General features: G+C 47.9%; 4 protein-coding genes across 14 annotated transcripts; 2 read left to right on the top strand and 2 right to left on the bottom strand.

The window, feature by feature from the left end:
* Nucleotides 1-2,532: 2,532 nt before the first annotated feature.
* On the bottom strand, nucleotides 2,533-18,513 carry DARS2 (aspartyl-tRNA synthetase 2, mitochondrial). Of its 4 annotated transcripts, XR_012661155.1 has the most exons (19): nucleotides 18,132-18,368; nucleotides 17,020-17,119; nucleotides 15,610-15,676; nucleotides 15,223-15,324; nucleotides 13,920-14,015; nucleotides 13,302-13,425; nucleotides 12,613-12,659; nucleotides 11,767-11,873; nucleotides 10,888-10,957; nucleotides 10,112-10,291; nucleotides 9,147-9,254; nucleotides 7,836-7,898; nucleotides 7,501-7,653; nucleotides 6,428-6,646; nucleotides 5,835-5,945; nucleotides 5,540-5,615; nucleotides 4,183-4,409; nucleotides 3,295-3,406; nucleotides 2,533-3,114 (listed from the first exon to the last, which is right to left on the bottom strand). XR_012661155.1 is itself a non-coding variant. In XM_075096974.1 (18 exons), the coding sequence occupies exons 2-18, from the start codon at nucleotides 18,229-18,231 to the stop codon at nucleotides 4,222-4,224; spliced, it is 1,911 nt and encodes a 636-aa protein (XP_074953075.1). In that variant the 5' UTR covers nucleotides 18,232-18,236; nucleotides 18,435-18,513; the 3' UTR covers nucleotides 3,488-4,221. The 4 variants fall into 4 exon arrangements, 3 of the variants coding, with proteins under 3 accessions (XP_074953075.1, XP_074953076.1, XP_074953077.1); XM_075096974.1 differs by lacking the exons at nucleotides 2,533-3,114; nucleotides 3,295-3,406 and adding an exon at nucleotides 18,435-18,513 and having other exon boundaries at nucleotides 3,488-4,409; nucleotides 18,132-18,236; XM_075096975.1 differs by lacking the exons at nucleotides 2,533-3,114; nucleotides 3,295-3,406 and adding an exon at nucleotides 3,488-3,883.
* A 34-nt stretch (nucleotides 18,514-18,547) lies between these two features.
* On the top strand, nucleotides 18,548-23,242 carry CENPL (centromere protein L). The gene is made up of 4 exons (XM_075096986.1): nucleotides 18,548-18,758; nucleotides 19,005-19,256; nucleotides 19,963-20,505; nucleotides 21,810-23,242. The coding sequence occupies exons 1-4, from the start codon at nucleotides 18,621-18,623 to the stop codon at nucleotides 21,879-21,881; spliced, it is 1,005 nt and encodes a 334-aa protein (XP_074953087.1). The 5' UTR covers nucleotides 18,548-18,620; the 3' UTR covers nucleotides 21,882-23,242.
* Nucleotides 23,243-23,272: 30 nt separating this feature from the next.
* Nucleotides 23,273-50,023, bottom strand: KLHL20 (kelch like family member 20). Of its 8 annotated transcripts, none has more exons than XM_075096978.1 (13): nucleotides 49,897-50,023; nucleotides 47,741-47,801; nucleotides 39,716-40,289; nucleotides 35,286-35,444; nucleotides 34,040-34,134; nucleotides 32,702-32,817; nucleotides 32,138-32,321; nucleotides 30,828-30,971; nucleotides 30,489-30,622; nucleotides 29,664-29,872; nucleotides 27,916-28,022; nucleotides 25,757-25,837; nucleotides 23,273-23,348 (listed from the first exon to the last, which is right to left on the bottom strand). In XM_075096978.1, exons 2-13 carry the CDS (start codon nucleotides 47,761-47,763, stop codon nucleotides 23,288-23,290), a joined length of 1,887 nt encoding a protein of 628 aa, XP_074953079.1. In that variant the 5' UTR covers nucleotides 47,764-47,801; nucleotides 49,897-50,023; the 3' UTR covers nucleotides 23,273-23,287. The 8 variants fall into 8 exon arrangements, with proteins under 8 accessions (XP_074953079.1, XP_074953080.1, XP_074953081.1 ...); XM_075096979.1 differs by lacking the exon at nucleotides 49,897-50,023 and adding an exon at nucleotides 49,394-49,514; XM_075096980.1 differs by lacking the exon at nucleotides 49,897-50,023 and adding an exon at nucleotides 48,906-49,033.
* Nucleotides 50,024-50,123: 100 nt separating this feature from the next.
* LOC142058928 (uncharacterized) lies at nucleotides 50,124-52,624 on the top strand. Its single transcript, XM_075096987.1, has 3 exons — nucleotides 50,124-51,171; nucleotides 51,538-51,817; nucleotides 52,189-52,624. The coding sequence occupies exons 1-3, from the start codon at nucleotides 50,623-50,625 to the stop codon at nucleotides 52,191-52,193; spliced, it is 834 nt and encodes a 277-aa protein (XP_074953088.1). The 5' UTR covers nucleotides 50,124-50,622; the 3' UTR covers nucleotides 52,194-52,624.
* The last annotated feature ends 16,604 nt before the right edge of the window (nucleotides 52,625-69,228 follow it).

Consider the following 69,228-nt stretch of genomic DNA (forward strand, 5'->3'; position numbering starts at 1 on the left):
CTGCAATCTCTCCCCAGCTTGGCCCAACCTGAAATACTCCAGTAAGGCTTGGAAACTTTTCAAGAAAAAAACACTTTGGCTGCCGAGAATCCTACTGGCATGCCACATTCCTGTTCTGGAAGGGGAAAAAATACTGAAACACACCAAAAACTTATCTCTAATGTTACAAAAGGGTAGGATAAACTTACTAGAGGGTTGTTCCAGTCAGATCTATGGAAACATGCAGAGCCAGTTCCCCTACAGGTGGGGAATAAACTGTTTCTCCATTTTACCAGAGTTTTGTTCAGATCTAACAGAAGAAAATCAGCAAGCTAGCAGGGTTAAAGGAGTACAGAAGCCTTACATACAGCTCTGGGTCCTGCAAGAGCACTCCTTGTACAATCCTATTGCCCACCCTAATGTTCATATCCCATGTATGGCAGCCATGAAGTTCTCTTGAGCTGAGGCGACCATGTCAGGGAATACATACAACCACCACAAACTGACCCATACCAGCAAAGACCCAAAACAAATCCTCAGGCAGCACCTGTGTCCGGCTGGTGATTGTATTCCCAACAAAGCCAACTGCTCCCAGAGCCCAGACAATCCTCTTGTCCATCATATACACACACACACACACACATTGAAAAGAGGTTGAAGAAAGAGCAGAGGAATCATGACGACATGTGGAAATCAGTGCAGGAATCTGGAGATAGTAATAATCCAGGTTTTGTTACTAATTCTACATGCAAACATACTGTAGCATGGGAGGCTGCTCCGTGCCGCGGAGCATTAGTCTCATTAGTACCTCCAACACAGCAAGGAGTCTGCGTTTACTAATTGCATTACTGCTTGCTCTTTGGACAAAAAGGAATAGTATAAAGGCACCCTCAAGGACTTCAGACTCTCATTAAGTTGATGAACATATTTAAACTGCTAGTTTGGCTCAGACCTGGAGATTGTGCTGCACGAGGAAGAGAAAAAACCCCAACCAACCCAAACTGTACAGCAATACAGATTCACCAACCTTTTCTTACACACCACACCTCTAATGAAAGATTACTTAAAGATTAACTTCACAGAGGAGTCCAGGGCTTTGCATCTTCTAGCACAGCTGACATAGCAACATTTCTCCACAGGTTTGTCTCATACAGGGAAAAGAGGGTAGAAGCAAAAAAGAGTCTGTGAAAACATGCAGTTTGTGGTTACGCTGCAGCTTATTTTCAGCGTATGTTTCTTGTGGACATGGGGCTGAAGTAGTGGGTTTTACATCTATTTTCAGGATCACAAGCCAGCAGCTTTTCTCCAGCAAACATGAGATATTGGTCTGCAATATGACCACCCCTTACTTCCATATATTTCTTTGTAATGTCTGTCTACTCTTGCTTCTACAAAATATGCAGCCAAGTACGCTAACTAGATTGTGGTTGAAATGCTCTATAAAAACCAAAATAATTAACGTCTTCTCTGTAGCAACATTCACACCACCACTGGCAGATTCACACACTTGTCTTGTAAGCCACGTTCATTCACAAATCCAAGCACAGATGGCTTGCATAAATTTGAGATACATCTTTTCCACTGACCTAATTGTGGCAGGACTGCAGCAGCTCAGATGACGCATTTTGTTGCAGGTTTTCACTGTAGCTAATCGTAGCTGTGTCACACACTTAAAACTGCAGTGAGTCCTTAATATAGCAGTGGGTAAACATCACTCACAGCAGCTTGCACAAGACAGAGGGATGTGTATGCCTTGGAGACAGCTTGATCACGTTTTAATAAGTGCTCTCAAGAAGAATGTTTCAGGCAGCCTTACATTTCTGCCTAAGCCTCTTAGAGCATCAGTTACCCTTTGAATGCTTGATGATAATCCTAATTTAAAGAACTGGGGCTCTTCAGATTAAGCAGCCTTTGCAAGCAGTTACTAACCAAATGATATGGTATCCCTTATTTCATAATTTTAAAAAATGTTCAGCACATCATGTTTACAGTTACTGTAAATAATAGTCTGGGGGAGTGAAGAACTTTTCAGAATAACTATTACTTTCTGTGATTCCGTGTCCTCAAAGAAGCCTCTGAGGCCTTAGGAACACAGATGACCCTCAAGCAAATTCCACACAAATCTTAATCTCACTACCCGTCAAGAAACTAAATAACAAAATAATCCAGCAGGCTCTTAAAAAGCAGTCTGAATATAATACATAGCCTTGTAGTGGCTGTTTTCCATATCACCACTTGCAGGTTAAGGGAACAAAAATATCTGGTGTAACTCTCACAAGGTGATCCTCCTCACTGCAAAAACAGCAACAACAACAAAAAATTAAAAGTGGTTTTTAACACGTATCTGCTCAGGGATCCAATTTACAGCTTAGCTTTGCTCGGAAAACTGATCTTCGCTCCATTACTGACAGCTTCTGCTCAGGGGAAAAAAATAAGTAAAACAAAGGTGAATTAATTTCAAGACAAGAATGAATATCTCATACACGGAAAAAATAAAGGAATTCAGTGTGTTTGGCTAGAATGAATGTGAATACAAATCCAGGATTGTGTTGCTTTTCTTTTTTTTTTTTAAATAGTATTTAATCATGCTCCAAGACTGACAATAACAATCATAACATATGAAAGGATTTAAGTTTTCTTTTAAGCACATAAATCCATCATTTTATAATCTGTCAAGTAGCAGCAAGTCAGCTCTACTGCCATTTGTCTATGGATAGTACTTAACAAACAAAAAAAAGTTAAGAAGAGCCACCTCACTGCTTCTTGTCAACAGGACGGTCCAGTATTTAAAAAAACAAGTGTGTACCACCATGTAATGTTATCCCACAACGTGGAGACTGAATCAGCCGGTAACCCTTGGAGCAGCCCAGAATCTGCAAGAATCTGCAGACTAGGATCTCCTGCAGAAGGCTGGAGTTCAGTATTAGCTCAGACAAGAATGGCAGTCTTCCTTCTGTCCTCATGCACTTCCTCTAGCAGATGCTCCCTGCTGTCCTTTTCAGCTGGGACACAGCAGTTCTCCCTTTTCTTCCTTTGCACCATCTTCCTAGCTTATTCAGGTAAGCTCTTCCTTCTTTTTTCCTCAGCTTCTTCACCTTCCTCCTTTCCTCCCACCGATTCGCTGCTTTCTCCAACCTAAACACAGAGTTAACACACCCACTGGAGTGCCTCAGCCAAGGGCTTGCTGTATACTACAGAGCAGAGCCAAGTGGCTTGGTCCGGTAGGATGCTGCCAGAGCCCATGCTCTACTCAGTAGTTGCTCCTGCACTGTGCCTGTTCTGGTATGGGCCAGGGATGAACAGACTGTTACTCACGAGGCACTTGCTGCTGCATTATTCACCACTGTAGAGACAAGTCTGCAGGACCAGGCAGAATTCACACGAGACTTGCAACCCTGCTATGCTGTCACAGATTTCTTGTCATCTCCTAGAGGGATCAGGGGTCATAAAGAAGAACTGGTAGCTCTTTCTTCTTGTAGAGAAAGCCCAAAACCAAGCTCAAGCACAATCACATTGCCAGATAAAGTTTATTTACCAACAAACTTCAGAGTTGGTGTGCTGAAAAGCAGCAGGACCACAGGCCCCAAAGACAGATCATCTGTTGACAAGTATTATGAGGGCAACTGTTATAAACAATAAAAACACTTCTCTCCCAGTCTTTGAAGAGAGAACACAGCTGAATATGAACTCCCTGTGGCAAGTTTTGGACAATCTTGTATCCTTCAATGTGAGACAAGGGGCTGGTTGCACGGAAGTTTTGCTGTGAAGTGTCCAGAGCTCTTGGCACAGCACAGCACTGCTCTATTGTAACAGTCCTCAGCTAACAGATTCAATGATCATCAGGAATACAGACCATCTGTCAGGGACACTGACACCATTTCCTCCAGATAGGAGGAGAAATACTCTGCAAGGAACATGGAAAAAGTGAGGAGTGAAAAAAATTACATCCCATCGTCACACCAGTATGACACCCCAAAGCCAACATCCACAATATCCTATGCTAAAATTATGTTCTTTTCTTTTGCTTTTCAACTTCTCCTTCCCATTACCAACCCAAAGATTAATGCCTATCACGGAGCCCTCGTTTCTATTTCCCATCAAATTCTGAAACTGCCCTAGTACAGTGGGGTTGTACTGCCCCCACCCTCCCATAACAGCTGATGTTTTCTGAAGTGAATTCTAGTATTTAGAAGCTGTAATCACCTCCGGTTAAACAGATCAGCTCACATCACTGGCTTTAAGTCAATTTTGCTTTGCCTCTTTCTCTGCAAGAGGCCAGGAAACCTGGATGTGATATGGCTCTAGTTCTTCTGGAGTGACATAGTCTGGAGCATTGCCCATCAGGTCCCGTCCCCTGAAGGATTTAGGAAAAGCAATGACATCTCTGATACTTGAAGCATCAACGATGAGAGAGATCAGCCTGTCAAGTCCTAGAAGCAGAAAACAAATTGGTGAACCAGTTGAGTTATGGCCCTATATTACTTTCTCCAATTCAGAAAAATCAGAAAGATGGAGTAGATAATATGGAGTATTATGTATATATGGATAACAACGAGTAGATAAATGAAGCTTGAAGAATAGAACTGAAGCAAGTAAGAGGAAAAAATCTCAGCCAGCAGCAGAGAAACAGACTTGCTAAAGAGCAGAAATGTCTAGCAAAATAAAGCTTTTCAATATTACAGAAAGTTCTGCAACACACTGAGAACTGCAAGACAGAGACAGTGCCTTTGCAAAGACGGCATAACAAAACCAGGGCAGCTAAGTGGCAGGAACACTGTCAGGGCTCTGCTTAAGCGCTCAAACAAAGCTCTGATCAACTAGTTCTGAAGGATTACAACTAGGAGGAATTCAAAAAGAATAAGAGCCTCTGGGTGATTGAATGGAGGGAAATCACACTGGAAGACCCCAGGTTAAAACACTACCTTTGTTTTTTGTAGGATTTTTTGTTTGTTTTGGCGGGGGGGGAGGGTGAGGGTGTTCTGCTTGTTTTTTTCTTTTTTAAAACCACGAACTCAGTAAGATTTAGGAAAAATACATAACATTATCTGAATTAGTGAGCAAAACAGATAAGGAAGAAGGAAAGTGAGACTGAAGCAGAGGGCGAGGTTGTGGCTGTGACCCAGGGCACAAAACAAAGTACCATGCTGTCCCAGGCCTCTGGGCACACAGTACATGGATCCTGTTCTGGCTGCACAGGAACTAGAATAAAGATGACCTAATCTTAATGAGGATGCTGTTTGTAGAAGAGCGTGTATGGATCATCCTCAGAGTCACCAAAACATGATTTGGTCCTTGTGTAAGAACTAAATCACACTGTGATGCCAGGGAGGAACACTGAAACATTCTGCACTTGGTGACAAAACCTCTGTTTCCTTCTACAAAGCAGCTACAGAGAAGGAAGCACTGTGTAAGCGCACACAGTGTTACCATGTTGATGGTGCCAAACAGCAGGAGGAGGCAAGGCTTTTGCTAACAAGCATGAGGCTTGTTCCTGGTATCTAACATACCAAAAGAAAGAGTCACAAGATGACAGCATCCTGGAGAGCTACAAAGCACTCACCTAAAGCAATTCCTCCATGAGGTGGAGCTCCAAACTCCAAAGCCTCCAGCAGATGGGAAAGCACCTCAGAATCTTCCTGCAAAATTACACAAGAAGTGTCATTAGACAAACATTGCTCTCCCTACCAGCAATTTAAGATGAAGGTATGATGAAGTAATTCATCACTCAGGGCTAGGAGTTACATATCTTTATCTGAGAAACACAAGAGTGTTTCCTTCAGAATTTGAAGTGGATAGTTAAATTAACTAGTCCTTTAAATCTCCAAAAGAATGTTAGAGACATCTGTAGGTGTTACCTTCAGCACTTTCTCCAGCACAAAACGCTGCTGTTCTGCGCTATGAATTCTGATGGAGCCACCTCCAACTTCACTGCCATTCAGCACAAGGTCATAGTGCTGGCTACGGACCTACAGAACGAAAATGAACAAGCACCACCACAAGGCTAGGGCACAGCTGCATTTAACACCAACCTGCATACAGACAGCAAAGACACTGGGAATGAAATCATTACATACTACAGCACTGCTCTATCAGTGGTACCTTGCATTTCAGGTACCAGTCCTATAAGAGGCATGGACTGCTGCTGACAGAGGTGAGAACAGTACAAATCCTTTTGCAAAGTTGATCGAAACCTGAAGCAACATGGGATGGGTCAGAAAATAAGACTCCTCCCCTTAAGCAACTGCCTCCTGTAAGTCCCTTTTGTCCGGGGCACACACGGATATTTGCTACTCAGAGTAATTTGGAAGCCATGTCTTCCAGATACATATAATATGCAGTCAGCTCCATGAAACAACATCCCTTTTACAGTAAAACAGATGCTACTTACCCAGCTTTCCAGGACACGCAACTGTAAGAGAGCCAGCATGGCAGACATGAAGTTAATTACCTTTGTGGGGTCAGAATAGAGGAGACTGGTATCTGAAGGATGAGGAGCTGTGAAAGGGTGATGAGCAGATTCCAATTCAGTGGGATTCCCTTCCTTGGGGAGGAAAAGCGGAAAATCCACCACCCACAGAAAGTGAAAAGTTGTTGGATCACGGAGTGCCAGCCCAGCCGCCTCAAGGAGGTCAGCACTCTCCAACCGTAGCCTTCCTAATGCAGAGCACTGCAGAAAAGAAGGGAGAGAATGAGACAGGGCAATTTTACTAACAGGGCAGTTGCTCAAACACTGACCAAGGAAAGTGTGTTTCATAAAGGTGGTATCAGAGACAGCATCAGTTATAATGTACTGTTGCCTTGAACACTTCTGCATTGCCTCATAAAAGATATCACTTTCCTGCTGAGGCAGCAACAGCTCCTGGGTTTGACAAAGAAAGGTAAGAAGCTGGAAAGCTCATTTTCTTCCAAATGTTCCATCCTCACAGAACTCTCCTCTCCTAGACTAACCTCAAGCTCTACAAAAATGGGGATTAGCTGCAGGAGTGCAGGTGAGATCTACACTTTGCAGACAGAGAAATGAAGGCACAGAAAAAATATGACAAAATTTGGGCTATCAAGCAAAGCATGACACTTTGTCATAAACCAATGCTTGGAAGGCAACGTCTGCTGGCAAGAACACAGAGAAGGGTAGGGACAGAATCTCCCATCACTGCTGCTAATAAGCAGTGGTGCTTCACTCATCAGCTGCTTATGGGAAACAAAATTACCTAGTTGACCTTGTTTTCCAGTCTCTGTTTGATACTTTGAAATTGAGAGAAAAGGAGGCACTGATTTGTTCCTTGTTTATATTCCAGCCTTCATTTCAGTTACAAGTTCTTCCCAGAATTTGACTGGACAAAATAAAAGCAATAGGTACATTTCAAGCATTATTTGCTGTTGCTATAGCTTCAGCTCCAGAGAAACACAGAATTATATTATGACCTATTTTAATAATAAGAAGAATTAGACTAAGGTCAGATAACATCAAAGGCATCATCAGCAACATTCAACTCACACAGCCACCCAAGAAATGCTTCCTACCACTTGCTTTTGTTCACCAGCTGCCAGCAGTGCCACATCGTCCACCTGCATGTTCAGCGTTTGGATAAGCTCTGACTGCTGTTTCTCACCAAGAAACTTTGTAAGCAGAGACTTCAAGTTTCTATCAGGCCTGCAGATAATTTCCACAATTTCCTAAAGAAATATGAGAGTATATTCAGTCCAGTGCTGCCCTCTCTTGTTGTGAAGCATCACATGCTCAGGCACTGACTCTCAGCTATTAAAAACTGGTCTTCTACCTTCCTCTGTCTGCAAGTGCCTTTATACACACTTTGTCATTCACCATTTCCAATGCCTCAGCAGTATTTCTGTCTCACCTGGTTAAACTGGGATTTTGCAGACTCCTTTAATGACTCCAAATCTTTATTTTTAAGATACCTCTGGTGAAAGAGCAAGAGAAGACGCATTAAACATCAGCAAAATATATAGAAAGCCTGACCAGGATTCAAATCTATTGACTGAGCTGTTTCCAAACTTCTCAAGTTCTTTTGTTTCCAGTACAAGTTCTTATGAGGGCTGTGGAACAGGGCAGGGCCCACAGCACTAGGCTGCAGCTGGGTGTCTTCTCCAAGGGCTCCTTTCAGGAAAGGGCCCCTCTAGGTTGTATGTCTGGCTGCAGTTTTTCTCCCTGATCACAGATCAGCTGTAGCTAGTCACCAGAGTTAGATTATGCCAACTAACTGCCTCCAGCATGCATGAACACGTTATAACACCACGCTGTTGATGGGGAAGATTTAACTCAATCTGGAGGAACAACAGAGAGAAACCTACAGGGCTTACTCTCACATGCAAAGAAATGCAGTAAATGAGGACCTGTGCCAAGATCTGCATTTTTTGAGCCTCTGAACATTAGAGTAGCTGAAAGAGCCCACTTTTGTTTTGCTCAAAGGCACATCTTAGTGCCCCCTTGTGGGAAGCTGGTAACATGTTTTGTGCCAAAATTAAAGGAATCCCAAGAGAAAACATGGTCAGAAAGTCCTATTCCCCAAATAAAACCCAGTGTTTCATGGATTTTTTTTTTCCTCCGTACTGCCCAAGCTGCAAAGATGACCATAGCCAGAATTAAATCTGCTTCCCTGCCAACATACATGGCCATGTCAATCTTCTACATCTGTGGTCAGCCTTGGATTCGGTCTGTGATAGTCTCATTATGAGAAATGATTTCTGCCCACAAATGCAGCAAAAGTAAACATGAGAAGGGCTTGTAACCACCTGACCTTTCTCTCACTAGTCCAGAACAGAGCTGTGCCATACATGGCTCTATTTCAATCACTTGCTGCATGGCCCAATTTATTATTGAGATGGACATCAGAAGCCATCCTTGACAAAAGCAAGCTGATATCCCAAGAGGCTTCTCTATCCTCAAAGGACCTTGCAGCTCTGTTTATTTCTGCCCCTTCCTGAGAACAATACATTCTTCCATTCTTCCTGTTGCCTGATCATCTCCATTCCCCTCTTCTAACACCACTCAGCCCAACCTGACGCCAATCACAACCAACCCCAAGTTCCCTGAAGGGCACTACTCCCCCAGTAATAGCAAAGAACATTTCCATACCAACGAAAGAATTCAAATTGGTATTTTATTTATTTCATATAAACCATAAGCAGCATGTAAAAGCATCACTTACCACTCCCTGAGGGATACATATGGCTTTGACAGTGCCGTGTGGGTAACTGAGTGCATTCTGCACAAACTGAATGTCTGATCTTCGTAAAAAGTCACTGATATCCACTATCTGAGAAAGAAAGTATCACAGGAAAAAGCAGTGGTGGTAGGAACATGAAGCAAAAAATCCTGCACCTGTGTCTTAATACCTGCAACACCATTCCCTGGGATACCATTTCTTTGTTTAGCGAAATCAAATAGTTCACAAAGAAATGAATGCGGTCAAGCTGGAAAAAGCAGAGAGGAGCTGAACGCTGCAGAAACAGAAATGCAAGACAGCCAGAAAAACCCAAAATTGGGTTTGAGCCAGGAAAACCCAAGGCTGAGATGGTGACATCCTGCCACAGCAGAGAGCACTGCATACTGAAAAAGAAACCTCCAAAATTAATTCTTGGGAAAATATAAGATGTTTCTAGCTTTTTGGCACTGTTCCTCTTAATACATTTGTCGATATTCTTATTTCATACTTTTGTACTCTTGTTTCATGTGCAAACAGTGTATGCCCACAACCGCAGTCAGTTATCCTGACAATATCTTCAGGCCATTAGAAGGCTGGAGAAGCCTGTCTCACAAAGCATGCTCACCAGGAGTATGCTCTGGAGTGCAATACACAAAAGAACTTAAAGTATCTGTGGATGCCTTATGGGCTTCGGTTCCTAAGACAGTCAAGACGCATTGCTTCCTAACACTATATTATCTTCAAAATAAAATTTTCTTAAAACATACGATTTCCCACAGCCAAGTAAACAAACCCTCCCTTCCCCAAAAGATGATTACCTGTACAAAAGCAGTGACAATGCAATAGACACCTTGGGTAAGTTACAGCTTTAAGAACCCCAGCCGACCACATATACATGATCCAAACAAACATTATTAAAACACTAACAGAAAGGAGAAGCTGCAAGTTTCTAAAGGGCAAACCCTCACCTTCATCCCAAAACGAGTGTCTGGTTTATCAGTCCCATAGTCAGCCAGTGCCTCCTCGTATGTCATGGAAGGGAAAGGAGTCGTAATGCAGCCTCTTTCCTCAGGCCAGGAATATTGCAGAAGGCCCTCTATCAATCTCTGGATCCCAGCTTGATCTACAAATGACATCTCTATATCTATCTTAAAAAAGAAAACAAGAGTGGGGATGCCATATTAGCTAAAAGTTTTGCCTTTGCACTGCTATTTGGAGAAGCTCTTGACTATAAGGCCAGCATAAAAAGAAACAATATACTACATTAAATCATAGCATGACTGCATTAGACTCAGGGTGTGCTTATGATCTCCCTACAGCCTGATGACTCAGGACACAATCTCCTCAGAACTAAATGAGGTAATGATGACAACAACAGAAGGAGAAGCCTTGAATGAACAAGGCTAACTCTGCCTGTGATCTCAACGCCGAGGAACGGGATGCCCAACCCAGCAGGACAGGAGGAACAGGAGGACATTGCATCATCAAGCACAATCCAAATGCGTCTGCAACACAATTCCCACATCTACTGCACCTGGGACTGTGCAGTCACCCCAGGACTATAACCACTCTGTGCATGCCCCATACTAACTTCAAAGGGCCAGATCTGTGAAACATGCAGCAAACAACACTGTACACTCCCCAAGCGGCACAAGAGCTAGCACAAACTAAGCCTTCAGAGGAGAAAACAGCTACGAGCTGTTTGGGGTGAGGAAGAGGGTAAAAGGCAGTGCAAGTTGGTTACCTGAGTAAACTCAGGCTGCCTGTCAGGCCGCGAACCTTCATCTCGGTAGCAGCGAGCAACTTGAAAGTACCTGCAATAGGACTTGTACTCAGATAACAATTCCAAGTACCCTAAATTAGATTGTGACTACAGAATTGACCATTAAAAAAAATAATAATCCGTTCTCTTTGCAGCAGATGATCATAGCCCTGGTTGTTCCCATCCCCTCAAAAGCATGACATTTTGAGCGGAAGCAACTGTATCAGCAGCTGTATCCACCTCCAACCATACCTCCAGAGGCATGTGGAGGCTACCAGGTGAGCTGTGTCCCAACAGGGGCACACGCAACCCCTTTTCCCACCTTCTACTCCAAATCTGGACTCAGTACTAAGGGCCACGCAAAATTCACTCACGGCCAAGACCTGTCCCGCAGTTCACTGCATGAACAACTGTCTCCCTCTCCTTCAATTCTATTTGGAGGAACAAGCCCAGTTAAAAGCTTTTACTCATGCACCATGACAACGTGCTTCCCTTGTCTCAGTCCTGCTCACCTGTCCCACCTCATCTATATTAGTTCTATAGGTTACCCTTGGAGAGGCTTTTATCACACACTATATTTTTTACTCTTCAGGCAGACTGTGCTCAGATCAGGTTTCCATTTAAAACAACAGTGAAGATTTCAACCTTCACACAGGATATGTTTCCTCTTACTGGGAGGCATTATTGCTGGGGTGGCAAAGGGCCTGGCCTAGTTGAAAAGTCCTAAGTATTTAAGGATCCCTCTTCAAAACACAACCCCCTTGGCAGCAAGTTTTCAGGGAAGTATCTAAAACCTCACAGGTCAAAGCAAGCAAACCCTGGACAGGACATGCAGAGAACAGGAATCCAAGAAACTCTTACCTGTCCAGGCCTCCAACCATGAGGAGCTGCTTGAACTGCTGAGGACTCTGTGGGAGAGAGTAGAACTTGCCCACTTCCCTCGAGGGCACAACGAATTCTTTTGCTCCCTAGTATCAGAAAGAAAAGCTTACATAGTTCAGCAAATAAGTGGCCTCAATTCCTGACAGAGAGCACAGACTAGAAGCACAAGAGGAAAGGACCTTTTTTCCCCATTATGAAATCCCACTTGTGAGGAAATGGCTGTACATTACACTTGAAAAAAAAAAAAAAAATCTGTTAACCAACTTGGTCCAAAATGTCCCAGAGGAGGATTCTCCTTCTTCTGCTCTAAGAGACTGATGCATAACAATACACCATCCAAGAAAAGGGTTTAAATGCAAGAACTCCACGTGTTAGCTGCATCAACAATTCCTGGGCTACAGCTCTCTTCTTTGTGATTATTTTTGAAATGAAAGGAACATAGACTTAGAAATTAAAATGACTTGAGCAGTGCCACTGCAGTAACCTACTAGTTAAGAGATAAATGCTGGAGAAACAGCACTTAGAGGAAGTTGTTTTTTTTTTATAATCTGGCTGTCCCAGGACAGCACTTGCAGTCAACATGCACTCTACAGGACGGAAGCTTTATTCATTTGAAGGTTCAAAATTAAGACACAAGGTATCACCTCTTCCCTTTCACTCCCTCTACTTTTAAAAGGATCCATGTATCATATCAGAAATTTGCACACGAGCTGTTACATAGTGAGGGAACAGCAAATAAGGCCGAATGGCAATTGACAATAATTCAACCATGAACTGCCTGTGCAATCGCAGGAAGCTAAAATGCATTGCTAACAGAATACATACCCCTGGGGTTCTTTTAAAGAGCGTTGGAGTTTCTACATCCACGAACCCTGAGGAACAAACACATGCTTCAGAGACAATATGCTGAGGGCAGGGAGAACGAGTGTGACACAAAGCAAGCTAGAGAAGGGTTAGTCAGCAAAATAGGTAATCTAGCACACCATGCAGCCTCTCCAAAATCTACAGATTTTGCTGCTTCTAAGAATAACTTCTGAAATGACAGATTTAAAGGCTCAGAGCTACCCTGATGTCCTGCCAGAACTGCTGATGACAGAGGACTCAATATAGGCTGAAAAACTGTTAATTCTCTGTCCATTTTGAACTAGGCTTTGCTTTTCCAAAAAGGACTTCCTCATTTTAAGATAAGCAAAAGCTCTATAAGAAATCCACCCCTTTGACATGCCTCAAGTTGGGTGACCAAAAGAGGGAAACTACCTGCAAAAGGCCTTTTCTCACTGGATATACCTCATTTGAAACAACTGGTTTGTAACACACTAAGAGATTTCAACATACTTTGTTCTTCAGGCCTGCCAACATTCCTCTAAAAACCCCAGTGCAAGCAGATGTCCTTACTAAGCAGGACCAGTTTGGAATAGCAAGTTGATGGGCAACCTCTCCCAGCAATAGGAAACAGAAGAAGGGAGGGCTAAAATGTTATTTGCTGCACGCTGTTCTTCAAGCACTTTTCTTACCATGGAGGTTACACAAGTATTCCCGCATCCTCATCACTATCTGTGATCTCAGCCGCAGGTTATGCTGCAACTGGAAGCTACGCAAGTCCAAGTAGCGATACTGCATCCGTAAGGCCTCTGATTTCTGGAGATAAGAGATAATTAGGACTAAGAGATAAAATTCAAATTGCATGTCCAATGAAGACTGTGTACTTACAGAGGAATAAAATCCTCTGGCTTACTAGCTACTTGTCCAGATAAGACTAAGCACCCTTGCCTTAAAACACAGCAGTGCACTGGCAGGTTTTGTTTCACACTCTCAAAAAATCTAGCATAGCCTGATTCCTTTCACTCTTCCCTTTACCATCTGTTCTTACAGTGATATTTGAAAACCCTGTGCACTGGAATCATTCAAGCCTTGTTTTCTGCTCATCTCTAATTAGAAATACATCCTCACAGCTAACAAGCAGCACCCCATTTTAAATATCACCCTTCCCCCACAGCAGAGCTGGGAAAACCAGATGAAGCTCTCAGATGTTTTGCCATCACCCTGGGCAAATTCCCAATTTATTGAAAAGCCACCACTTTGGTTAAAAAAAAAAAAAGAAAAAGAAAAAAAAGAAGAAAAAACATGGACACCTTGATAAAATCTTTGATTTCAAAAGGTAGCTTCTTGCAGGAGTTTAGGATCTCTGCAGTCTCTGCCTTCACTTCAATATCCCCTGTTGGCATTTTCTGGAGCAAAAAGGCAAGAAAAAAATCGATTCAAAACTTAGGAAAAACAATTGGACAAAGGTATTTCACAGATGGTTGGGGGAAATAAGAAACCCATGTGATTATCCAACCTGCCTTCAACACAGTATAACTCAGAGAACTTCTCTCAAGGACAGATTTCTCCTAGATTTCCCTTCTGTTCAGAAAAACATAAGTCACCTCACCAAAGATGGCATGCTCTATCCCAGTACCATACTGATCTCTACCAGAAATATAATTACTTCTCCTTTGCCTTCTCCTTGAAGGACGTGCTGAGCACAGTCAGGCACAGACCCTTCTAGGGCACATGCATTTGGACAAAATACTAGTTCCATTAGCTTCAATGAAACCACACAGTATACATTTCAGTGTGCATTAGCAGCATCACCATCAGTCCTTAGTACAAGTCAAAAAAGGCAACTTGTGAGGAATTTCTCAGAACTTCCAGTTCTGAACACCAGTTCTCAGAACTAGTTTTCTTTTTCTTGGATTCCAAGGCAGAACAGACAGCTTCCCCCACTTTGCACTGTGCCACATCAACGTTCATTTGATCCTACAGAACTCTGTTTACCAGGGGGAAGTATACACAACACTCCAACAAAATGCTAAATGATTAAAAGAAATAAAAGCATTGCCTGACGTCTGCATTCTTTATGGACATCTATAACTGGTCACAGCAAAAAGGTTATGGTCATAAATACACATTATTTTTTTAGGCCTGCCAGTGATGGGATCCGTACAACCCTGACAGATTAATCTATGGCTGATTACAATGAGAGCTGAGGAATGCATAACATTTAAACATTTTTCAACCTCTCTTTCCTATATAATGAGAAAAGCAAAATCTATTCTGAGTGAAAAATAAGTCATCACATGCTGTGGAACTTGTGATGACAATACTTATCTTCAAGAAAAAACAAATTCTCAGCCACACTTTGAAAGTCTGAAAAAACTAGCCATTATCCTTTCAAAGGGCTGAAGTACAATTTAATTCGTGGGTGTCTAATGTGCTTTCACGTTCTCCTAATTTACATGTCATAGCAGCTATTTCACCTCACGTTTTCTGAGGATAGTCTGCCACAAACCCAGAACCCATGGGAACGCTATGACACAAAACCCACCATAATTCTACTATCCAGTGCTCCTTTCCACAAGGAATAAAACCCTTGAGAGATCCCAACATCCTCACCGGATTCTCCTGCCCTGGGGGGCGAGGGGACACAATTCCAGTCACTCGCACAACAGACTCCATTGGGGCATCAGACAAGAGCTTCTTCACACGGGAATGTGCCTGCAAGATGACAACCTGTCACAGAAATTCAAAGAACAGGACAAACACACCATGCTCAAGCGCCTCATTTCTTAATGGCCCATTTGAATCTGGGATCACTCCTCATAAGCCAGAGGAAACAGCATTAATATTTCTGTTGCAGTGTCAGATCAGAGCTCTCATAATGTTTAAATCTACTTGTGAGTCAGAGCACTCAGTACTTCATTCTGCTCTCCATGTCTGCTGGACCCATGCTACCAAAGGAAAAATAAAAATATTAGAGACTCATATTTTGGTAGCACTTACCTCATCCTGTGGAATGATGATCTGGGTCAGTCCTTGGAAATCCCTCAAAACCAGAAACAGGCCTTGTCTGATCCATGAAAAACACAAAAGGAAAACCAGTTCTTTCAAGAATTCAGCAGCCTTCTGCTTTTTAAGCCAAGGACATGGCAACTAGCTACTTTCTGTACCTTTTGATTAACCTCAAAGGACTTCCAAGTAATGTATGCACAGATGATTTTCCCTCATCTGAATCTAATCTAAACAATTTGTTTCAGATTTTGCCCAGCCATTGACTAATAATGTGCAAATAACCAGGAGAGGCAGGATTTTACACCAACCCGTGTAGAGCAGGGATTCTGAACGCGAGCAATTTCCTGCTGGGAAACATTGTTCAGATAAACACATTTAGATGGGCAATAAAACTAAAGTTCACATGGATTAAAAAAAAATCCAAACACAAAATAAGGAGAATGCTGGTCCTATAAAAAGTTTCACATGAGCAATCCACACTCCTAGACCCAGAATCATAAAATTTGATCTCTTCAACTGCAGTAGAGGCTGCTACCATTGTACTTATTCCATCAAGAAGCTATCAAATGGAACACGCTCTGGGTGCCTCTAAAAGCAAGAGCACAACAATCTCATTGCAATAGTCTTGTTTCCTGGAACTCCACCTATAACTGTTCAAAGATGAGATGCTCAGGATCTCCAAAAAACCAAAAACAAACAAACAAACAAAATCCATGTAGACCATTCACTACAGAACAATGCTGGATAAAAACTAGGCTCTCTGGACTGTAAATGCAAAATGTGACTTTTGATAGAAATTAATTTCATCAAAGCCATTTTACATACCCAAGATCAGAGTATTTTGGAGCACTGTCCATGCTGTACGTAGACATGCTTTTCACCCTACATTTACAAGATGCACAACTCCATTAGGAGTGATTATATCATGCCACCTATAGCAAACTCTTGGAATTAACATTTCATCCTCTGCTTACTACCTTTTCTTAGTATTTACTTTTAAGCAAAGCTTGCATTTTTTAAAATAGCATCATTGGATGCTGTAGTTGAAAAGAAAAACACCATTGTTTGCTTAAAATTTAAGAACACTATATAAAAGAAATTGTTTGCTCGCAGCTGTTACAATTGCTATATATATGCTATTATTTGTGTTCTCTCCTATACAACAAGGGTGATAATATTTTAACTGCTTTACAGTATTGTAATGAGGATCAATTAACATCTGTATGAAACTCTGAAATTTTTAATACTGATCTGGCACGGTTCTCAGCTGTTTTACTCACTTCAGAAGTGACTACTGCAGGATATGAAAAGATAACTTGAAGCATAAAAAAAGTGTCTTAATCCAGGCATACATTGGATCTAGCAAATAAGCATCTCCATTTCACCTTGACTTGCATCTACCTTTGATACTGAATCCAGCCATACAGTGTGACCTCTTGTCCAACGTGAGCAGAACGTAGCTCTCCACAAGTATTGGTCCGAGTGACAAAGCTATTGAAGTCTTGAATAAAAATAGTAAATTATTTTGTGGCTTTTGCACACAGGCGAGACAAAATAGAGTTGTTCCCCCAACACCAACATAATTTATACATATACGAAGAAATTACTCCCTATATCCCCGATATGACTGCTGTAAGACATAAGAACATAAATATGACATGAAATTATCTAAACAAGTTCTTAAGAGGAATTATTTCTATGTGTCAGTCAAACTTTCATACAGAAATCCAAACACAGTCTTGCTGCAAACTGTTCCCCTGCAAATTTCAGGGGCAAGAGAAGGGAAAGCTGCAGATCAGTCCTGAGGCATGCTGACAATTCCACACTCAAATCTCGAAGACACAGCAGAAAGGTGGCTTGACAAGCCAAGACTGAAACATGCTGACAGCCACCAAGTGGGTGTACACTGAACAGTTTCCTGCCTGCAACTACTGGTAAAAGGCCTGAACCATGACTACAGAAGATTTTCCACAGACCCCAGTATGCCTGGCATCATGACTTAGTTATAAAAACAAATGCACTATTTACAGAAGGTGCTAGAGTTTCAGTTTGCAAGGAGAATTCTGAAGGATGCTATTACCTAGAATATATATATATGTGTGTGTGTGTATAATTGTATGAACTAGTCTCCCTTGCTGCCTTCAACAACCTGAAGGCTGTAGAGAAGAACGATTTTTTTCACGGTAGGCATTCAGCAACCCTCGCTGAATCGTGTGCTACAGAAGAAAGAGACGGAAAAAGGCAAAGTAAAAGCTCAGGGGAAAAAAAAAGGAAGTTAGACAAATTGGTTTTGATATACTTTGATTCACAATTCACTGTGAGATGCCAAAAGTCGAATAAAAACATGGTTTAGAGAAGGCGTGTAAAAAGACCGACCCACGGAAAGCAATTTATCGTGAGTATGCCTTTAGCTTCCTCTGCATACTACCCTGACGCGAGTCCTAGGGAGAAAAAACAACCCAAACTCAGAAGAGGCGGCGGCGGCGGGGACGAGACAAGCGCTTCCTTCTCACCTGGGGCGGCCGGTGGCGGGACCGCCCGGTGCAGAGCCCGCCCGCAGGCCGGCCGGGCCAGCGCTCCGGGCAGCAGCCCCAGCAGGCGGAGAAGGGCCATTTCACCTGACTCAGAAACGAGAGGGGTCAGTCACAGACCTGCGAGTCGTTAGAAATAAAGGCAGAGAAGGGAAAGCGCCGGCCGCCGAGCCTCAGCCTCTCCCTCACAGGGGCAGGGGCCTATATCTCCCGGAGGAGCCTGGGACACCAGCGGGAAGCAGAGCCCCCACAGCAGGGCCGGAAGCGGTGGGTTAGCTCGCTCACTTAGCCACCTCAACCCCGAGGAGGAGGAAGAGGACAATCCACTACCGCCTTCCTCCCGCTTCTGCCCGCCACAAAGATGGCGGCGGGGGGCGGCGCCCTGCGCGGCGGGCCGCGGGGGCTGACGGGAAGGGTGTTCAAACGGCGCCCGGCGGGGAGCGGTGCGGCTCTCGGTTCCCGGCCCCAGCTATGGAGTCGGCGGACGGGGCGGTGTGGACGCTGCCCAGCACCAGGCGGCTGTCGCGGGGACCGCTCTTCGGGCGGGCGCACGGGAGGCTCGGCCTCAGCCCCAGCAGTCGGCTGTTCCAGCCGGCGCCGCGCTCCCTGGTAGGGCTGGGGTGGTGGAGGCCTACCTGTCCCGCCCCGTCCCCTCAGCCGGGCCGCGCACCGGCACCGGCCCTCGTCCCCCGGCCGAGGTCGCTCCCCTCTGCTCCCCGCCTGCTGGGCGGGAAAACAGTCTCTGCTCGGGGACAGAAGCCGGGCTGGGGGTCCCTTTGCAGGCCCTGAAGTGGGAACCTACTTTCTTTTGTTGCGTTCTAACATGATTTCTGTTTTTAAATTATCTTATTTTAGGAAAATATAGATCCCCAGAGAACAGCGTTCCTACTGCGTAAGCGGTGGACCTTATACAGCGTGACCCCTCTGTACGGATTCTCCAGCGCTCGCCTGAGGGATTACGCTAGGATGCTCAGTGCTTTTATTGCTGCCGAGAAGCAGAAGGGGTTGGCAGTGGAAGTAGGGGTTGAGCTGGACATCAAGGTGGCTGTCTCCAGCCTTCCAGACCTGAAAGGTAGTGACCAAGACCAGGCTGCAATTCTCGTGCAGGTAAGGAGTCTTAGCAGTTCTGATAATCATAATTGAGAATTGTATTTTATAAGTTGGTTTTGCTCTGTCTCTTAATAAAAACAACCCAAAACTAAACCCTAGCTGTATGGAATTTAATGGAAGTGAGTTCCATCCATTTTTAACTGGAACAGAACTCAAAAGCAATGGATGTGTTTAATTGCAATGTTGAGTTCAACTCTGGTAAGATCAGATTAAGACTATAAGGAGCAATCTTCGTCTAATTTTTTAGTTCAGCAGCCAATTTACTGCAAGAACTTGGGCAGGTTATTTAGCTTCCTGGATAAAGCTGGTATAATCCTACCCCCTGGCCATAGCTAAAGTCTAATTAATATTTCTAAAATGCTTTGCCTCAAGTGAAATAAGCTACTGAAATGCCAAGTTCAGATTGGCAATGGTTATAGGATGTGCCATGGATCTTACACAGCATAAACTCAGATTTCAGGACTGTTCCTAATGAGTTAAAAAGAGCTTTTCCCACTGTTTTCGACAGAACTGCCCGCACCTTTTAGGGATGTAATGGATAGACTGAATAACTGCATGAGCTTTAAAGAAAAGAATGTTGCATGCGAGATTCTGAGAAAAGTCTATTACCAAACACTTGAAATTATAAAACAGAAACAAACTTTGGCTAAAAAAAAGTTAAACTTGCTCTGTAGCATTCAAATGCTTCTTTTCCCCATTCCAGCTTTCCTCAAGATCACCAGCTTCCCTAAAAAACTCGGAAGAGAAACTGGTATGGTCAGGCTGGTTCTGCAGTGTGATTGGAGATGCTCTTTCCCAGGATGTGCCACATGACTTCACTTGTTTACCTTTGTTTCTTGTTAATGGGGCAGAGAGTTACACTTCCATTGTTGGAAGCTGGTTTCAGAAGACTTTTGACTGCTGCTTCCGCCGTTTAGCCATCAGCCCTCTCAATCTCAGTTGGATGGCAGCTATGTGGACTGGATGCAAAGTGGACAAAACTGCATCTGCCATGGAACTTGTTTTCTCTGCCCCTTGTCTTCCCCAGCCGCTGGATATTTCATATGCCATTCATCCAGAGGATGCAAAAGCTCTGTGGGACACAGTCCAAAAAACTCCAGGAGAGATCACCCAAGAAGAGGTGGATATCTTTATGGACTGCCTTTACTCTCACTTCCACAGACATTTTAAGATCCACTTGTCAGCTACAAAACTGGTGAAAGTTTCTACAGCAATTGCCTCAGCACACTGTGATGGGATTATTAAGGTGAGGCTTTAAGTAGCATGTTGTCCTAACTGATGCTGGACAAATGAAGTACCTATGCCTGTCTAGAAATGCCTTTCTTCTACAAATGAAGGTTTCATGCTTCTTATGGATAACTTCCTACAAGAAGTTGTTAACCCTCAGCTTTTACTGGAGTCAGAGTAGCTATCAATATAGCATTTTACTACTGTATTGCACCAGAAGCTACTAACCCTAATCTTGGGCCAGAAATAGGTGTATTAGCTGTGGTATGAACAGGAAAGTTTCTTTACCCATTGGCCAAAACTTAGCTTAAAAAGATCCCAAACTTAATCAAAAACCTTAAAAAAATAATTTATTAGGTTTCTAGTATTGCAGTTACTAAGACACAGACAGAAGACAAATATAATTAACCTGCTCTATAGAAATAACTGGTGTGTGGGTGAGCTAAGAGAAGGAAGATCTTAAGAGTCAAAAGATCTTACTTAAAACTACTTTACTTGTAACCCTTTTCATAAAGGTGTTGCCTCCCTATAGAGGTATCAATAATATGCTTTAAAACTATGGAGGATTAATCCTTCCTGAAGCTTCTTCAGGAATACAGTATAGCTTTCTGAGTTACAAGAACAGGTTGTGCAAATGCCATTGCTTAAATTTAGTCTTTGATGTGCTGACTTTATTTTTCTGGATACAGAGGGAGTATTAGAGGCTACAGCTGGGACCCCACTCATGCACCTCTTTACTGGAGTGTCAGTTCATCAGAGGAAAGACAAGCTTTGCTCTGAACAAACAATTTCAGCCTTTGTTAGGACAATTGCAAACCACTCAATGTTGTTATGCTGACTATTTTTACCTGCAGTAGTGGCTGAAACAACTTTTTTTACGTCACAAGTAAGTAAACAGAAGAGATACTCAACTGAATAGGCTTTCTGAAGAGAGGTTCTCGTCTTGAAAGTGTTGTGTAAACTTAGTTATGGCTCTCCCATAATAGGGATAGAGTTCAAGGCAGACATATTCAGCATGGGAAAAGATGGGTATTCAAGTAGTATTGATTCCTTCCTACAGAAGGAGGGAGGTAGCTGAAGGTGCAGAAGTGCTCGGACTCTCTCCTTCCAAAAAACTCGAGTAGGAGCACAGGACAGAAGCAGCATGTTGGCATGGGTGTGTTCTCCATATCCAGGGTCAAAATAGTAACAAAGGTACCTTGCAAACAACAGAGGAGTTGACTAATTGCATGGAACACTTAGCAGTTAGTTTCCAACCATTTAAGGGTATAGAAATCTGGCAACTGTGATTTTTAGTTTGACATGCTGTTTGTTTTCTTACAGTTTCTACAAAGCCAATACCTAACTGGAGTGCTGATGCTACTGACTGAACTAGCAATCTCTCAGATACAGTGAGAGTAATTTCAGCAAATCTTCATGCTAAAAAGGTTTACTGTTGGAAGATGTATAGTGAGAAACTGATTGGAAACTCAGTCCTACCACACCTTCTTTCCTTTCATGCTGGCTGTCCAAAGTTGGACTCTAACTCCTGCACTCAATTCTGTAACTAGCTGTAATTCAACATCATGCACAGCAAAGACAAGCAGATATTTTGCCCTAAAGAAGGGCTACGGAACAAACTTCTAATAGCTTATTAAGCACCTTCTGTTTTATCATAGTCACTCTGTTCATTTATGTGTAGATATCAGCCTGGGCTAGGAGATAAACTTTGCAAATTCTTGCATGTGATTTATTGACTGATATTTCTGTTGTTTCAAACAGCAAATTGGCTTTCACTTAGCCTTAGCTGAATTGTAACTATTCTTGGACCAGTCTAAATGCAAAGTCAAGCACACCTGAGAAAGGGTGCATGCTCTGCAACCCCAGGGCAGAAAAATCCAGGTCTCCAACTTCCCTTTTGGCTTGCTAAGGCCAGATGGTAACGGTCATAAAGTGTTCATCAATGTCCTGGCTGGGCCAAGGCAAGAGCCTTGTGTCCAGCCTGTTGGTCCTCTCGGACAAGTTAATACCTAGGAAACTGAGGTCTGTGTAAAATCTAGATATTTACTATGCTTTGCCTGATGTTTCTCATCTTGGATGTAATCTTGTAGGCAGGAGAGCTCTTTGGGTTGGAGCTCTGGGTGCTGAAATTTTATACTAGATCTCCCCCTTCTACAGCAGGTAGGAGTTCAGAGAGCTAGTGCACAGGGCCTGGCTATAGCTTAAACAAGCAAACTAAGTAGAACAAGCACATGCTAGCTAAATGTTATTTTTCTATTGTAAGACTAAAAATATTTTCTACCTTTTGCCAATAGAATGACTTGAGTAAAGACCACCTATGCCTGATTAAATATATACTTGTACAGTGCTTATTTCCAACTCTAGCTTAACTGACTAAACTGGTTGTTACCTATTAAATAATACCCTGAGCAGCAAAAGTTAAAGTCTAGTTTCCTATGCAATTATGTATGTAATGATTTTGCACTTGTGTAGCATCTCTAAGGTCTGATGAGTTTGTGCTGTGACCTTCCCCCTAAGCCAGGGACAGAAGTTTTCCCTTCTTTGCCTAACCACATATTTGGCAGCTGTTGCTAAAACCATTCTTCATTATTTCCAGAATTAGCCAAAGAAACATGCACTTGGTTTTAGTTTTTGTTTACTAGTTGAAGTCTGTAAAGTGATCACTCTTACCCTGTAGAAGCAGCTAAGCAATCTTCTGAAGGTCTTCACAGCTCAGCAGCTATTTAAACCTCTCTTAATTAAAACTTTTAATCACTTCTGGTGCTTTAGTTTCCTTTATGAAACATCTTAGACAAAGTTTGCTATCTCAATTCAGAGGAACACAGGATAAAGCAGGAGTAGGAGATCTGATATAAATGGCACCTGTATTTGATTTGAAAACAGGACTGTTACACCCATGGCTTATTTGAAATCTAATGCTCAACTCTTTCCAATAAGTTTGCATAAATAATCTTTAAAAAACTAAATTCCATATAGCCTCTTTTAACCTCTTTCTTGCCTTAAGAACTTAGACTAATAGCACATGAAACTCTAATGAGTATTTAGAGCTTTTAGGAGTGATGTTTTGCTCTGCGTGTGTGGTATCTACTACAGCCTAGCAGGAAGGCATTGCTAGAATGAAGCACTATTTCTTTTTACATGCTTATCTGCAGCTTGGGGTGTAGCCTTCATTGATTACTATAGTTAAATGAACAGAGCTAGAACCAGATAGTGCAGATACTTTCTTCCAGAAAAATCTGGTTCTGAATGATGGACTTAAGTCAGAGGGTAACACCAAACAGGTGAATTTGAAGCCAGTTTTACTTGGAGTGGTATCTGGAAAAAAACCAACCCACTATATATGTCCACACAAACTATACAAAGAAGTTCAGTCCCCTGCTTTCACCCAAAGGAACAAACAAAGAACAACATAGAAGAAATTTATTAAGATAGCACTATTTATACAAGTTACTCATGCTAGAAAAAAGCATAAATGATACATGTAAACATTTGTTTACAGAATACTTGTTTTCCTTGTAAAGGTGCAAATGATCTTCATATGTAAACACAAGAATACCGACCTTTAGGAGAAAGGGGGCTTTTAAAAAAGTTTTAATGACCCATTTATTACTGTAGTGGAATTTTTACTATATTCAAGCACATTAAAATGCGGAGTTACATGAATCAAACTATGAAGAACTTAAAACATCAGCACTGCCTTTTTCATCTCAAGAATTTACAGTCCTCACTCTTAAAATCAGATTTAGTAAGGTCCAAAGTTGTATCAGGTGCAAAAGGTCATTCTTTCATACTGGATAGAAATTACAGTACAAACATATCAGAACCTTTTGAGTGTAGAGTTCCTCCTTCCTCTCCCCCTCCCCTGGGTGCCTCTGCAGTCACTGAAACATGACAGTTAGTTACTCTCAGTGCCAGCAAATAGTCCCTCCCCTCCAAACCCTTTAATGAGCCTCATACCTTTCCCTGCTCTAAACACACACAGGCAAAGTGCACAAAAAAAACCAACCCACTAAAAAGGGGGGGTACCGTCCCATTTTGGTCAGTGTTTTACAACAGGAATTCTAAAGACAGACAAGGAGGAGGGCAGCTAAGATGATGCTGATCTAAGCCTTTTACAAAAGCAGGAGCTGACTGCAGGTCTGCCATTCTAGCCAGAACCTGAGAAGTGAGGGTTGATCTAGGCTAGTGAGAATTAACAGATGACACCTGCATCCCAGCTTCAGACAAAAACTGACATCTAGCTGGCAACATGAGAAAAAGGTTTTAATAGGTAAGCAACAACTAGTTTTTTCTGGGTTCACATACAGGGGAGGGGAGAGACAAAAGCTGAACTTTTGTACCATACGCTGTACAGTAAAAAGGCATCATTTGAAATCCTTTTCACTCTTCACTCTCACCCTTTTTGGGCACTTCATTGGTTCAGGTTGATAGATGAGAGTTCCAGTTCTACTTCCTGCCTCCAGCAAGACTAAAAAGATACTCAGGGCACCCATCCTTATAGCTCTCCTCTACTCTAAGAGACCCTAAAACATACCACAAGGGTTGGAACCACAATAGCTGGCAGGACATAGCCCTGCCCTAACTGCCAGCTTGTCAAAACTGAAATCACACACGCACATATACATATATATAAAATACATATATATATGCACACATATATATGTATATAAAAAGCTGGAATTATCGCTGTGAGCGATACAAAGGAAATACATGATACAAGTTAAATGAAAAAATAAATATACTCTGTGCACAGAAAAGCTTCTGTGCAAAGGTGGCACCTTGCAGGTCAAGTACTTTTTTTTTTGAAGCTCTCTGTAAATAAGGCAAAAGCAATGTTTTCTGTATCACTTTCCTCTTTCGCCCACCACACAGCTGCCACATCCACTGCTCACTGCAGGAGGGAAAGCTGAAAACCCTCCTCCTTGCCAGACTCCCAGTATAGCACGTGGTCTCTGCATCAGCATTGTTTACGGTACAACAACATTTACAGTTTGGTTTATTCAAAAATGTAGACTATTTAGAAAAAATATGGACATAAGCAACACTTCTACTTTTGTCCAGTGGTTCCCTGGAGTCTGACAATGTGGTCTCCCATTCGGCACACTCTCACAGAAGTCGTTTTTATAATTCCATAGAAAGAGTCACCGGCAAAGAGTTACATTGGATCTAGACTGTTCATACTAGAGCTGCAAAGAGGTCCAGTGTCAACAAGTCTCTTCAGTTTTTCTAGGAATGAGAACCAAGGGGTCTCCCTCCCTCTTGATGCTTACCATATATGGGATTCACAGTGTGTCATTTTGATAACACCTACTCCTCCTCCTAGCCGCCGATAGTTCATCCCGCCATACAACCTGCAAAGACAAGGTTTCAGTGGTCACACTGGTTCAGCTCCTTCATGGAGCTACTATGGGAAAGACTGAACCAGCCTCTGTAAGCATAATTACACTATTGTTAACCTCTGGTTAAAGCAGACCATGACAAGTAAGTTGGGTAGCAGTCATTTTATATACTTCAAGGTAAACAGCTGTATTTGCTTATGCCTCTCTCAAAAGAGAAACTGCTTCTCGTTTTGACACCACAGTTTTCTGTTACTCAAGTAATTACACACTTTCTCCCTGTCTGGTAATGTGCAAGATAGAAAAGAACTTTGCAGGCTGTAGCTGAGCTTGGGCTACATTTTGGGTAATGCGACCAAGAATACGATTGCTGCTTACAAGTCAACCAATTTATTTTATATTTCTAATACCCTAAAATTCAGCCGATCCAACCAAGATGTAACACATCCCAAGCACCATCTGTTTCTCCAAAATATGTTACTGAAATGGTGCCTGCATTTCATATGGAAATCTGATCCCTGTAGACTCCAACATCCTACTCAGTTCAGCTGCATATTCCCCTCTGTGCCACTGAAGTCTGCTGGTAGAAACAGGAGAAGCAAGTTCCTCAAACAACTACTAATGCAATTTGTTAAACCCAAACTGCATCGGAAGCAGTTCTCAGTCAGGCTGCACAAATAAAAATATCCTTCATAGGGCAAGAAGTACAACAAACCAAAGAGGACCACAGATGTTGAACAGCTCTGTTGAATTCAGTGGGAGAAAAGACCCACAAGCTAGTACCTTGAACAACCTCCTAAACTTCTGTGAAGCTAGCCCAGGCAGCAGCTCCTAATTCCAGACATCATATTATTGGTAACTGTCACTGAAAGTAGCTGAAACCACTCAGCTATGGAATATGAAGTCTGTATTACTCTCTACCCAAATGGTTTTCTCAGCAGTTCAAAAGGCATTGTCCATAAGTCAACAAACAAGGGGAAGTTCCTCCACTGCTTCTTATGACAGCTTATCTCAGCAGGAAAGGGATAATCTACTAATATTACTAGACTGGAAGGAATAAGGACATTAATTTCTCTCTATACCCCACCCCTGCCAGAATACTAAAGCAGCAAGAATACAGACAGGAGCTTGAAATTTTATACTAATTAGATTCAGGAGTAAATATACAGGCAACTGCATTCAAGTCTAGTTATGACTAGAAAAGAAATAGGAAAAACAGCCTTTCCGCTCAGTACACATTTTTTGATTGGCAATTTCATATTATTTCTCTCAGCCTGTAAATCAGATTAAATTCTTCTAATTGCTGTCTTGCAGATTTAAAGGGGAAGAACATCATATGCTCAAAATGTTCTGTTTCAGCTCCTCCAAAAGGATCTGGAAATCAGAGCCCCAGCTTGAAAGCAAGAAGTGAGTAGGCCAAATTCTACACCATGACTGTGAGCTCCTCCTGCTAAGGGCAAGCTTGGTTTTATTGGGAAAACAGAAGAGACTTAGCCCAAAATAAACAGGAGGGGTATATCTCTCTCAAGGTCATCCATTTTTGTTATGTTCAAAGCAGCACTTTAAAAAAAAAAATCACACTGGGTTTTGGTGTGACCTTTTTCTTACTACCCAACAAGCCTGCTAAATCATGAATTTTCTCTGGGTCTCAATAACCTACCTGTACACCATTTTCCTACCTACAAGAGATTCAATGAGACGTTATTCATTAATGTTGGTTAAATCTGTTGGGATACTCGGATGCGAAAAACTATGGAAAACTCACTCCCATTTTACTTAAAATGGAGTCAACGGCTGGAATTCAAGCAGCATCGGCAAGAAAATGTTTCTCAACTGCCTACTATTCCCATAGTCATAGATATGGGGATGCTGTAGGTAAATGGCATATTGAGGTATTTTTCAAAACGTGATTATCTTTCTTACACTTACATCATGGCTTGCTGGCTTGTGTGAGAACATTATGCCAGCTACTGCACCCAAGTTCTTCGCTATGTGTACATCACTTCTCTAGTTTAGCTGGGACAGCTCCAGCTGGGTGGCAGCCGCTACAGCTGGAAATCACTATTTGATTGTTTCACAAATTTAACAGTTACCTCCATGTGTTAGCATCTGGATCAAACACCTCAATGGTTTTCAAGTACGTTGTGCCATCAAAACCCCCCACTGCCATCAGCTGTCCATTCACCACTGCAAGGCCAACCTGTAAAACAACCATCACAGATAGTAGCTAGTTAGCTGGGATGCCCTGAAAAGACATGTCCTGAAAATAAGGATTAAAATGAAAATGCTAATAAAAGGATTTAATAACCATTTTTGGTGATAAACGCAGTCTGCAGTAGAGGGTGGTTTGTTGTTTGGTTTTTGGGGGGGGGGAGTTGGGGGGGGTGGGAAATGACAGACAAATAAAATAGCCTAAAAAATAATGAGACATGAAAAGTTAAATATTTATCTCAAAATAGAGAATCTCTTAAAGAAAAAAGCAGAAGTTCCCCTTATTACCAGCTACAAGAACTAGAATTGCTACAAGATAATAGATACATGAGAATCTAAGCCTTTATCAGGCAAAACTTATTATGTCCTGAACTGAAATTCTTCACCAAATGTGACATGCATGCACCAGAATACCTACCAGCCTACAGCCCAGAACACTTGCTTAAACTAGGAGAACCATATGTAAGCCCCTGCTCCAATTCTCTTGGGCTCAAGCTTGGACCATCTGTAAGCACCTTGGCCTCCAGCCTTTCTATTTTGCCTTTCTGCTGAGGCACAGAGGCTCTGAAATCTCACACAGTTCTGTGGTATAAGATCACTTCCAGTGAAAAAAAAATCTCGTGGCATAACAGAAAAAAGATGACAAGAACACAATGTAAAATGGTCCTTGGTTTGGCTTTGAGGAAGTTAGAAAACTCTGGAGGGCTGCAGATACAGATGCAAATACAGAAGCAGCTCATGAAAAAAATCAACGGCTGATCAGTAACTAAAAAAAGGAGAGTGTTGGGACAGCATACTATACACTTTGAGGATGGAAATACATACGTATTCTTTCTCCAAAACCAGTAGTCGCTCAAATTATGATTCATACTTGCCTCACCAGACGCTGAAATACTAACATACCGACAGAATTAATCCATTCTTTACTATATAATCCAGTACCCAATGATAAACATTTGTAACATTTGCCCTAACACAATGACTACTTAATATACTATGTTAATCTTTTCTTCACATGTCTACAGAAGATTAGCAGTTGATGAGAACGTGCTGTGACTTCCCCATACTCACAGAAGAGAGGCAACATTCTGAGTGAAAGCCCAGAAACCCTTTTCCCATACATCCCAAGGCAATGATATGGCTTTGCTGGAAGGTTGTACCTAAACACATGCTTCCCAGCTCTTTTTTCTGGGGAAGCAGGTACGTTCACCTCCTAATTCATGCCAAGTGCATTACAGGATGAGACCCAGGTATTAACTTTGATACTGCTCTCTAATAGTATCTCATGCCAAGTATGGCTACTTTACCAAGTAAAAAACTAAAGAACTCCTCTGTTTCAGGCCTAAGTAGTTGACTCCATATAAGGGACCAAAGCTATTTAAAAAAGACCCTCAAATGACTCCATTTGCCCATCCTCAGGCATACTGAACAGCTGTATACAGCATGACATGACTACCCCTTCATTCTCTAGTCTTGCTAAACAGCTTTGACTTTTTGCAAACCTTTCCCCTCACAGAAGAGATGTGAAGGTACACAGGAAGCAAGAGGGAAACCTCCTAAGATGACACCACCCTGTGCTCTTACCACATGATTAGGTATAGTGTAAGCAAGTAAACCAAGCCAAACTCACTCCACTTCGGCGGGATGTCATGGCCACAACAGGAGACCACTGGTTGGTCCGAGGGTTGTATCGCTCAGCACTACTAAGCTCTGTCGTATCATCTCTGCCTCCCACAGCATATATCATGTCTTGGTATACAGCACATCCCAGATGCTTCCTCCTCGTCCCCATGGGTGCAATCGTATGCCAGCGGTTCTCCTGGGGATTGTAGCGTTCCACTGCAGAAGAAATGACACACCTTTGGACAACAGGGCTGGCAAGCAGCGGGGGTTAGCATTTTTGAACGTGCATCCAAAGTATTGCTTAATCTGTAAAGGCACTGCAACTTTCACACACCGAAAGTTCGATGAACTAGTTTGTTACCTCATTCTAATGCTTTTCTTCTATAGAAGGCTTGCTATTCTCTCTCCAATCCTACAAAATCAATGACATTCAGCATCTCTCCTCAAGAGAGAGCTGGCAATGCTACAAACTGACCTGCATTACCATCTTGCAGTAGTTTTACCTTTGGCACCTTCCTTCCTACAGCAGAAAAGGGCTACTGCAGGAAAAAAAGATGTGCTTGCAGCTGTTATGCAAATGATTAAAGTATTTTATTCAGGACACACTGCCAATTGCAGCATTGAGAAAGAAAAAAGGAAAAAAGAAAAAAAACACACACGACCAGGTAATAGGGGCTCACAAGCCTAGATGGTTAATTACTGCATGGTAAAAATCACATTTAAAGAAGAGAAAACACAGCAAACCGATGACAAATTTATTCAACAGCCACCTGAGGACACTAAGGACAAACCAAACAAGTGCTGACTGCAATGAGGGCAGCAAAAGGCGTACCAGTATTGAGAGGAGAAGTCCCATCAGAACCTCCCACAGCATAGAGGAAGCCCCCTAGCACAGCCACTGCAACTCCCAGGCGTCTGGTGCTCATGGAAGCCACTCGAGTCCATTTGTTTTCTTTGGGATCATATCTGGCAAAAGAACAAACACCAAAGCTTAGTGAAACGTTGACATCTTCACAAAGGGGCAGGAGGACTGACGTTATTCTCTCAAAATTAAAATCCCAATAAGATTTGTACAGTACTTACCTCCTTTCCAGCTCATCTGCATCAACTGCACCTTTTAAGAGACCCTCTTCTCTCTATGCCCCACTTTTTTATTATTATTTAAAAGTACCTTTCCACAATGTTGAGACAAGAGACACCATCCTGGCCACCCACAGCATAGAGGTAACCCCCAAGAACTGCCACTCCAACACTGGTCCTGCAGGTGCTGGTGGGGGCCACATCACTGCTCCACTGATTGGTCTTTGGATCATACCTAGAAAAACACACCAAACAGCACAAATTGCTTGTCTAGGTATGCTTCAGACGTGCCCGTGCTTGGGAACTACTAAGGCAGTGAAACTTACCTATCCTGAGCTTAAACTGCAATACAGCTATTTGTAAGTTGAATAAAACCCCTGACATGATATAATGCATGCAACACATGTTATTCCAGGAATATTCAAACTGCAGCTTGCGATGATTCAAACTGCAGATGAAAGATTCAGGTTCATAAGACAGCAGGTTACCAGGGACTGGCTGACAGGTAATAATTTGCATCTATGCAAAAAGCAGCAGCCAGAGTTACTCTGCTGTGTGTTCTCTGCAGGTCTCAACTCAGCTAATACTGGGACCTGCACTTTGAGATGAAAGGAACCAGGTGGACTTGGGAATCCAGAGACAAGGAAATATGGTGCATAGCAGAAAAATGCAGGACATGGGAAACCTAAGGCTAGGGTTGTGATTTGAGAAGCTGCAAGTACACAAGGATACACATGGGAAGAAGAGGAGGCAGGAGGTACTTGTATAGCTCATTGGATTTTTACAGGGCCAAGATTTAGAGTACTAGGAATGCTTGGGTCACGTGGCTTTTAGGCACGGGAATTGCCATATGCAGCTCCCAGAAACAGGAAGCTTGGCAAAGCTTGTTTGATTTATGTCTTTCACAGGTCTAAAACTGACCTATTTTCCTTCTTCTGCTTAAGTGCCAGGGTTCCTTATTTCTCTAACTACCACTCCACAATAAAACTCCAGGATCTCTCCCTCAACACCTAAGAAATGCTTAACATAACTTCACCTTCCTCAACGATGCTGGAAACAAACCAGCAATTGCAAAGAAGGTTAACCAGGATCACCAGTCCTCCCACCAATTATACCCAGACCCATCTCTTACATATGCCTTCCTGATACCAAAGGCTATGTCTTGTCTCATTAAGCTGGGGATAACATGACAATGCTGTGCATAAAGGCCTAGTTCAGCAGTAAACCAACACAATATTGAAGGGGTATGCAAGGGAGGAGGAAATGTAGATAACATGTAATATAAATTTCGTGTTTTCAGCAGAACAGGAAAACAGCAAAATTAACTCATTTTTAAGGGGCTGCACCCAGGTTTAAACATTCAGAGTTAATATTTTGCACATTGGCCTTATGGAGACCTACCTTTCTACGCTGTTAAGATAAGAGGAACCATCATGGCCTCCCACAGCATAGAGGAGATCATCCAGAACACTGACTCCAACGCCACAGCGTCTTTTACTCATGGAAGCCACCATCCGCCACTCATTGGTTTGAGGGTCATAGCGCTCAACACTGGAAATTGCATCCCCACTACACCAGCCCCCCACTGTAGGGACCAAACACAAGAAACAGTGTTATAACAACACACTGAGCTCGAGTATTGCGTGTACACCTGGTACAAATAATCCCTTTAGGCTTTGTCAGCCTTAACCCAGTAGCCCCATCTCTGAGTTACTCACTCTGAGGATTATAATTAGAAGACAGAGTGTGATTTTCAAGAGGATTAGCGTCAGTTTGGAAGTACTGTAGCATTCATAACACCAAAGAAATCACACAAGTAAGAAAGTGTAAGTTAATTCAGATCTCCAAATATTAATGCACAAGTCACTTCAGAAATATATTGTAAAGACTAGTCGTACAGAAGCACTGTCACCAGAAAACACAGACTTGAATCTCCTGACCTAAGCCAGCAGGAGCTATACATACCTGCAAAGAGCACTTCTCCACAGCGTATGGGTTTGCGTGGTCTAGTTCTTGGTCCTTGCATCAGTGGCCGCTCTTGTGGCAACAGCAGATAGTTTTTAGCTTCATCCACTAGATCCCTGTGCAAGACAAGAAAATATTAATTCCCAAAGTTCACCTGATACCAGTCTCAGGAGAAGGTATGAATCAAAACTGATGGCAAGAGGTGTCAGCACTCTAGTCATGCACTTCAGGTATTCACAGATCATGTAAGTGCATGAATAGCTCTAGTAAAAACATACACTGTCACCTAAATACTCATCAGTTGTTTACAAGTCATTTGCACAGTGACAGCAGCAGACCAGTATCAATATTTGGCCAGAGTTAATAATAGATATAGCTTGCTATAAAGACTGACAAAAAACTGTGACAAAATTTGTCAAGCTTACTATGCAGAAAAGAAAAATCCAGGCTGCCTCAAGCTAGAACTTCACAGCTAGTTGTTTTATCTAGGAACAAATCAGGAGTTGAAAAGCACACAAATATATAATACACACACACGACCAATAGATGGAGATAGTACCCTTCTGATGAATATTTTTTCCATCAGCTGTGGCCAGCTCACACTGTCCATCCATTCATGACTTGCCACCTGGACTAATCCTAATATTCCAAACCCTTGAACAAAACAAAAAAGAAAAAAAAAGTCCTCCTTCCCTCTACAAATGGGGAATTCCCATACTATGAATGCTTATTCAGGAAGAAAACAGTTTAGCCTATTCCCTGAACTTTTTTACATTAAGTACAACAAGAAAAATTGTGTGCTTTATAAATAATAAAGAAGTCCATAGAACTAGAAAGGGGAGACTCATACCAAAAGACAAGGAAATAATGGTTTCCCTGCACTAGCATTGTGGGAAACAGCAGACTCCAATCCCAGAGTCCAATTCAGTTATCACAGTACAGATTTTTTACATAGAGAAACTACTTTAAGTCATAATGAGATCATGAATGCCATGCAAGTGGTAAGCTGTAATGAAAGGCCATGACTACAGGAAAAAGAAAAGGTGAAATGGAAAACAATACACTGAAGGATGTCTTACCAACAGTCAAACTGTGCACTCAAAGTTTGCTATTTCACTGAAAACTTGAAAGAACAAAAGCACTTCTAGGGCACACTTTGACTACCATACAAATAGAAAGCACACTTTCCTGCATCTCTTCTCTTCCCAGTTGCAAAAGTGGAAACGTGAGGTATTGCCCATTTGCCACCAACAAATTAGCACAGTTTTAGAGAACAGATGGAAATAAGGCACCCAAATACAAGAAAATCCAGTTCTGTAAATCAGTGAGGAGATTTACCGGCATTCCTCATCGCTTTTAATAAGTGGATCAGAGCCCACTGTACCCACAAGAAACTTGGGACTCAGCAGCGGTAGACGGACATGTTGCAGGACCTAAAACACAAAACAGAACATGTACAGTAAACCACATATACCTGCAGAGATGCAAGAAGCCAAATAGAAAACAACATAGGCTAACAAGCTTTGATAGAGTTAATAATTCCTCTCGCATACACACATCCAAATCCTGGCATTTTATTTAAATGCAGCTCGTCTTACAGCACCTTCACCTTTTCAATATATCAATTCAGATACCCAGAAAAAAATCAGTATTTGAGAGGGGACAACCCACTGGATTTATCACAGATGAAAACAAGGTCACAGTTGAAAACCTTTACAAAATCACAGATGTCAATATGTCTGCTTGAAATACTAGTTTAGTTAGAAGTTTTATCAACCATTTAGCTCTTAAACGTGACTTGTATTGTGTGGTAAGTGAACAGTAACTAATAACATGCCTTTCAAAACAGCTTAGAATTTAGAGGTGCGTGCAGGTATAGACAGAGGGGCCTAAAAAGGCACACAGTTATAAGAGCATTAAGAGCTAACTGGAGAACAGCAGGTTTTTCTGGTTTGGTTTGTTTATTTAAAACAATTTTCAAAAGCTTTCCACTAAATAAAGTTGCATTTAATGTCTACTTCCAAAGCAGAAACACTGAGGCAAGCAGACTCTCACGTCTCTTGATCAGAAAGCCTGAGACTTCAGAGGCTTTCTGGCTGACAGCTTTGTCAGAATTGGTTCTTCTCTGTGAAATGGCTTGGCTTAAATGAAACGTCATATTTCAACAGAACCATTCTGACAAGCTCCAGTATAAGATCATGAGGGCTGAGGCATAAATCAAAACAGCAGAGCTTAAAGATACACTGTAAATGAAGACAAGTTTTTTCTTATCCACTGTATTTTTTATGGAACACTTGAAGCAAAGCAGGCAGGTTTGTCTGGACAGACTACTGGAATGATCTAGTCTGTCAAGTTCTACCTGGAAAGAATTCAACAAAGCCCCTATTGAAGGCTCTAGACACTGCATTTTCCAGCCTAGATCAAGAGAAAGTGCAAGCCACCTAACACAGGTGGAAGTCAGAGAGAATTATTGTGGCTTTGGATGCATTCAGAACTGTGACACTGCTGCGGCACAACCACTATCAGCCCTCAGTACTCTTCCCCTAGATAGAATGGTATCGAATGTTACTATGCTCCAGATTACCTGTGGCAGCTGGGGTCGTCTCTCCTGAATGCTGTATTTCACCCAGGCCATCACTGCATTGAACACCTGCTCTTCACTGCGAACATTTAACTCATCACTGGATATAATGTCTATGAGCTGATTGGCAGGAAGCAGCATGAACTCCTCACTCTCCATTACCTGGTTAAATGGAAAGGGGGAAAAATAAAAGTAAGGACAGTGCCCAAAGCACCATAGCCATTCACCACTCCAGCACTTCAGTGCAACTCTAAAGTGAATACAGTCCACCTGAATTACAGTCTAATGGACTGATGCAGTGAAGGGCCAAATACCCATCACTGTTTTGACATCAACACATGCGAAGGTTTTGCTGCACAGAGCAGAATGCAATCCCTAGCAACACAACATAGACAAGTTTAGATGGGGACGCAAGTGAAGGAATTTTACACAAAGGTGTTTTTTGTATGACACTTGTAAAAGGTTAAGCCACAGAACACACTGATCAGGTTTCAAAATTTAGGAAAAAAAAGCCTTTCTTTAAAATCAGTCTAATACACAAAGCAGAAATATGTATCACCTATGCAACATATTTATGTGACTAAAAAGTGGTATTGGAATAGAGAGGCTCTATTCACAAGAAATTCAAAAGAGAGCACAAAAATAAGTCTCAAACAAGTTACCAGAGGCATCGTAGACAAGGTAGAAAGTCTTCCTGAATGCCAGTTTGTAGCAGAACAGAAAATATTTCAGGAGAGGGTGATGGACTACTTTGATCCCACCTCTTTCATTTGTTCTAGATAAATACATAGAGTTTGCACAAGTCCAGAAGCACTTAAGAGGGAATCAGAGCCTCCTAAGGCCCTGAGGACTGATCTCTTGTGAAATTCAAAACACTGACAATCTGCAAACATGTTAATTCCTTCAGTACCCAAGATAGCGACTGAGTTTCTCAAGAGACACTAGCTGCCACTGGAGGACTGCTCGCACATGCCACAGAGCACACTGCATCAACCTGTGACTGCCTTGAGAGGTTAGAGAGCTCATGCACAACCACATCTTCTGCACTGATACCAGTTAGATGGGAAAGATACAAGAATCTAAATAAAGAGAACTGCAGAAATTATTTGATTGATAACTGCCAGCTTGGCTTCCCTACAAGCACTCCCAGTCTGTGGCCTGTAATCTGAGAGGTTCCGTGATGGAAAATAACTGAATATCAGCTTGCCCCTATCATTTGTGACCACATTAGAATTCCAGGACTTATTTTATGATTTGCAGCATAAATGAAAGGAAAATACATTCTTTGACACAATCATCTCAACAGCAGTCAGCTGTGCAGTCCTTTTAATTACCTAAAGAACTTAAGAGCACTGAATGAATATACAAAAATTGCCAAGTTCTGACAACAGAAAATATAGTTAAAAGTCTCACAACAGACACAGAGATCAGACTTTGGTCTAGGATCCCATGGGCTTTCAGGGGCAGTAAGAGCCACAGCAAGGTTAGTCCACACATCTCTTCAGCCTTAGAGTAAGACCTGGGCTGGTCATTAAAGATCTTTATCAGCATTTTTCCCATAGTCTCCCTCTCTTCTACATAGACCAGCTTATGACTAAACTGTACCCTGACAGTTTCTAAGTTCAGCATCAGACTCTGAAAACAGGCTCTGGAAATTTTAAATTAAGGATGGTCTTCCAAACTCTCCCTTCTACCCTCAGCTGCACCGATGGCAAACCAAGGTATCAGTACTATGGAACTTGTTAGTTTACACAGTAAAACAAATACTTATTTTAAATGCTTTGGCTTATTTTGGCTTAATTATCAGGACACTAATAATTATCTGATTAATATTAATAGTCTGACTTGCTTACTAAACAAGAATTGGATAGGCTTCATTTCCTCTACAGTATTCATGTGCATTCCCACATTTACAAACAGACAGAATAAGTGTCAGAGTATACAATATGGAGTGCAATTTTTGTCTGTTGATCTGAAGTACAAGTTGTTCATCCTTAAGTATATTTTTTCCCTTCACACAGATGTCAGAGACCAAACAAAAAAAAATACGAAGGCTGTTCTTGTACAGCGGAGTTGTTAATAGAACCATTTCACATTACGTGCACAAGATTCACTAGAGGTTTTAGGCAAAAAATTAAATTGAGGGGAATGGAAAACTTGGAAAAACATTTTACCAAGAAGTTAATGATGTAATGCAGCAATACACATAAAAATTAATAGAACTAGAGGTTAGCACAGCAGAGGACGTGGAGCAATTTAGTCTGCATTCAAAGTAACTGCATGGGTTGGCCTGGTGCCTAGTGCTCAATATTTTACATTGCCATTCAGGAAATTCGCATCTCACATTGATTTTTTTCCAGCTTGGAGGGACAATGACCATACAGCCTCTGCAGAGGAGGGCATATTCTTTATCAGTTCTCAACCTCTACAGTAGGGGATTATTAAAATAGCAAAGTCACTGGCTTCCATCAGGGATTACCAATTCACTCTCCATGTGGAAAATAGTGGCAGAACAGAATACAATCCCAACAAGCAGCACCATTAAGATTGTATGCAGAGAAACAGTAGAAGTGAAAGGAGTGATCATTAAGGATGAAGAGCTGCAAAACTCCCAGGGCACCGAAAGGGATACCGGGCCAAAGACAGAGTGCTCTAATCTAAGCAATTATTTTCCAGAGGCCATGATTCAGTTAAATCAATTATAATTTGCATCACCTTTGAGGAGCAGAATGTTTTCTCAAGTCCAAAACTTTTGCCTGTGTGTGCTTTAACAGGGATAAGGAAGACAGGAAGCTGTCTTTGAGGGACTGCAAAAGAAAAGAACCCCACAGCAGGCAGCTCTTAGCCAGCTGTATGTATTAATGCTAAAACATTTTTAACACTTGTGATGCTGTTAAAAAGTTCAGAGGCTTGTAAGCATGCCCATCTCATGTAGTAACAAGAAGAGCACAGATCTAACCATTAAAACGACCACGTACTGAAAATAAACTACCACCTGGTTACCATCCTGCTCCCAAAAAGAACACAGAAAAGAAATGCAGAGCAAGGACAGAGCACATGAAATGGCCAGCTAAAATGCAGGGCTTTTGGGAAGTTCTACAAAAAACAAGCTCTCATCTTAAACAGCAAATTCTATTTTCTGGTCTTCATGGTTAGGAAAGACGTATTTAACTGCAACTTTTAGAATAAACTGATGTCACGTGTCTACAGTTAAATACCAACTATTGTCTTCAGTGTTCCCAACAGACAAAGCCAAGTTCAATTGTGTTTACTTCTGCTCATAATTTTCTTAAGTATACCTGACTGAAATTAAGACAATTCCAATCTATTTTCTGGAGGGGAAAAAAAAGTCAGCAAGCTGCAACCAATCACAGCACTTATATACTGCCACTTCTCTGGGAAACTAAATTAGCATCAGCAGTCAATACTGGAGTTACTCCCTTTGGAAAGGATCTACCCGTGAAATAGGTGGAAACAGGAGATGTCTCTGTCACAGGCTACGTGTTCCAAGGGATGGAAGAGTGCAATTTCTGGAAAAGGCAAGAGATTAATCTCTCTAGCAGGGGAACAGACCTTCATGCTGAGCACACTCCTGGAAAGTCGCTGCTTCCAAAACGTATGCAAATTATTGCCCTTCCAACCAGGACTCAGGCAAGACACCACTGAAAAGTGTTGAGCTCCTTTCTGCATCTTGGTGTAACAGTTAAATAAAGACCCACTTTTCTCAGAGTATTGCTCACAGAACCCTTAACTGTTATACTGATCCTTCCCTGAACCAGTTACTGGCAATTTTTTTTTCCCAAAAATCATCTAGGCAGAATTCACAAAGGAAAAGAGACTTGGGTTTATAAAGGTCAGCTACAAAATTACACATCTGAATTACTTTCAAACAACTACTGCTGAATAATAGATGCAAAACCCTAGTTCTGCTACAGCAAGGGAGCTGAAGACTCCACTGAGGCAGCTGTATGCTCCCCCATACACCCACATTTCAAATCCCTAAATTCAACCGCAATTTTTGTTTGTTTCTTACATCTATTGATGTATTGTCCTTAAACACCTATCTCCCCTGCAATTCTGTAGAATCCAGAACATTTTTGAAAGGGGAGTGGAATGTCACACCATCATGCAGCCATGTCAGATATAATACCAAACTTCAACCACGCCAGCGATCTTGCCTTCCACAAAGCACCTGCCACACAACTCAGAGAAGAAATGCTGTGGATCATATACAAGCCACCAGTGCAGCACAGTCCTGCAAGTACCTCTTCCCTCTTTCTTCCCCAACTAACAGCTGGTACCTATTGCTATTAGGGCACACAGCAGATGTAAAGGCAGGACTTGGAAAGAAGCAGAAAATGAGAGCTGCCCAAAGCTCTCACAGGACACATTCACACATTTTACACCATGATTCCAGCACACAAGCTTCTTACCTCCTGGAAGTTATGCTGTGTGAACTTGTCAGCAATCCTCAGCAGTTCACGGCATGAGTGAGTGTCAGCAAAAGCTCGGATGCCCAGGCAATTGGAAGGGTCCAACTGTCTCTTAAGGAACTCGCAGCAGGCCTCCTGGATCTCAGCCAGCTGGAGAAGGCAAGCAGCTGGCAACAAGGTCTGGACATTTCCCTCTTCCACAGTGATCTGAGAGGTGTATGCAAAGTCAATCAGCAGTTCCATGGCCCTTTCATCGATATCTCTGATCACTACTTCCGTCTGCCGACTCTCTGCCAGCTCCCCAGTGAACATGGCTCGGAAGTAAGGACTGCAGGCTGACAGAATCACCCTGTGGGCGTAGATCTTCTTCGCACCAACTACTAGCACCACATCGCACAACTCCCGGTGCTTTCGGAGAAGATTGATGACTTCCAAAGTTTGTCGAGGGTGCTTGTCAGAGATGTAGGGCATGCGAGCAGGCTGCGGCACCCCTTCTGGCAGTTTGTTAGGATCTCCGAGTGTGCAACGGCTAGTCACGTCCATTCCGGTCTCTCCTGGTCGAGTACTGGTACACCTGCAGCACAGGAAGCCACAAGACAGGACCATCATCAACTAATCTATCACCAGCTTCAGCCAAAGCTCTAGGGCTCGCACCAACTACGAGCACAAATCCATCAGTGCCCATAGCTCCATGCTGGAATGTGGAAAAAAGCACGTGATCACGTAAGAGAGGAATCCATCTCAAACCAAAGCGTACCCAGAAGTAAACAAATGCCAACTTACAACAGGCTTATATTTATACTTATTTTTATACGCTTTCTATGACACACCACTGCAATACCCAACTATGCATACATATTTATTAACTGAACTTCATAATAGCCTTGCATGGTAGAGGAATATTAGTCCCATTTCATAGAGAGTGACTCAAAGCAGAGAAGATTAGCCGACCAGCCCATTGTCACCTCAGTTTACTTTTACAGAGCTGGAGACAGATTTCCACTGTAAAGAATTCCAGCTGCATGATTTAACCAAATTTCTCTGCTCTTCTACCTATATTTTTGATAGGGTCGCTCATCACTGTGGTATCTGAACATATTAAACTGCCACACAGATTTCAGTAACTTAAAATGGCCTGCAGCCTGCCACAAGTATCTTTCAGGTTGACAGAATATCCATTTAATCATCACCTCTTCAGTTATTTTTGAATTATGGAGGCTTCTGACTCAATCTACCTTCCCTGATAGGTTTCAAAAGAAGCTTAATCTTTCAAAGGAACGGCAGACTAAGAACTGCAGAGGGCAATTGGGATTATCAGACCAAACAGGAAAATACCAAAACAATCAAAGCATCCACAACTATTGGCCTACCAAAAAAGGAAAAAGTAAAGTCAAGATTGTAACTTTAGAGAGAGGAACCACTTGAGAATATATAAACCAAGTTTCTGAAACAGAGTAGGAAAAACATAGTATCTTCCCAGGTCTGCGTGCAGCGTTCTAGCTATCTGACATCCTTCTTTACGAAAGTTCAGGTACCTTTCCTTTATCCCTCACATCCCTGAGCAGATGTCAGCTCTGCCATGGCTTAAGTGCAACAGCCCCCTGCACAGCAGCATGACAATACTGACAGATCACGCTTTGCACCATGTATGCTACTAACTTGAGAGAATGGGAATACAGTAATGCCCCGAGCCCTTCTGCAGCTCCACAGGATTGAACCAAGATGACACATCTCGTACCTTACTTTGCAGAGGTGTCTGCCTACACCCAGGCTTCACTATCATGTTATGACTGAAATCAGTGCTAAACAAAAATTAAACCCAATTCTATTTTCAACAGACTAAATAAGCAGATCATTGTGCACTAAACACACCACGCATGTAACTGAGACACCATTTTGCACGTTTGGAGCATGTTTGCATTTCTGCCATGTATCATATGAGCAATTATTAAAAAGATGCATCAGCACCAGTGACATACCAACTACTATAAACATAAAGAAAATATAGGAAACTATTGCCCCTTCCCACTTCAAAGGAAAACCATCACTTACACCAATTAAAGCATGCTGACCAAAATATCAGAATACTGATTGTTATGAATTATGCAGTGGGTGCACTGGCTGTTGGAGATATACTGAAAGATGCAATACATCTTATCCATTACCAGCTTCTCTGGTACACTGGCATTTGTGAGCTTTCACTATCTCACTTTGTTCATAGTGAGAGTTAAAAAGAAATTTAACTTCACTTTGCCATAGCTGAATATATTTTGCAGCATGCTTGAAGGAAAGAATTAAAAAAATAACTCACACCTTTTCCTCTCATTATTATGTCAAATGCACTTTCTAACCACAGGGAAACCAGTCTCTTTACAGCAGTTCGAATTATTCACTTGCATCTTAGACTGTTTTCCCATTCCCCCCACATCCTCTCCTTGATCATCATATTCAGATGTTTCAGACCATTACCTGTTCCTCATATCTTAGTTACACAGATCCAGCTGGGTCTCCCCTCTGGGTTTTGCTGCTTACTCCTGTTCAGTCTCTGCACCTTAAATGCCTTAGTTTTTTTTATCCCTACTCCATCTTTTTTATATCCATCACTGTTCTCATTTTCTGACACCTCTGACAAATCCTTCTGCTGTTACACTGCCTCTCGCTCTCCTCCACCCACTCTTGTCCCTCACAACCCAAATTCACCTTGTGGGATTTGACAACCATTTTCAAAGCTCTGCCAAGCTCCTCACGAACAAAGCAGCTAAGGTCTGCTCACAGCAGCATATGCAAACTAAGTTTAATGGTAGCCCTACAAAAACCCCAAGAAACCTTGGCTAAAGATTAATTTACCTAACTGGCTTCCTTTCATAGTCCTTAGCAGATAAGGCCAGAGGGTAAGTAATTTAATCCCTCTACCAAGAGATGGAGAAAGGTGGTGACAAAAAAAACCCTGCAGAGTCTAGCTCTTGCTAAGCAAGCCAAACGGATTTTATTGTGCATTAAGGGATTTCAAGCTCTATCAAACCAATCCCTGGGGAAAAAAAAAAAAAGGAAAAACAAGAGCCCTATTAAGACATATCCTACTGTAATAATATTGGACAGTTTATCTTGACCAGGTGGTCAGTCAACACATCTAAGCACAGAACAAGCATTCTTCAAATAAAAACCCATTTCACAGAATGACAAATCACAAGAGATGGCCTACATCTAGGACCAGGACCTCCTTTTGGAAAGCAGAACCCCTTTGTTATGCCTGTAGGCTTTCCTCAAGGATGACTCCCACTAAAAACAGGCCTAGAGCAGATATCAAAGACCTTTTTGGACTGGCACACGTTCTAACTACAATATGATTAGATTAAGGCTATGCCACCACAAGGAATACAGTGTACCTTGTCAATCACACCACCCAAGACTCTTTGCTGACACAGAGCAATGGCGTGGACCAGTGTATGCCACATGATTAGTTGGCCAGATTTAGGCAGTAGTCCTAGTCCTTCCTAGCCAAGACAGAACAGGATTTTTCTGCCCAAGTTAGACTCTGCTGAACACATCTTTAAATTAACTAACTGAAAAGGAGTCTGGTTGGTAAGAACTGAAGGCATTCCTGCATTGTTCCCGTCAGTGTTTATCTGAGTGCCTGCATTGTATCCAGCCTCCTTCCCCCAGGAGAGAAAGTGCTGGTTAATGATTAAAGAAAATTGAATGGATGGAAAAAGAGTAATAATCAAATTAGCACTCCTGATTCATCCATAACTTACCTCTGGGTAATGCAGAAGCTAGTGATCAATGGGCTCGGGAATTTCCATACTGGATCAAAACAGATGCTTGATGTTAAGCACTGTGGGTTGCTGCTATACACAGGCACAGTAGTGTGAATTAAAAGGACACCGTCTGATGGCATGTGTCTCCATGAGGATAATAATTTAACTGCATTATGTGTGCATTATGCATATATATGCATAGGGAATGAAATGATGAGTCAGTAGCTTAGAGGTGTGAAAGACAGAAGGCAGCACTTGATTCTCACGTGGCAGGCTAGCTGCTTCCCCCCCCCCCCCGCCCAAAGCTAAGAGCTGCTCCTGAATACTCGGGGCGATTAAGAAGGGTTGAAGATTGGAGAGGAAATATGTATGCGAGGATAAAAGAATCACACTCAGCTATGCAGATATTCTAGGATTAGCTTCCATCAAAATGCAGGACCGGGGAAATCAGCAAATACAATGGATTAAGAAAGGGCTGACAAAGGATCAGTTTTTGTAGCACACTGCTGAGAAGTACAAATGGAACACAGGCAGTCTGCAACAGTAAGTCAGCCAAATAAATAGGCTGCTCTGCCTCCATTTTATTCAGCTACACCAGTTCCCAAAACTTTATTCATTAACACAGGCATCTATGAGACATCCATCCTTAGAGCTCATAGCAGCTTCTTCCAAAGTTCAAAAAAAAAATCTAACAATACATATCTATGAAAAACACTCTCTGATACTGTCACAGAACTCCTTAACTCAATTCACACTAGCCTGCATTTTTGTTTAGGATAACGTATGGTTTAGCCTGGGATTATGAGCAAGCTTTAACACAGTTCAGCAGAAAACAATAGGGTGACCTAAGGCCTGTGAAACAGAACAAGTCTCAGGCTGAAAACATCGACTGAAATGCAAAATCATACATTGCTCTAGGGGATTTCAGTAGCAATGGATTTTAGTAACAAATAAAGAAAACGAACCAAATCGGTAGTGATTTCTGTCAACACCTCGCTTTGAATTTCATGCACGCAAAATGAAAATATTTCCTATACTCGCTACAGAACTGCTAAAACAAAGATCTTTGATTTGGCCCAGCCAAAGGTGATACCTTCAGCAACAGAAGCAACCACCAAAACACTGCTGACTAAGTAAACGGAAATGTTTAATTGTGGCCATCAACACTCTAGGAATTAGTTAGCTAGAAGTCTAATCATTAGTAAAAATGCCACTGACTCCTTTTCTTACCTAGACAGCAAGGTTTAGGTATACTTGCTCAATGAGGTTTAGTTACAAAAACAAGTCGAGAAACCTGATTGCAATATTATTTTACATTACTCAAAAGAAGAACAGAACAGATCTGGTGTATATGTCCCTATTTACATTGTTCAGTTTCATCTTCACTGACCAAACCCAGACAAGTCAGTTTCACCAAGAATGAGGACGTCCATAAGCAGAAACATGAGGTCATTACTGGAGTCTTCCAAAACCTTCCTAAGCCTTTTGCGGTTCATCTTTTGCAAGAGCTATGTCCAAGCAATTGGTTAACTTCCTGAGAGCATGCAAGGGCCCCAAGTACCCCATTGGGATCTGCAGCCTCTCACCCTCAGCAGGCTCCAGCTGCCTGTCCTCCAGCCAGCTCTGATACAGCACTGCTGTAACCTGGGATTGGGCTGCCAGGAAAGATCTGGGAGGACCTCCCCACTTTGCCTGGACTTGCTCAAGCCCTCGTGCCTGGCCTGAGCTATAGTAAAGGCACACCTATACCTGACCACATACCCCACTGATACTCAACTGCTGCACTGGCTTCCTGGCTTGACCTCAACCCTTCCTCATCACTACAGACTTGCCTGATGAGCACTGGACTCTTGGATGACCCTGGTGATCAGATCTCTCTGCCTTCCCTGCTCAGGTACTGTGGGACTATGCCCTTCACTGGAGAGGTCCCCTCTGCCTTGCTTCTACCTTCAGGAAAACAATGTTCCCTTGCTGCTATCTGACAGCAAGAAAAAATAGCCTGCCCTATTATCACTTCATTTCTAATGCAAGATAAATCCTGTTTGAAAATCAATGCATTTTCTCTACTGTAATCTTGACAGGAATAGCTGCAATGCCTTTTCTGTTCAAATTTAACTTCCTATCCTCTGAATGCTGTATACATTTGACACCAACTCACCATGTTTACTAATACAGTACTGACCAAGTCTCACTCCCCTCTTCTTGCAATATCTAACAGGACTCTTGCATGTGGTATTAAATGACTGCAGAGCCCTGAGTAAAAGGATAAAAGGAAGTTCTCTGCCATCTGCTTAGCTGGACTTCATAGGAAGATCTGTGAGCCTAAAATCCTAGCAAAAAATGATAAAAGTTTCCTGTTAAGATATCCAGCAAAGTAACAAACAGGAATTTTAACAATCCATACAGAGGCCCTTAAAACATGGAAGCATATTCAAGAACTGAAGTCTACAGCTCACAATAGAGCCGTGCTCGTCAGGCTAGATTGCAGCAATATATCTAGGCACAGAGATCAGCCAAAAGGTTAGTTCACAAGTAAAGCCATGTAAACATGTCAAATATGTTATCCATGTTCCACCCTGACTTGCCAGAGAGATAGGGAAAGCAAAAGGAACTGAGAGATCTGGTCTGCATCCATTATCCAAATAAAAAATTAAATCATAAAAAAAATCCCTCAAGGGTCAGCACCAGAACAGAAAATCTTTACTTCTTCAGCCCAGTGCTGTTGCCCACCAGTAAAACTACCCAGTCTGAGCGGCAGACAGTACTTCCATGATAGCAAGTCCAAGGCCACAAACCCACAAAAGACATACTAACTTCAGCACTTTAGTTCTCTGCCTCAGTGTGACATGCAGAAAACAGCAGACTAAAAATAAATTTAGAACCTCAATTTTTCCATTAGGAACACAAAAAATAAGTAGAGAGAAAACAAGAACACAAGCCAAGCTAGTCACCAATTTTATGTCATTCTGCAAAAACATTTTGATAAACGGAATACAATATAAGAACCTGAAGAGTTATGGTTTTATGCTGGTTAAAGATTTAAACAGTCTCCATTGCTGAAGAGCAAGATGGAATCTTTATCTGTCTTGGAGAAAAAGGAACTCACTGTAGAAGTCACATACTGCTCCTCATTGCGTAAACCAGATTACCTGCCTTGGCAAAAACATTGAACAATGCATAGCCCCAGTGATGCCCATATCATTTCCCAAGGTTTACTCATTAGCTTAACTGAAGCAGTGGCACAGTCTTTTTTTCTGTTGCGCTTGAGGGGTTCATTTAATTAAACAACATAGTGTCATTCTTCAACAGTTTAAATGACTGATTTTTTCCTTACCTCCTTCTGCAACAGAGAACCCAGGCTAATGGTTTCTGCAGATGCTGTAGCTAGAAAAGCTATTCATTTATATTCACTTATGGTTAAAACTCCTTGCCTTCTCTTATTACAGATAATTCTGTAAACATTCAGGTAAAAGTTTCCCTACTTTCAACATCCTAAAGAGTACAGACAGATTCAGCAATTTACTTTTGTCTTTACTTCATTTAGAGGTGCAGAACTTCAGGAAACTTTGTTTCCACATAGCCTGTATCACATACAGAAATATATCTGTTGTTAAGTTTTGCCATGGGATTGCCATCAGACAGGGAAAAATAACTAGAACTAGCAGACAATCCTGTTTGCCTGTCATTGGGCTGATTTACTGTGACGACTTTTTCTCTATATAACAGATAATGTTTCTGACATAACCACAGCAAGAACTCCCCTGAATTAAACTTCAACTGCATCTTCAGCTCATTAGAACCGAGACAGCTGGCATCTGTAATTAGAAGAGGAAATCTCCTTTTCACCCAAGACCCCACTCCACCAAAGGGACTAAACTCCTTTAGTTAAGGGAAAAATAACGCCCCTTAGAAATCAAGTTTAGATTTATTCCCAGGCAGTTTATTTCACATTATTTGAATACCTAACTAATTAAATACTGGGTTTTAAATATGATAGTAAATGGGAGAAGTAGGGAAGAGGGATGGAAAATTATGATAACTTGTCTTCTGTAGTCTTCCTAACTGTATATTCATCTGGTCTTATAAATACTGAAAACTAAATACATTTAAGGAAGAACTAAAGGTGAATGTTTTATATTCTAATTCTCCTAGCCAAGCCTTTAAAAAAAAAAAAAACACAAACATTATATGGTCTAGGCACTTATGAAATGAACTCACCATTTATCATATTTGGATAAGAGAAGGACAACTGTTTTTCATATCTTACCTGCGCATTGGCTTTCCGTCCATGCACTGCGAAGAGAAACCTTCAGCCTATGCTTCAAGACCTGATCCAAAGAGAAAAAAAAAAAAAAAAGGTGATATTCAGAAGCAAGAGAACCTTCTTTCCTCTCTTCAGCCTGGCTCTAGGACAACAGAACTGACCATACCCAGGCACTAATATGCCTTCAAGCTTTTATCCAGCTACAAAATTCACAGCCTCGATTAACAATGTCCGGATTGCAGAGAATAAAGTAGAAGAAAATATAATTAGCATTAAAAGTAATTTCACCACAGCTACATAATGGTTCTTCAGGCAAATGGAACACACACATCACAAAGCCAGTAAACTGTCTGTCTTTCTGAATCCTTAGAATTATTCTACCAAAGGAAAAAATATCTCAAGCAACAGTGCACTTGCTCTCACTCCTTGCTCAGAGCCACAAGGTCCCTCTCCCTCATACATTTACCACAGACTTAAGGCAGGCTGGCACCTAATAAACAGCACAGCGCTGCTCAACAGCTACACTGCAGAGTCAGAATTTGATATAAAACTTGTGTCTGGAAATTGAAGACAATTACGTACCCCAGAGGTAAAAGTGATGCTAATAATGGTACTACATCTGCAAAGATTAACGATGCTGCCTGACACTCAGTACACTTCTACTCCAAATACTCATCTTCTGAGAGCAACAGCTGCAAACTGCACAGGCCTTCCATATTCAACCACCAACTCCTAATTCCAATGTAGATTAGCCCTTTTTACAAGGGCATCACTCATCCCAATTTTTTAATGACTATTCAGTTTGGAACAAATTTAATTCAATCATTATTTAAAGCAGTAAGTCTAACTTTTTGTCATGTATTAAAAGAACAGACGGGTGGTCTGCTCCCTTACTGATATTCACAGACTTGATCCCATCCAGAAATGAAGTGACAAATGAGAAACCAGTGAAAGTACAGGAAAAGCAATGACAGAATAAGACTGAATAACTTGAAATAAAGTGGCATTTAAAATCGAAAAACTTAAATTTAGGAAGGAAAAAATAATTTTTGGAAGACTGCGATTGTCGGATTGGAGCGCCGTGTCCAACAATATCAAAGTTTTTTTAGCACAATTTAAATTAAACTGAAAAATATTTATATCTTTATTTGGCTACATGAACAAGCACCTTATTTTATGTGCAACATTCCCCAGGTACTTTATCACACAAACAGACCGGTTTGCCAGTTAATGAAGAATCAGCTCAGGCTTGCTGGCTTCCACAGCTGCAAATTACTCAGGTTCATACCTTCCTGCAAATAAAGTAAGCTAGTTGCTCCCAGTTAGGGCATCGCATACCAATTCCAACCCAAACTATGCCTGCCCAGCCACTCCCAGGTCAGTCTTAGGCTCTGCCACTGTTCCTCTCGCCAGTGTCGAGGGGCTGCCCGGCAAAGCGCGCCTCACCGCACGCAGCCGCGGGCAGTGCCAGGTGCTCCCTGCAAAGTAGCGCCTCCACAACCGCCCGTGTGCAAAAACACACGCAAAAGCAGCTCAGATCGCTTCGCCTGTGCGAAGAAGCATGGACAACGCTATTCCTAAATCCCCGATTGCATCAGATTTAATCCCCTTAAAACCCACGTTAAAAGTCATGGGGAAGAAAACCCCAAAACAAACATTTTCGCCCAGGGTCCTCGATTTCGCGTTCTCCGCGGGGCAGCAACTGGGTGCAAAGGACGCTTTTCCCAGAAAAACGTGGTCCCGGCCCTCGAACACCCGCAGGTTCTCAGAGCCGTGCGGCTGCTCCTCCTCCGGGACGGACACCGCTCCACGCCCGCCTCCATCCCCCGAAGACCTCAGGGCACGGCGCCAACCGACAGCCAACGGCGGGCAGGGCCGCGGACCCCGGCCGGCGGGAGGATACCGAACCGAGCAGCCGCGCGCGCTCCCCCAGGCCGCCGCCGCCCCCACCACCTCCGCCGGCCGCAGTAGCGGAGACCCACTGCCGCCCTGAGAACCGCGCCCCGGCGGCCACCCGAGCAGGGCAGGGCAGGGCAGGGCAGGGCAGGGCACGGCCGCGCGCCCCAGACGAGGCCGCACCGGCGGGGTAACGGGCGAGCGGCCGCAGCCCCAGAAGCCGCGGCCCGATCCCCCCCCTCCGCGATGGCGCAAGCGCTCACTCAGCTGGGCGCGGAGCCGGCGCCGAGCCGCGATCCCGCAGTAGCGGAGCCGAGCCGAGCTCAGCAGTGCCGAGCTCACCCCCCGGGCCCCTCCACAGCGGCAGGAAGCGGGCCTGCCCCGCGCCACGCCCCCGCCAACAGCCGCCGCCGCTCGCAGGGCCGTACCCGCCCCTTCCGCCCCCGCCCCCGCCGGCCTCGCCACGCCTCCCGCCAAGCCACGCCCTCCCGCGGCAAAGGCGGCGGCACCGGCACAACTCACACGAGGACCAGCAAGGCCCGCTCCGGCCAGCGACAGGACTCGAGAGGAGACACCGGCAGAGGAGTGCCCATTTCCGATGAGGTGTCCCTGAGGACCGGGAGCGCCTGTCACCCTGAGGTTCCTGGTGGGTGCCCGTGTCCGACTGTGATGCCTGTTGCATGCCCATGTCCCAGTGAAGTGTGTTGTGGTTCTCTCCGCGGCAGGCACAGCAGTGGGAGCAGCAGGCTTCAATATCCACCTACACAGGTCCCGCCGCAGCCTACGTGGCCTGCCGGGCTGGTGGAGAAAGGCCTCGTGACGTCACAGAGCCTTGCGTGACATCAGCCCGTGACTTGTCAGGTCGGCAACCCTTGCAAGCGCAGACACGCGAGGCGGCCACTCGGTGCTGGTGGTCACTGCCTGAACTCTGCTCAGGGTAACAGCCCAAGCCAGCTCGTGCATCGAGATCTTTTTCCTCAGGAGAGACCATGATAACTCTCAGCCCGGCTCTCCCCCTGACCATGGCTCTCTGCACGTTGTCACTGTTGCCTGCTGGTCTTCGCATTTACATCAACCCCACCTGGCTCATTGTGGAGAGTGAAGCTCCTCCTGAAGACCTGAAGCAGCCACCCGTTGATGCGGAGAGCATGACCACCGAATGGGACAGCAGCATCGACGTTCAGAGCCCCTACGGCTTGGTTAGGATCATGATGGACGCTGTTATTGAGGGTCTGAGGAAGCTGCCCTTTGTGGGAGAGAGCATGGTCCCCAAACGGCACAGCAGCACTGGCCCCCGCAGCCCCCAGAGCTGGGTCAGGCTCAGGAAGGACGTCCCTCCTGCGGGCCCGAAGGAACTGCCCGTTGTCGCCAAGAGCGTGGCCTCTGACCCGCCCTACCCTCTGGGCCAGCTCCGGGACTCCCTTGCCCAGGTGGACAGGAGCCGGCTGTGTTGCAAGGCCTTGCAAAGCCTGTGGCTGTGCTTCCTGTCTTGGGTTGCACTTCGCCTCTGGAGAAATGGGAACAGACCCCAGGGACAGGTGAGCAATCGCGATCGGTCACACAGGGAAGGAGCGGCTTGTGGGGAGCAGGGAAGCACATCATTGCAAGCCTTGGCCAAGAAGGCTTGCAATGAGAAAACAAAACCCAGCGCGGGCAAGAAAGCCTCGGCAGGCCCCGAGAGCTCCTCTGCCTCTTCCCCAGTTACATGCTCAGCCGTAGGGCAGAAACCCTCCGGAGGCCCCAGCACGACATGGGGCCTGCCAGAGGTGTGCTCAGCCCAGCGTGCTGCCCAGAGCAGTCCTGCGTGGCTGGAGTCCTTCCAGAGGAAGCCAAGCCCCGCAGGCCACTTCTCGGCCACCCGGCCCGCGCCCACTTCATTGCGCCCCCGGCCCTGTCATTTCCAGGGAAAGGAACGGCCGGCCTCATCTTCTGTGGGAACAGACTGCTCGGAGGAGGGCACCTTCAGCTCTGATGAAGCCGTCCACCAGCTGGAGGCCAAAACCACCCCGCTGGCCAGGTGCACCAGGCTTGTCTACCGCCTCCGCCTGAAAGTGTTCCCGCACCAGCACTCCGAGAAGAAGGCGCAAGGCGAGGCAAGCGGAGGAGAGCCTTCTCTAGCTCCCTCTGCACCTCCACCTAGGGCGTGCTCTCGGCGGATTGGCAAGAGGAGATGCAGGGGTGCAAGTGAGTGCCGGCGTCCTTGCAGGGTGGGACCTGAGGCGGGAGAGAACAGGCATCCGTGGCCGTGAGGGGCTCCACAGGTGCCCGCATCCCAGGAGGAGGGGCCCACATCCTAGCAGGGTGCCCACCTCCCTCTGAGGTTCCCGGTGGGTGCCCGTATCCCGGTGAGGTGTGTTGTGGTTGCTCCCCATGTCCCTGTAAGGTGGCAGTGGCCAGTGCCTGCCTATGGCCCGTTGGGTACCTTAGGCCTTGGGACCTCCAAGGCTGGTGCGAGGGCAAGCATCACACCAGGAAGAGGGGCAGCTGCTAGGAAGTGGGTGGATAACCCTCCCAACTGTAGTATTTTCACCCAGCTAACAGTGAATTCTCTTCAGGGTGACGGGCAGCTGGTGCGTCGGGACATGCCTCAGCCCACCAAAGGCTCCGGGAGTGAGGGCACCTCCACCGACTTCTTCTGCTGGCTGGAGGCCGTTAGCGCCCCGATGGTCATGCTCCTGCGGGTGGCCATGGCCAACAGGCAGCCACGTCCTGGTGGGTCGCCCGTGCCTGTCCAGCACAACAGCCAACGGGTATTTGCCAACTCCGTTGAGGACCTCTGGGGAGGGTCCCCCTTTTCCGCCCTCCCAAAGGTGCTGCCAGGGCCGACTGGCATCCAAAGGGCCGGGGCTCATCTCTGCCTCCCCAGAGGGAACAGCCAAGCATGCCCGTGCAGCAGAGACGCCTGGGAAACTCGGCAAAACTCCTGCTGGGAGCAGCCTACTTCCTCAATCTTCTAGCACTGCTCAGATCAATAAAGTGCTTTGTTCCTGTAGCATGTGTCATTTTGGTACCAAGGGGATCCAGGAAGGGGCAACACGAAAGGCAGTGGTGCGAGCCAGGCTGCTGTATGCGGGCCTGCGGAGCACGCGCTCCTGGAGAAGTTGGGACAGCTGGGCTGCGAGAGAACGGGCATTCAAGGCTGTGAGGTGCCCCGCGGGTGCCCATGATCCAGGAGGAGGGCACTGCAGCCCGGCAGGGTGCCCGTGTCCCGGTGAGGATCCCTGGGAAACACCCACATCCCACTGAGGTGGCATTGGCTGCCGCATGCCCAGGACCCCGTGGGTCATGTCCCTCCAGGAATAATTCTAGACTAATCGCACTCCTCATTCTCAACGGTTATGATTTTTGTCAAACCAAGAGTGAATTTTTGGCTTTCCTCTTAACATGGGCTGCCACTTTGCCCCCAAGAGGATGTTGAGCAGAACCGCGTCACAGCTGCCCAGCTGGGGCACGGTGCTGAACGCAGCTGGGCTGGAGCTCTGGGCACAGCCCCTTCTTGCTGAGAAGTTCAGGGCACAGCCCAGACCACGTGGGACACAGTGCCGCTCCCCTGCTGGGCTCAGTGTCCGCCGGCAGGCACAGCAGTGGGAGCAGCAGGCTTCAAAATCCACCTACACGGGTCCTGCCCAGCTCCGCCGCAGCCTCCGTCGCCTGCCGGGCTGGTGGAGAAAGGCCTCGTGACGTCACAGAGCCTTGCATGACATCACAGAGCCTTGCGTGCCATCAGCCCGTGACTTGTCAGGTCGGCAACCCTTGCAAGCGCAGACACGCGAGGTGGCCACTCGGTGCTGGTGGTCACTGCCTGAACTCTGCTCAGGGTAACAGCCCAAGCCAGCTCGTGCGTCGAGATCTTTTTCCTCAGGAGAGACCATGATAACTCTCAGCCCGGCTCTCTCCCTGACCATGGCTCTCTGCACGTTGTCACTGTTGCCTGCTGGTCTTCGCATTTACATCAACCCCACCTGGCTCATTGTGGAGAGTGAAGCTCCTCCTGAAGACCTGAAGCAGCCACCCGTTGATGCGGAGAGCATGACCACCGAATGGGACAGCAGCATCGACGTTCAGAGCCCCTACGGCTTGGTTAGGATCATGATGGACGCTGTTATTGAGGGTCTGAGGAAGCTGCCCTTTGTGGGAGAGAGCATGGTCCCCAAACGGCACAGCAGCACTGGCCCCCGCAGCCCCCAGAGCTGGGTCAGGCTCAGGAAGGACGTCCCTCCTGCGGGCCCGAAGGAACTGCCCGTTGTCGCCAAGAGCGTGGCCTCTGACCCGCCCTACCCTCTGGGCCAGCTCCGGGACTCCCTTGCCCAGGTGGACAGGAGCCGGCTGTGTTGCAAGGCCTTGCAAAGCCTGTGGCTGTGCTTCCTGTCTTGGGTTGCACTTCGCCTCTGGAGAAATGGGAACAGACCCCAGGGACAGGTGAGCAATCGCGATCGGTCACACAGGGAAGGAGCGGCTTGTGGGGAGCAGGGAAGCACATCATTGCAAGCCTTGGCCAAGAAGGCTTGCAATGAGAAAACAAAACCCAGCGCGGGCAAGAAAGCCTCGGCAGGCCCCGAGAGCTCCTCTGCCTCTTCCCCAGTTACATGCTCAGCCGTAGGGCAGAAACCCTCCGGAGGCCCCAGCACGACATGGGGCCTGCCAGAGGTGTGCTCAGCCCAGCGTGCTGCCCAGAGCAGTCCTGCGTGGCTGGAGTCCTTCCAGAGGAAGCCAAGCCCCGCAGGCCACTTCTCGGCCACCCGGCCCGCGCCCACTTCATTGCGCCCCCGGCCCTGTCATTTCCAGGGAAAGGAACGGCCGGCCTCATCTTCTGTGGGAACAGACTGCTCGGAGGAGGGCACCTTCAGCTCTGATGAAGCCGTCCACCAGCTGGAGGCCAAAACCACCCCGCTGGCCAGGTGCACCAGGCTTGTCTACCGCCTCCGCCTGAAAGTGTTCCCGCACCAGCACTCCGAGAAGAAGGCGCAAGGCGAGGCAAGCGGAGGAGAGCCTTCTCTAGCTCCCTCTGCACCTCCACCTAGGGCGTGCTCTCGGCGGATTGGCAAGAGGAGATGCAGGGGTGCAAGTGAGTGCCGGCGTCCTTGCAGGGTGGGACCTGAGGCGGGAGAGAACAGACATCCGTGGCCGTGAGGGGCTCCACAGGTGCCCGCATCCCAGGAGGAGGGGCCCACATCCTAGCAGGGTGCCCACCTCCCTCTGAGGTTCCCGGTGGGTGCCCGTATCCCGGTGAGGTGTGTTGTGGTTGCTCCCCATGTCCCTGTAAGGTGGCAGTGGCCAGTGCCTGCCTATGGCCCATTGGGTACCTTAGGCCTTGGGACCTCCAAGGCTGGTGCGAGGGCAAGCATCACACCAGGAAGAGGGGCAGCTGCTAGGAAGTGGGTGGATAACCCTCCCAACTGTAGTATTTTCACCCAGCTAACAGTGAATTCTCTTCAGGGTGACGGGCAGCTGGTGCGTCGGGACATGCCTCAGCCCACCAAAGGCTCCGGGAGTGAGGGCACCTCCACCGACTTCTTCTGCTGGCTGGAGGCCGTTAGCGCCCCGATGGTCATGCTCCTGCGGGTGGCCATGGCCAACAGGCAGCCACGTCCTGGTGGGTCGCCCGTGCCTGTCCAGCACAACAGCCAACGGGTATTTGCCAACTCCGTTGAGGACCTCTGGGGAGGGTCCCCCTTTTCCGCCCTCCCAAAGGTGCTGCCAGGGCCGACTGGCATCCAAAGGGCCGGGGCTCATCTCTGCCTCCCCAGAGGGAACAGCCAAGCATGCCCGTGCAGCAGAGACGCCTGGGAAACTCGGCAAAACTCCTGCTGGGAGCAGCCTACTTCCTCAATCTTCTAGCACTGCTCAGATCAATAAAGTGCTTTGTTCCTGTAGCATGTGTCATTTTGGTACCAAGGGGATCCAGGAAGGGGCAACACGAAAGGCAGTGGTGCGAGCCAGGCTGCTGTATGCGGGCCTGCGGAGCACGCGCTCCTGGAGAAGTTGGGACAGCTGGGCTGCGAGAGAACGGGCATTCAAGGCTGTGAGGTGCCCCGCGGGTGCCCATGATCCAGGAGGAGGGCACTGCAGCCCGGCAGGGTGCCCGTGTCCCGGTGAGGATCCCTGGGAAACACCCACATCCCACTGAGGTGGCATTGGCTGCCGCATGCCCAGGACCCCGTGGGTCATGTCCCTCCAGGAATAATTCTAGACTAATCGCACTCCTCATTCTCAACGGTTATGATTTTTGTCAAACCAAGAGTGAATTTTTGGCTTTCCTCTTAACATGGGCTGCCACTTTGCCCCCAAGAGGATGTTGAGCAGAACCGCGTCACAGCTGCCCAGCTGGGGCACGGTGCTGAACGCAGCTGGGCTGGAGCTCTGGGCACAGCCCCTTCTTGCTGAGAAGTTCAGGGCACAGCCCAGACCACGTGGGACACAGTGCCGCTCCCCTGCTGGGCTCAGTGTCCGCCGGCAGGCACAGCAGTGGGAGCAGCAGGCTTCAAAATCCACCTACACGGGTCCTGCCCAGCTCCGCCGCAGCCTCCGTCGCCTGCCGGGCTGGTGGAGAAAGGCCTCGTGACGTCACAGAGCCTTGCATGACATCACAGAGCCTTGCGTGCCATCAGCCCGTGACTTGTCAGGTCGGCAACCCTTGCAAGCGCAGACACGCGAGGTGGCCACTCGGTGCTGGTGGTCACTGCCTGAACTCTGCTCAGGGTAACAGCCCAAGCCAGCTCGTGCGTCGAGATCTTTTTCCTCAGGAGAGACCATGATAACTCTCAGCCCGGCTCTCTCCCTGACCATGGCTCTCTGCACGTTGTCACTGTTGCCTGCTGGTCTTCGCATTTACATCAACCCCACCTGGCTCATTGTGGAGAGTGAAGCTCCTCCTGAAGACCTGAAGCAGCCACCCGTTGATGCGGAGAGCATGACCACCGAATGGGACAGCAGCATCGACGTTCAGAGCCCCTACGGCTTGGTTAGGATCATGATGGACGCTGTTATTGAGGGTCTGAGGAAGCTGCCCTTTGTGGGAGAGAGCATGGTCCCCAAACGGCACAGCAGCACTGGCCCCCGCAGCCCCCAGAGCTGGGTCAGGCTCAGGAAGGACGTCCCTCCTGCGGGCCCGAAGGAACTGCCCGTTGTCGCCAAGAGCGTGGCCTCTGACCCGCCCTACCCTCTGGGCCAGCTCCGGGACTCCCTTGCCCAGGTGGACAGGAGCCGGCTGTGTTGCAAGGCCTTGCAAAGCCTGTGGCTGTGCTTCCTGTCTTGGGTTGCACTTCGCCTCTGGAGAAATGGGAACAGACCCCAGGGACAGGTGAGCAATCGCGATCGGTCACACAGGGAAGGAGCGGCTTGTGGGGAGCAGGGAAGCACATCATTGCAAGCCTTGGCCAAGAAGGCTTGCAATGAGAAAACAAAACCCAGCGCGGGCAAGAAAGCCTCGGCAGGCCCCGAGAGCTCCTCTGCCTCTTCCCCAGTTACATGCTCAGCCGTAGGGCAGAAACCCTCCGGAGGCCCCAGCACGACATGGGGCCTGCCAGAGGTGTGCTCAGCCCAGCGTGCTGCCCAGAGCAGTCCTGCGTGGCTGGAGTCCTTCCAGAGGAAGCCAAGCCCCGCAGGCCACTTCTCGGCCACCCGGCCCGTGCCCACTTCATTGCGCCCCCGGCCCTGTCATTTCCAGGGAAAGGAACGGCCGGCCTCATCTTCTGTGGGAACAGACTGCTCGGAGGAGGGCACCTTCAGCTCTGATGAAGCCGTCCACCAGCTGGAGGCCAAAACCACCCTGCTGGCCAGGTGCACCAGGCTTGTCTACCGCCTCCGCCTGAAAGTGTTCCCGCACCAGCACTCCGAGAAGAAGGCGCAAGGCGAGGCAAGCGGAGGAGAGCCTTCTCTAGCTCCCTCTGCACCTCCACCTAGGGCGTGCTCTCGGCGGATTGGCAAGAGGAGATGCAGGGGTGCAAGTGAGTGCCGGCGTCCTTGCAGGGTGGGACCTGAGGCGGGAGAGAACAGGCATCCGTGGCCGTGAGGGGCTCCACAGGTGCCCGCATCCCAGGAGGAGGGGCCCACATCCTAGCAGGGTGCCCACCTCCCTCTGAGGTTCCCGGTGGGTGCCCGTATCCCGGTGAGGTGTGTTGTGGTTGCTCCCCATGTCCCTGTAAGGTGGCAGTGGCCAGTGCCTGCCTATGGCCCGTTGGGTACCTTAGGCCTTGGGACCTCCAAGGCTGGTGCGAGGGCAAGCATCACACCAGGAAGAGGGGCAGCTGCTAGGAAGTGGGTGGATAACCCTCCCAACTGTAGTATTTTCACCCAGCTAACAGTGAATTCTCTTCAGGGTGACGGGCAGCTGGTGCGTCGGGACATGCCTCAGCCCACCAAAGGCTCCGGGAGTGAGGGCACCTCCACCGACTTCTTCTGCTGGCTGGAGGCCGTTAGCGCCCCGATGGTCATGCTCCTGCGGGTGGCCATGGCCAACAGGCAGCCACGTCCTGGTGGGTCGCCCGTGCCTGTCCAGCACAACAGCCAACGGGTATTTGCCAACTCCGTTGAGGACCTCTGGGGAGGGTCCCCCTTTTCTGCCCTCCCAAAGGTGCTGCCAGGGCCGACTGGCATCCAAAGGGCCGGGGCTCATCTCTGCCTCCCCAGAGGGAACAGCCAAGCATGCCCGTGCAGCAGAGACGCCTGGGAAACTCGGCAAAACTCCTGCTGGGAGCAGCCTACTTCCTCAATCTTCTAGCACTGCTCAGATCAATAAAGTGCTTTGTTCCTGTAGCATGTGTCATTTTGGTACCAAGGGGATCCAGGAAGGGGCAACACGAAAGGCAGTGGTGCGAGCCAGGCTGCTGTATGCGGGCCTGCGGAGCACGCGCTCCTGGAGAAGTTGGGACAGCTGGGCTGCGAGAGAACGGGCATTCAAGGCTGTGAGGTGCCCCGCGGGTGCCCATGATCCAGGAGGAGGGCACTGCAGCCCGGCAGGGTGCCCGTGTCCCGGTGAGGATCCCTGGGAAACACCCACATCCCACTGAGGTGGCATTGGCTGCCGCATGCCCAGGACCCCGTGGGTCATGTCCCTCCAGGAATAATTCTAGACTAATCGCACTCCTCATTCTCAACGGTTATGATTTTTGTCAAACCAAGAGTGAATTTTTGGCTTTCCTCTTAACATGGGCTGCCACTTTGCCCCCAAGAGGATGTTGAGCAGAACCGCGTCACAGCTGCCCAGCTGGGGCACGGTGCTGAACGCAGCTGGGCTGGAGCTCTGGGCACAGCCCCTTCTTGCTGAGAAGTTCAGGGCACAGCCCAGACCACGTGGGACACAGTGCCGCTCCCCTGCTGGGCTCAGTGTCCGCCGGCAGGCACAGCAGTGGGAGCAGCAGGCTTCAAAATCCACCTACACGGGTCCTGCCCAGCTCCGCCGCAGCCTCCGTCGCCTGCCGGGCTGGTGGAGAAAGGCCTCGTGACGTCACAGAGCCTTGCATGACATCACAGAGCCTTGCGTGCCATCAGCCCGTGACTTGTCAGGTCGGCAACCCTTGCAAGCGCAGACACGCGAGGTGGCCACTCGGTGCTGGTGGTCACTGCCTGAACTCTGCTCAGGGTAACAGCCCAAGCCAGCTCGTGCGTCGAGATCTTTTTCCTCAGGAGAGACCATGATAACTCTCAGCCCGGCTCTCTCCCTGACCATGGCTCTCTGCACGTTGTCACTGTTGCCTGCTGGTCTTCGCATTTACATCAACCCCACCTGGCTCATTGTGGAGAGTGAAGCTCCTCCTGAAGACCTGAAGCAGCCACCCGTTGATGCGGAGAGCATGACCACCGAATGGGACAGCAGCATCGACGTTCAGAGCCCCTACGGCTTGGTTAGGATCATGATGGACGCTGTTATTGAGGGTCTGAGGAAGCTGCCCTTTGTGGGAGAGAGCATGGTCCCCAAACGGCACAGCAGCACTGGCCCCCGCAGCCCCCAGAGCTGGGTCAGGCTCAGGAAGGACGTCCCTCCTGCGGGCCCGAAGGAACTGCCCGTTGTCGCCAAGAGCGTGGCCTCTGACCCGCCCTACCCTCTGGGCCAGCTCCGGGACTCCCTTGCCCAGGTGGACAGGAGCCGGCTGTGTTGCAAGGCCTTGCAAAGCCTGTGGCTGTGCTTCCTGTCTTGGGTTGCACTTCGCCTCTGGAGAAATGGGAACAGACCCCAGGGACAGGTGAGCAATCGCGATCGGTCACACAGGGAAGGAGCGGCTTGTGGGGAGCAGGGAAGCACATCATTGCAAGCCTTGGCCAAGAAGGCTTGCAATGAGAAAACAAAACCCAGCGCGGGCAAGAAAGCCTCGGCAGGCCCCGAGAGCTCCTCTGCCTCTTCCCCAGTTACATGCTCAGCCGTAGGGCAGAAACCCTCCGGAGGCCCCAGCACGACATGGGGCCTGCCAGAGGTGTGCTCAGCCCAGCGTGCTGCCCAGAGCAGTCCTGCGTGGCTGGAGTCCTTCCAGAGGAAGCCAAGCCCCGCAGGCCACTTCTCGGCCACCCGGCCCGTGCCCACTTCATTGCGCCCCCGGCCCTGTCATTTCCAGGGAAAGGAACGGCCGGCCTCATCTTCTGTGGGAACAGACTGCTCGGAGGAGGGCACCTTCAGCTCTGATGAAGCCGTCCACCAGCTGGAGGCCAAAACCACCCTGCTGGCCAGGTGCACCAGGCTTGTCTACCGCCTCCGCCTGAAAGTGTTCCCGCACCAGCACTCCGAGAAGAAGGCGCAAGGCGAGGCAAGCGGAGGAGAGCCTTCTCTAGCTCCCTCTGCACCTCCACCTAGGGCGTGCTCTCGGCGGATTGGCAAGAGGAGATGCAGGGGTGCAAGTGAGTGCCGGCGTCCTTGCAGGGTGGGACCTGAGGCGGGAGAGAACAGGCATCCGTGGCCGTGAGGGGCTCCACAGGTGCCCGCATCCCAGGAGGAGGGGCCCACATCCTAGCAGGGTGCCCACCTCCCTCTGAGGTTCCCGGTGGGTGCCCGTATCCCGGTGAGGTGTGTTGTGGTTGCTCCCCATGTCCCTGTAAGGTGGCAGTGGCCAGTGCCTGCCTATGGCCCGTTGGGTACCTTAGGCCTTGGGACCTCCAAGGCTGGTGCGAGGGCAAGCATCACACCAGGAAGAGGGGCAGCTGCTAGGAAGTGGGTGGATAACCCTCCCAACTGTAGTATTTTCACCCAGCTAACAGTGAATTCTCTTCAGGGTGACGGGCAGCTGGTGCGTCGGGACATGCCTCAGCCCACCAAAGGCTCCGGGAGTGAGGGCACCTCCACCGACTTCTTCTGCTGGCTGGAGGCCGTTAGCGCCCCGATGGTCATGCTCCTGCGGGTGGCCATGGCCAACAGGCAGCCACGTCCTGGTGGGTCGCCCGTGCCTGTCCAGCACAACAGCCAACGGGTATTTGCCAACTCCGTTGAGGACCTCTGGGGAGGGTCCCCCTTTTCTGCCCTCCCAAAGGTGCTGCCAGGGCCGACTGGCATCCAAAGGGCCGGGGCTCATCTCTGCCTCCCCAGAGGGAACAGCCAAGCATGCCCGTGCAGCAGAGACGCCTGGGAAACTCGGCAAAACTCCTGCTGGGAGCAGCCTACTTCCTCAATCTTCTAGCACTGCTCAGATCAATAAAGTGCTTTGTTCCTGTAGCATGTGTCATTTTGGTACCAAGGGGATCCAGGAAGGGGCAACACGAAAGGCAGTGGTGCGAGCCAGGCTGCTGTATGCGGGCCTGCGGAGCACGCGCTCCTGGAGAAGTTGGGACAGCTGGGCTGCGAGAGAACGGGCATTCAAGGCTGTGAGGTGCCCCGCGGGTGCCCATGATCCAGGAGGAGGGCACTGCAGCCCGGCAGGGTGCCCGTGTCCCGGTGAGGATCCCTGGGAAACACCCACATCCCACTGAGGTGGCATTGGCTGCCGCATGCCCAGGACCCCGTGGGTCATGTCCCTCCAGGAATAATTCTAGACTAATCGCACTCCTCATTCTCAGCGGTTATGATTTTTGTCAAACCAAGAGTGAATTTTTGGCTTTCCTCTTAACATGGGCTGCCACTTTGCCCCCAAGAGGATGTTGAGCAGAACCGCGTCACAGCTGCCCAGCTGGGGCACGGTGCTGAACGCAGCTCGGCTGGAGCTCTGGGCACAGCCCCTTCTTGCTGAGAAGTTCAGGGCACAGCCCAGACCACGTGGGACACAGTGCCGCTCCCCTGCTGGGCTCAGTGTCCGCCGGCAGGCACAGCAGTGGGAGCAGCAGGCTTCAAAATCCACCTACACGGGTCCTGCCCAGCTCCGCCGCAGCCTCCGTCGCCTGCCGGGCTGGTGGAGAAAGGCCTCGTGACGTCACAGAGCCTTGCATGACATCACAGAGCCTTGCGTGCCATCAGCCCGTGACTTGTCAGGTCGGCAACCCTTGCAAGCGCAGACACGCGAGGCGGCCACTCGGTGCTGGTGGTCACTGCCTGAACTCTGCTCAGGGTAACAGCCCAAGCCAGCTCGTGCGTCGAGATCTTTTTCCTCAGGAGAGACCATGATAACTCTCAGCCCGGCTCTCCCCCTGACCATGGCTCTCTGCACGTTGTCACTGTTGCCTGCTGGTCTTCGCATTTACATCAACCCCACCTGGCTCATTGTGGAGAGTGAAGCTCCTCCTGAAGACCTGAAGCAGCCACCCGTTGATGCGGAGAGCATGACCACCGAATGGGACAGCAGCATCGACGTTCAGAGCCCCTACGGCTTGGTTAGGATCATGATGGACGCTGTTATTGAGGGTCTGAGGAAGCTGCCCTTTGTGGGAGAGAGCATGGTCCCCAAACGGCACAGCAGCACTGGCCCCCGCAGCCCCCAGAGCTGGGTCAGGCTCAGGAAGGACGTCCCTCCTGCGGGCCCGAAGGAACTGCCCGTTGTCGCCAAGAGCGTGGCCTCTGACCCGCCCTACCCTCTGGGCCAGCTCCGGGACTCCCTTGCCCAGGTGGACAGGAGCCGGCTGTGTTGCAAGGCCTTGCAAAGCCTGTGGCTGTGCTTCCTGTCTTGGGTTGCACTTCGCCTCTGGAGAAATGGAAACAGACCCCAGGGACAGGTGAGCAATCGCGATCGGTCACACAGGGAAGGAGCGGCTTGTGGGGAGCAGGGAAGCACACCATTGCAAGCCTTGGCCAAGAAGGCTTGCAATGAGAAAACAAAACCCAGCGCGGGCAAGAAAGCCTCGGCAGGCCCCGAGAGCTCCTCTGCCTCTTCCCCAGTTACATGCTCAGCCGTAGGGCAGAAACCCTCCGGAGGCCCCAGCACGACATGGGGCCTGCCAGAGGTGTGCTCAGCCCAGCGTGCTGCCCAGAGCAGTCCTGCGTGGCTGGAGTCCTTCCAGAGGAAGCCAAGCCCCGCAGGCCACTTCTCGGCCACCCGGCCCGCGCCCACTTCATTGCGCCCCCGGCCCTGTCCTTTCCAGGGAAAGGAACGGCCGGCCTCATCTTCTGTGGGAACAGACTGCTCGGAGGAGGGCACCTTCAGCTCTGATGAAGCCGTCCACCAGCTGGAGGCCAAAACCACCCTGCTGGCCAGGTGCACCAGGCTTGTCTACCGCCTCCGCCTGAAAGTGTTCCCGCACCAGCACTCCGAGAAGAAGGCGCAAGGCGAGGCAAGCGGAGGAGAGCCTTCTCTAGCTCCCTCTGCACCTCCACCTAGGGCGTGCTCTCGGCGGATTGGCAAGAGGAGATGCAGGGGTGCAAGTGAGTGCCGGCGTCCTTGCAGGGTGGGACCTGAGGCGGGAGAGAACAGGCATCCGTGGCCGTGAGGGGCTCCACAGGTGCCCGCATCCCAGGAGGAGGGGCCCACATCCTAGCAGGGTGCCCACCTCCCTCTGAGGTTCCCGGTGGGTGCCCGTATCCCGGTGAGGTGTGTTGTGGTTGCTCCCCATGTCCCTGTAAGGTGGCAGTGGCCAGTGCCTGCCTATGGCCCGTTGGGTACCTTAGGCCTTGGGACCTCCAAGGCTGGTGCGAGGGCAAGCATCACACCAGGAAGAGGGGCAGCTGCTAGGAAGTGGGTGGATAACCCTCCCAACTGTAGTATTTTCACCCAGCTAACAGTGAATTCTCTTCAGGGTGACGGGCAGCTGGTGCGTCGGGACATGCCTCAGCCCACCAAAGGCTCCGGGAGTGAGGGCACCTCCACCGACTTCTTCTGCTGGCTGGAGGCCGTTAGCGCCCCGATGGTCATGCTCCTGCGGGTGGCCATGGCCAACAGGCAGCCACGTCCTGGTGGGTCGCCCGTGCCTGTCCAGCACAACAGCCAACGGGTATTTGCCAACTCCGTTGAGGACCTCTGGGGAGGGTCCCCCTTTTCCGCCCTCCCAAAGGTGCTGCCAGGGCCGACTGGCATCCAAAGGGCCGGGGCTCATCTCTGCCTCCCCAGAGGGAACAGCCAAGCATGCCCGTGCAGCAGAGACGCCTGGGAAACTCGGCAAAACTCCTGCTGGGAGCAGCCTACTTCCTCAATCTTCTAGCACTGCTCAGATCAATAAAGTGCTTTGTTCCTGTAGCATGTGTCATTTTGGTACCAAGGGGATCCAGGAAGGGGCAACACGAAAGGCAGTGGTGCGAGCCAGGCTGCTGTATGCGGGCCTGCGGAGCACGCGCTCCTGGAGAAGTTGGGACAGCTGGGCTGCGAGAGAACGGGCATTCAAGGCTGTGAGGTGCCCCGCGGGTGCCCATGATCCAGGAGGAGGGCACTGCAGCCCGGCAGGGTGCCCGTGTCCCGGTGAGGATCCCTGGGAAACACCCACATCCCACTGAGGTGGCATTGGCTGCCGCATGCCCAGGACCCCGTGGGTCATGTCCCTCCAGGAATAATTCTAGACTAATCGCACTCCTCATTCTCAGCGGTTATGATTTTTGTCAAACCAAGAGTGAATTTTTGGCTTTCCTCTTAACATGGGCTGCCACTTTGCCCCCAAGAGGATGTTGAGCAGAACCGCGTCACAGCTGCCCAGCTGGGGCACGGTGCTGAACGCAGCTCGGCTGGAGCTCTGGGCACAGCCCCTTCTTGCTGAGAAGTTCAGGGCACAGCCCAGACCACATGGGACACAGTGCCGCTCCCCTGCTGGGCTCAGTGTCCGCCGGCAGGCACAGCAGTGGGAGCAGCAGGCTTCAAAATCCACCTACACAGGTCCTGCCCAGCTCCGCCGCAGCCTCCGTCGCCTGCCGGGCTGGTGGAGAAAGGCCTCGTGACGTCACAGAGCCTTGCATGACATCACAGAGCCTTGCGTGCCATCAGCCCGTGACTTGTCAGGTCGGCAACCCTTGCAAGCGCAGACACGCGAGGCGGCCACTCGCTGCTGGTGGTCACTGCCTGAACTCTGCTCAGGGTAACAGCCCAAGCCAGCTCGTGCGTCGAGATCTTTTTCCTCAGGAGAGACCATGATAACTCTCAGCCCGGCTCTCCCCCTGACCATGGCTCTCTGCACGTTGTCACTGTTGCCTGCTGGTCTTCGCATTTACATCAACCCCACCTGGCTCATTGTGGAGAGTGAAGCTCCTCCTGAAGACCTGAAGCAGCCACCCGTTGATGCGGAGAGCATGACCACCGAATGGGACAGCAGCATCGACGTTCAGAGCCCCTACGGCTTGGTTAGGATCATGATGGACGCTGTTATTGAGGGTCTGAGGAAGCTGCCCTTTGTGGGAGAGAGCGTGGTCCCCAAACGGCACAGCAGCACTGGCCCCCGCAGCCCCCAGAGCTGGGTCAGGCTCAGGAAGGACGTCCCTCCTGCGGGCCCGAAGGAACTGCCCGTTGTCGCCAAGAGCGTGGTCTCTGACCCGCCCTACCCTCTGGGCCAGCTCCGGGACTCCCTTGCCCAGGTGGACAGGAGCCGGCTGTGTTGCAAGGCCTTGCAAAGCCTGTGGCTGTGCTTCCTGTCTTGGGTTGCACTTCGCCTCTGGAGAAATGGAAACAGACCCCAGGGACAGGTGAGCAATCGCGATCGGTCACACAGGGAAGGAGCGGCTTGTGGGGAGCAGGGAAGCACATCATTGCAAGCCTTGGCCAAGAAGGCTTGCAATGAGAAAACAAAACCCAGCGCGGGCAAGAAAGCCTCGGCAGGCCCCGAGAGCTCCTCTGCCTCTTCCCCAGTTACATGCTCAGCCGTAGGGCAGAAACCCTCCGGAGGCCCCAGCACGACATGGGGCCTGCCAGAGGTGTGCTCAGCCCAGCGTGCTGCCCAGAGCAGTCCTGCGTGGCTGGAGTCCTTCCAGAGGAAGCCAAGCCCCGCAGGCCACTTCTCGGCCACCCGGCCCGCGCCCACTTCATTGCGCCCCCGGCCCTGTCCTTTCCAGGGAAAGGAACGGCCGGCCTCATCTTCTGTGGGAACAGACTGCTCGGAGGAGGGCACCTTCAGCTCTGATGAAGCCGTCCACCAGCTGGAGGCCAAAACCACCCCGCTGGCCAGGTGCACCAGGCTTGTCTACCGCCTCCGCCTGAAAGTGTTCCCGCACCAGCACTCCGAGAAGAAGGCGCAAGGCGAGGCAAGCGGAGGAGAGCCTTCTCTAGCTCCCTCTGCACCTCCACCTAGGGCGTGCTCTCGGCGGATTGGCAAGAGGAGATGCAGGGGTGCAAGTGAGTGCCGGCGTCCTTGCAGGGTGGGACCTGAGGCGGGAGAGAACAGGCATCCGTGGCCGTGAGGGGCTCCACAGGTGCCCGCATCCCAGGAGGAGGGGCCCACATCCTAGCAGGGTGCCCACCTCCCTCTGAGGTTCCCGGTGGGTGCCCGTATCCCGGTGAGGTGTGTTGTGGTTGCTCCCCATGTCCCTGTAAGGTGGCAGTGGCCAGTGCCTGCCTATGGCCCGTTGGGTACCTTAGGCCTTGGGACCTCCAAGGCTGGTGCGAGGGCAAGCATCACACCAGGAAGAGGGGCAGCTGCTAGGAAGTGGGTGGATAACCCTCCCAACTGTAGTATTTTCACCCAGCTAACAGTGAATTCTCTTCAGGGTGACGGGCAGCTGGTGCGTCGGGACATGCCTCAGCCCACCAAAGGCTCCGGGAGTGAGGGCACCTCCACCGACTTCTTCTGCTGGCTGGAGGCCGTTAGCGCCCCGATGGTCATGCTCCTGCGGGTGGCCATGGCCAACAGGCAGCCACGTCCTGGTGGGTCGCCCGTGCCTGTCCAGCACAACAGCCAACGGGTATTTGCCAACTCCGTTGAGGACCTCTGGGGAGGGTCCCCCTTTTCCGCCCTCCCAAAGGTGCTGCCAGGGCCGACTGGCATCCAAAGGGCCGGGGCTCATCTCTGCCTCCCCAGAGGGAACAGCCAAGCATGCCCGTGCAGCAGAGACGCCTGGGAAACTCGGCAAAACTCCTGCTGGGAGCAGCCTACTTCCTCAATCTTCTAGCACTGCTCAGATCAATAAAGTGCTTTGTTCCTGTAGCATGTGTCATTTTGGTACCAAGGGGATCCAGGAAGGGGCAACACGAAAGGCAGTGGTGCGAGCCAGGCTGCTGTATGCGGGCCTGCGGAGCACGCGCTCCTGGAGAAGTTGGGACAGCTGGGCTGCGAGAGAACGGGCATTCAAGGCTGTGAGGTGCCCCGCGGGTGCCCATGATCCAGGAGGAGGGCACTGCAGCCCGGCAGGGTGCCCGTGTCCCGGTGAGGATCCCTGGGAAACACCCACATCCCACTGAGGTGGCATTGGCTGCCGCATGCCCAGGACCCCGTGGGTCATGTCCCTCCAGGAATAATTCTAGACTAATCGCACTCCTCATTCTCAGCGGTTATGATTTTTGTCAAACCAAGAGTGAATTTTTGGCTTTCCTCTTAACATGGGCTGCCACTTTGCCCCCAAGAGGATGTTGAGCAGAACCACGTCACAGCTGCCCAGCTGGGGCACGGTGCTGAACGCAGCTCGGCTGGAGCTCTGGGCACAGCCCCTTCTTGCTGAGAAGTTCAGGGCACAGCCCAGACCACGTGGGACACAGTGCCGCTCCCCTGCTGGGCTCAGTGTCCGCCGGCAGGCACAGCAGTGGGAGCAGCAGGCTTCAAAATCCACCTACACAGGTCCTGCCCAGCTCCGCCGCAGCCTCCGTCGCCTGCCGGGCTGGTGGAGAAAGGCCTCGTGACGTCACAGAGCCTTGCATGACATCACAGAGCCTTGCGTGCCATCAGCCCGTGACTTGTCAGGTCGGCAACCCTTGCAAGCGCAGACACGCGAGGCGGCCACTCGCTGCTGGTGGTCACTGCCTGAACTCTGCTCAGGGTAACAGCCCAAGCCAGCTCGTGCGTCGAGATCTTTTTCCTCAGGAGAGACCATGATAACTCTCAGCCCGGCTCTCCCCCTGACCATGGCTCTCTGCACGTTGTCACTGTTGCCTGCTGGTCTTCGCATTTACATCAACCCCACCTGGCTCATTGTGGAGAGTGAAGCTCCTCCTGAAGACCTGAAGCAGCCACCCGTTGATGCGGAGAGCATGACCACCGAATGGGACAGCAGCATCGACGTTCAGAGCCCCTACGGCTTGGTTAGGATCATGATGGACGCTGTTATTGAGGGTCTGAGGAAGCTGCCCTTTGTGGGAGAGAGCATGGTCCCCAAACGGCACAGCAGCACTGGCCCCCGCAGCCCCCAGAGCTGGGTCAGGCTCAGGAAGGACGTCCCTCCTGCGGGCCCGAAGGAACTGCCCGTTGTCGCCAAGAGCGTGGCCTCTGACCCGCCCTACCCTCTGGGCCAGCTCCGGGACTCCCTTGCCCAGGTGGACAGGAGCCGGCTGTGTTGCAAGGCCTTGCAAAGCCTGTGGCTGTGCTTCCTGTCTTGGGTTGCACTTCGCCTCTGGAGAAATGGGAACAGACCCCAGGGACAGGTGAGCAATCGCGATCGGTCACACAGGGAAGGAGCGGCTTGTGGGGAGCAGGGAAGCACATCATTGCAAGCCTTGGCCAAGAAGGCTTGCAATGAGAAAACAAAACCCAGCGCGGGCAAGAAAGCCTCGGCAGGCCCCGAGAGCTCCTCTGCCTCTTCCCCAGTTACATGCTCAGCCGTAGGGCAGAAACCCTCCGGAGGCCCCAGCACGACATGGGGCCTGCCAGAGGTGTGCTCAGCCCAGCGTGCTGCCCAGAGCAGTCCTGCGTGGCTGGAGTCCTTCCAGAGGAAGCCAAGCCCCGCAGGCCACTTCTCGGCCACCCGGCCCGCGCCCACTTCATTGCGCCCCCGGCCCTGTCATTTCCAGGGAAAGGAACGGCCGGCCTCATCTTCTGTGGGAACAGACTGCTCGGAGGAGGGCACCTTCAGCTCTGATGAAGCCGTCCACCAGCTGGAGGCCAAAACCACCCCGCTGGCCAGGTGCACCAGGCTTGTCTACCGCCTCCGCCTGAAAGTGTTCCCGCACCAGCACTCCGAGAAGAAGGCGCAAGGCGAGGCAAGCGGAGGAGAGCCTTCTCTAGCTCCCTCTGCACCTCCACCTAGGGCGTGCTCTCGGCGGATTGGCAAGAGGAGATGCAGGGGTGCAAGTGAGTGCCGGCGTCCTTGCAGGGTGGGACCTGAGGCGGGAGAGAACAGGCATCCGTGGCCGTGAGGGGCTCCACAGGTGCCCGCATCCCAGGAGGAGGGGCCCACATCCTAGCAGGGTGCCCAC

This window comes from Phalacrocorax aristotelis, chromosome 6 (assembly GCF_949628215.1).
Source record: "Phalacrocorax aristotelis chromosome 6, bGulAri2.1, whole genome shotgun sequence".
NCBI lineage: Eukaryota > Metazoa > Chordata > Aves > Suliformes > Phalacrocoracidae > Phalacrocorax > Phalacrocorax aristotelis.

Bases quoted from the DNA above. Each gene is read 5' to 3' on its own strand.
- KLHL20 (XM_075096977.1), bottom strand. From the start codon at position 40,321: ATGGTCCTGTCTTGTGGCTTCCTGTGCTGCAGGTGTACCAGTACTCGA. The intron at 34,135-35,285 runs GTAATCTGGAGC...TTTGTGTTTTAG, and splicing joins GACGACCCCAGCTGCCACAG to GTCCTGCAACATGTCCGTCT. The intron at 32,818-34,039 runs GTAAATCTCCTC...TGTCTTGCACAG, and splicing joins AAAAGCGATGAGGAATGCCG to GGATCTAGTGGATGAAGCTA.
- DARS2 (XM_075096974.1), bottom strand. From the start codon at position 18,231: ATGGCCCTTCTCCGCCTGCTGGGGCTGCTGCCCGGAGCGCTGGCCCGG. The intron at 15,677-17,019 runs GTAGATGCAAGT...TTCATGGATCAG, and splicing joins GGCTGGATTCAGTATCAAAG to ACAAGGCCTGTTTCTGGTTT. The intron at 12,660-13,301 runs GTAAGAAAAGTG...TTTGTTCCTCAG, and splicing joins ATACTTGTGTAACCTCCATG to GGTTCGTGGATGTAGAAACT.
- LOC142058928 (XM_075096987.1), top strand. From the start codon at position 50,623: ATGATAACTCTCAGCCCGGCTCTCCCCCTGACCATGGCTCTCTGCACG. The intron at 51,172-51,537 runs GTGAGCAATCGC...TGTCATTTCCAG, and splicing joins GGAACAGACCCCAGGGACAG to GGAAAGGAACGGCCGGCCTC.
- CENPL (XM_075096986.1), top strand. From the start codon at position 18,621: ATGGAGTCGGCGGACGGGGCGGTGTGGACGCTGCCCAGCACCAGGCGG. The intron at 18,759-19,004 runs GTAGGGCTGGGG...ATCTTATTTTAG, and splicing joins AGCCGGCGCCGCGCTCCCTG to GAAAATATAGATCCCCAGAG. The intron at 20,506-21,809 runs GTGAGGCTTTAA...GTTTTCTTACAG, and splicing joins ACTGTGATGGGATTATTAAG to TTTCTACAAAGCCAATACCT.